The following is a 72,089-nucleotide window of genomic DNA, read 5'->3' as shown; positions in this document are numbered from 1 at the left end:
GCCTCTAACAAAAACGAATACTAGGAATCTTCTTGGGGGTAAAAGGCGGCCGGGGTGTAAGGCTGAAAACCTTACCGTCATCTATGAGCCGATTTTCTAGAAAATGTTGGAGCCTCAACCTCTCGAAACTCTATGGGAGTTCACGGCCTGCTACAGGGATAACCTCACCTTTATCTTCTACCCAGATGAAGGAAGGTTGTTACGCTTTCGACTCAGTGATATATATATATAAGAAAGGAAAGACTAATTTCTTTTTGTGAAAGCTGAAAACAGATCACTGATTAGACAAATAGGCCATTTCTTCCTATATCCGGTCAATGTCTTACCACTTTTCTGAAGAAATATTCGTGTTATTTGCCGACAGAAGTCGATAAACTCTGATAGTCGCATCCGATTCTGAGAGTGAGTTGCTAACTACCTAAATGCAGACGCAAAATTCAATTGTGTGCAGTTCTAAAGCAGACTTGCCCGCATCTCATTCTCACAACCTATTTAAATTCTCCGAGCACCGCCAGACTCCGCACATATTCATACTCCGTAGATATTGCCATAAGGCTCGAAACATAGACATCTTTTACGACAAAAGAAAACCAGATTACGCCCAAATCCCAACATGAGGAACCAAAGACTCAACATTCTGCGTGACGGTTAATTTAACGTACCTACTAGCGTAGTCGGTACAGCGACTGGCTACGGGATGGACTTTCGAGGGTTTCGAGTCGCAATAGGATCAAGAAATTTCTCTTCTCCACGTCGTCCAGACCGGCTCTGGGACACACCCATCCTCCTGTCCACTGAGTAAGGTGAGCTCTTTCCCCGGGGGTAAAGCTGCCGGGTCTTGAGGCTGGCCATTTAACTCCACTACTCCATACGCCTTTAAGGCATAGTGCTTAATTAGTTAAGCACAGGGACAACTTAATCTTTGCCTTGTCGCAGCTTTCCGCCTCTTCTGTGCGCCCTCCAAGGCCATGCCGTGTCGTTGCTACAAAGGATTTATCTAATAACATGCCACGTTTACTTTAATCTTCCTTTCCCTTGGAAGGATGAACCGACGATGTTCATGTATATGTAAATTTATGTATATNCGTTTTTCCTACCCTCCATAAACTTCTTAAACCACTCGAAAACTTGCGTGCGAGATAGACACTGATCACCATATACTTCTGTCAACAAATTGTAAGTTTCAGTGGCAGATTTTCCAAGTTTTGTGAGGAATTTGATGTTAGCACGTTGTTCTGCATTAGCACTCAGCATTATTCCGACGGAGCTCAGAAACACGATCCGCTTCTAACAATGGTCGCGGCCAGACTAACCGATGCACGTGAATGAAACTTTGTGTGACGGTAGAGGGAAGTCCAAGGGTCAATGCCCTACCCTCCTCTTCGTCAATGACGTGGCCGGAAATGAGTCATAAAAGTAATCCGGGTTCTTTATTGCCACACCTTGTAGTCACCGCCGTGAAAGCCTCAAATCTTACGTTTAAATATCATTCGTGCTACTTCAGTTTATTACGATGCGTATCCCCCAGCATGGACATTGATAAAGAAGCAGAGACAAAATAGGTAAAGAACATAGTTAAATCTCTTAAAATACTGCGAAATAAACATTAACTGAAAAAACGCAAGTGATTAGGAAGGAACTATTAAGTATGAATGACGGAATTCAGAACAGTACTCTTAACTGTATTCATTGTATAAGAATGGAACCTTAACACAATCCCAAGCAGTTAACGGGTTATACACTTAGGCAACGTCTACACGAGCGCACAAAATGCGTCCGTTGTAACGAACGTCGTGTCATCCGTTGTAGAAATAAACAAGAGAGGCGAATGTTACGCTTTCTTCTGGCTCCATTGTAGACAAAACTACGCACCGCATTCTGCAACCATGTGGTGTCCTCAACAAAGTACATTCTTCACAATGGACGCATTTTGTGCGCTCGTGTAGAAGCTGCCTAGAGGAAAAAGATACGCACGTCGGACGCCCCGAAGTTACGGCGGAAGAACCAGCCTCTCCTAGATGGAAGCGGTATGGATCGAAAGTCAGAGCCTTGATGTTTATCTGGTGTAACGTAATTAAGTGGCAGGACAAGTTGTCACAACTGTAACAGCCGGCGAGTGCAGGGCCACAGGCTGACCTGACTGCGGCTCTTGTGGTGATTGACAGTCCCTCCAGGCAAACAACGGGCTAATGCATTAAATTAGGCCACGGCCAGTTTCATCTACACCCTTTTTAATTTATTCTGCACTATACTATACAATATGAATTACTGAAACCGTTATTAGGTAAGGTTGTCACTCTGTCACTCTGCTTAAGTAAATTAAGCACTACACTGTGCTTAGTGACGTATGCGTGACCTCGGCACTAAGTGGAGGCGAGTGGTCAGGTGGTCTGGGTCCTCTGCCAGCAGAACGAAGGATTTTTTGAAATTAAACAGAGACCAATTAAGATGGATGGTAGGATTACTTACTGGACACTGCCACCTAAAGAAGAACTTTCCAAATTGGGATTGATAGATAACCCAACTTGTGAAAGGTGCCTACAAGAAGACGAATCAGCCACACACATCCTGTGTGATTGTGAGGCCACAGCTCATTTAAGATTTCGTCACCTGGGCCAGTTCTTTATGGAACCAAGTCACTACTATGACGCCCCCATAAACAAAGTCCTACATATCATTCGAAGTGTAGAATTATTAAAGGGTCAATCAAAAAGGATGCACAATAGATCATTGAAGGTCGCGGTGCAAGGGCCGGATTTCATGACCCACCCCTTATACATACGTACATTCATACATACATACCACCTGTACATTTGGGATATAATGCGAGTTGGGCCCCAGACCCTGTGTGGACGCTGTGGAGGCCTATATCAATTACAATAAAATATGAAATTAGAAATTATATATGTTATACGAGCTGTACTAAGCTTCTGACGTAGAATTAGGATCAGACCGATTTTCTTGCTCGAGGTTCCCTCCCGTTGCCACGTTTCAGAGAAGGTCAGACAGAATTAACACGTTAGAGCTCTAGGATACAGAGCTTCATTTCTCTCTGACTCAAAACTTCATTTACTGCACTTCCTTCTAGCTCAAAGACTGAAAAGGAGTGGCCTTTAAAATAAAAGACGAAATACTACAGCTTGTAAGCAGGTTAGAATCCCATCTAGCTGCCTCTTGGAGTTGCATTAGATTCAGAACCACTAAAAGAAAAGGCAGGAATAGGGTGGTTCTTCTTGAAGGCACAGAACGTTTTAAAGGTATATAATGTTTTGGGCCAGTGTATGTAATATCTCGTATCAAATCATTTTGGTGTCTACTGAAAAAGGTAGGAAATCCTTTCCGTAGATTATCAGGATATCTCGGCAGGTGGTTTTCTGCGTGGGCTTTCAGTCCACTTATTTTCTTCCACCGCTCTGCTTTTGCTTCGTAAAGAGAGAACAGCCTCAAGGTGCGGAGAAGCCATCCACTCAGTGTCCACTGATGGAAAACGGAAAGGCAACTCAGCGAAAAATGAAAGCAGAGACGGTGGGCTGGTCCACAAGAGACCCGGGAACAGTGAAGGAAACAAACGGACTAAGAGCCATGACTTCTTGGGTTCCATATTTGGGTGTTCTGTGTACGTATAGTATAAAGTTAAACATCATATAGAGATCATATGTCTGCTCAGCCATGTTTCCTTATCTCCGCAAATTTTTTTCCTTGGCACTACAGCCCCAGTGGGCCAAGGCCTACCTCCATGAAACTCTCCGTTTCACTTCGGTTTACTATATCTTAGACATTCGGTAGGACTCCTTGGGCGGGTGATCAGCTCGTCGCAAGGCCTTTAGCTGTACACGAACACAGAAAAATGCACACACACAAACTAAACATCCATGCCCTGAGTGGGATTCGAAACCATGATCCCGGTTTCCAAGCGAGCGAAGACAGTACATGCGATCTCAGCAGATACTTGGAAGAATTTCCATAAAATTTGGCGCTGAGAGTGTGCATTAAAAGAAGACAGGAAGATTTCATTAGAATTTGTCTGACCGAGAGCTGCATGGATGAGGTAACCCGTAATGCACTGGTAAAGAAAGGATAAAAAAACAGCGAGTCGATAAAGAACACTGCTGAATGGAATTCGGAATACATTAATGACCTAAAAAAGGTAAAGTTATGCCTATAACAGGCCATGGAGCCCCATAGGGTTGTGAGACGTCGAGGCTACCACATTTTCTAAATAATCGGCTAACAGACAACAGAGTTTGTCAGCCTCACGCACCGGCCACCCTTTACTACCAGGAAGATTCCTAGTCTCATTTCTGTTAGGGGCTGAGTCGACCCCATGGTCACGGTAAGTTTGGAAAGATTAGGTCAAGTGAAAACTCCAATGACACCATCGGTAATCGAACCCGCGACTTTCCGGCTTGTAACATAAGCATCTCAACGAACTACGCTACCGCGTGCCCTTACGTTAATGATCTCATTAAACAAATAGTCACAGACATAATGGTTCTACTATCCAGTATCTTAACAAACCTTACCTAATAGTACTACGTATAATGTTAAATTAGTCAGGAAACTAGGTGGTAGTTAATTTTAACAGTTTTCCAAAGACGACTTCAATATAATGCCATCTATGGAGATAATTTACAACTAAGTGTGGAACACATTTCTAGTTTCCAGAAATTATAGCGTCTGCTTGTGTGTATCCATGTGTTTAACAGCACCTCAGCGGTTATGGCTCTTTGCACCTTGATAAAAGTGAACTTGGAAAAGGGTTTTGGCTAAACCCTGCATTTAAAGGTCGGTGTATAATGGATTGAGTAAAGAATGCAATTGTCTTAAAAACTAATTCGGTTGAAACTCATTGTAAAATTCGCCTCATAACTCCTAGCAAGTTTTTTTTTCCTTGGCACTACAGCCCCAGTGGGCCTAGGCCTACCTCCATCAACTTCTCCGTTCATTTCGGTTTTTCTAGATCTTACACATTCGGTAGGACTCCTTGGGCGGGTGGTCAGCTCGTCACAAGGCCTCTACCTGTACACAAACACAGAAAAACGCACACACACAAACTAAACATCCATGCTCTGAGTGGGATTCGAACTCACGATCCCGGTTTCCAAGCGAGCGAAGACAGTACATGCCTTAGACCGCTCGGCTACCGGGACCTGCACTCTTATGAAGTACTTAAGTAAAAACTAAAAAAGTTTTAAAGGTATCCCTGTAACAGGCCGTTAAGGCCCATAGGGTTGTGAGATGTGGAGGCTCCCACATTATCTAGACAATCGGCTCACAGATGGCGGTAAGGTTTTCAGCCATATGCGCCGGCCGTCTTTTACTCCCAAGAATATTCCTGATACTCATTTCTGTTAGTGAATGAGTCGACCCCAGGGCCATATTGCCGGTGGGAGGATTAGGTAAATTGAAAAAGTCAACCTCATCGGGATTCGATCCCACGACCTTCCGGCTTGTAGCATAGTGCCTCAATCAACTATGTTACCGCGTGCCCCTTAGCGAGTATTTACATATAACAATGATTAAATGTATAATTAGATTTTTCACAACGGTGGTTATGAACAGTTCTATATACTATACGATGTAACGTCATGTAATTCGTTGCAAATTCACCGACGTTTCGGAGGAACATCTCGTTTCCATACTTGGGGTCGAAGAAGCCAGTGTACCAAGGTGGCCGGAAGTGCGGTTTGGAACTGCGGTATTCGATCATAACGAGAATATCGCTCAGGGGAGGAGCGGAAATTTATGAGGAACAAATGAACTATGTTCTCTGCGTAATGGTGAGAGAGAGTGCCTTAGGCAAGATTGGAAAAACCAAAGTGCACTTCCGATAACAGTATATAGTAAGAGAGAGGAGACATAATAGCATCTGACGCACTGTATCCTGCGGCGTGGATATACAATCCTCTGCAGAGAGACGGTTACAGCGTTTCCCACCATAAAACTCGAGTTCACACATAAATCTCACCAACGCTCTCTGCTGAAGTCCATTTTTTCGGGCATATTCTTGAAGACTCGGTTAAATCAAACTTGAGTACAGACTACGGATCAGTCAAAGAGATAAAAATTATACTCTTAAGAGATTTCCAATAAAGCACCTGTAAAAAGATTGAATGTAGTTAAGGATATGAATTCACGGTCTGGAACGGGGTCCACTCAGCCTTATGAGGATAACTGAGGAAATATTTCAAATAAATAGCGGCTCCGGTCTAGATAACCGAAATTAACGGCCATGGGGATCGGTTGCGCTGACCATGTGACATCCTCTATCGGCCAAAGTTAGCACTAACTTCGTCGACAAGCAGCGGTCGCTCGGTCGGTATAGCTCGCTTCCGGACTACAGGCCACGGAATTTGTTATTTTTGTTTGTCTCGAGGGTCCTAAGACTGGTTTTATGAGACTTCCGATTGACGCGCCACCTGCTCCACTGTAATTATAAGTAGCATGAAACAATATAAGAGAATACGATGATATTAAAACACCCAGAGGCAATCGCGAAGCGATCGTCTCAGATCTCTTACTGGTCACTCTCAGTTTTGTGCGTCCCAGAAATAAGAGCAAATTATCGAGCTTGCTGGTTCAGACATAGAGCAAGAAACTCATGTTCTGGAGGTACTCGGCTCGAATGTCAGCTGGACTGCCAGATATTCTAAAGTATTTGTGATTTTCCTGAGTCCCACATGGCAAATAACGGGATATTGCCTGGAGTAGGCCACTCACGCTTTCTTCCAAATCCTTGCAAATTAATTATTCATCTATCATTCCAACCGACGCTATTAGCGTGAATTTTGAAAGGCGTCCTTAAGTAACTCGCAGAAAAGAAAAGAGTAAATTAACATAAGTTTTTCTTATCACGGAAAGAGGCTCAAGGTGCTAGAGCCAGTCTGGTCATTGTGAAGATGACAAAAAATGCTGTTTCTGTCGGGAATTGAATGTTGCCGTCCATCCCATAACCCCCCCCCCATTTTACTGACTGATAATGCCGCAAAGTTTCATAATGTCTGAGTCCTTCAGGTTCTCTAAATACTCCGTAATGCGAAGCACACAGTACTTGGAGTCTATCTTCTCGGGCTAAGTCCCGGATCCAATTTGACACCATAGCAGGGAGCCTAGGGAACAAAGCAAACACAATTTGCAAGCCGGGGAAAGCGGCTTATCGACCCCAACCCCACCCTCCACAAAAACCAATCCAAAAGAAATATATGCGTGTATATATGTATAGGTTGGTAGACTGTTCCCAGCAGACTGCTTGTTACGTTGACTGTCAGCATCTGCCTTTGTCTGCAACATTCAAGTGGAGTGTGAGAACGCTGCCTGTAACAAGTTAAAGAATGACAGGAGAATAGTGGTCTATGTTGTTAAAATTGCTGTCTCGGAATATATATGTAGCGAGTGGAGTGCTTTCGGTGAATTTTCTATGAATTTGGGAAGAATTATTCTAATTTGAACTCAAATTTATGGGCTCCATTTCTTGTATCTTCTTCACTAGGAACACTAGTTAATCAATTCGACTCTATATTGCTTAAAATTATTTTCTGAATGAGCAGAAATTAAAGTGAAGGCAAAACTTGAAAAGGACAAGAAAGAAAATGATTTTTCTTATTTAACATAACAATGTATATGTGGCAATTACAGTAGCCGAGGCGTCTAAGGTAAGGAATGTCTTCACCTGCTCAAACACTAACACTCAAGGTTTATTCTGTGTTTGTGTTGATCTCTGTGGGTAGTCCTTTCCGGCGTCCTGACCNATTTCGAATATAAGCCGCACCCCAGTTTTCCTCTTGAATTTTTGGCAAAAAATGTGCGGCCTATACATGCGTAAATACGGTAATTCTGAATGGGAAAAGGCCAGAGAACTTGCTCCGTGAAGGAAGAAGAAATTAAAATAAAGTGTAATATTTTCTCTTTTTTTCTGTATATTGTAAATATAAATATTGTAGCATGTAGACCGCTGACAGACATGCATGCCTCAAATGAGATTGGAACCCACGATCCCAGTGCTCGAGCGGACAAAGTTAGTGCATGCCTCAGACCGTCCGGCCACTGTGATTGGCACTTTCGTTATAGAAGTAGGTAAATACTGTTAATATTTTTATTCTGTGCCTAAAAAATATCTGAGGGTGCTCCAACAATTGATAGTGGCGTACATTGTTATCGATTTTCGAAACAGATGGGAACCGAAATCGCCTTGGAGTAATTTAGACGCAGAATATATTCTTCATCTCGTCCTTTTGTTTTCGGGGGTCTCAGTAGCCCCAAACTGATTCAATTTTTTTTTTGTACAAATTTCTTGATAAGGAACCTCATTACGAGCAGCTCATGGAATAGAGTCTATCACAGCCTACTCTTAGCATGTTCCATACATCCGGCGTTATGTGGAATCACTAAGCCATAATCGTTTTGCAGAGCATCAGTTTGGCCATATGGCAGACTACCAGCTCCATCAATTGATTTTCCATTAAACTTTTTCAGCCTCTCTAGTAGTTTTTACATACTTCACAGCCACCCTCTCGTTCTCCCTCGCGCGCATTAGCTGGGTATTCTAATTGTGTCACGTTCGCGCTGTTCCCGTGCAGTTTCCAGTCTTCATTTTGCTTGAATCTCTGTTGCGCTCCTCATCATTGTACGTAATTCTGCATGAACTAGCATCTTGTGCTAAGCATTTAATGCTTCCTTCACTTCCATACCATTCATGCACCTTCCATACGTATTTATCAGAAAAAAATAATATTGTCACCTGTAGGGTGGTACGCGTGACGAAAATAACGGGTCCTAGTTCGGATGACTGTATTTATTAGCACCTTAGTTAGAAATCCTCTTAATCACACTTAAATACAGTGCTATCGCTGATTTATACAGTTTCCAGTTCACCGTTGCACACGTACTAGGAATTTCCATCTTCACTTTTCGTCTCCTGACAACGGATTTTAAAACATAAACTAGCGCCTCGGATCACTATGAGGTCTTCTTGCTATTTCGTCTTCAATCACCGTGGAACTTGGAAAATAAAAATTCTTCTAGACTCACTCCTCCAGCTTATGACTGACTCGTAACTGCCCTAAACTAATACTGTTACTGCATTCACTTCTCTTATAAGCATTCTGCACAACCCCACAGAAAACACCGTCTCTGTTGTTGATGACATCACCTCTTACGCGGAAGTGTGTTTACGAGTCGTTGCCTAGAAACAGGTAGCATAACCCCGTTGTGCCACCGTTGCTCGGCTCGGGAAACACAGCCTCATCTATTGTTGCGTGTTGGGCTGCCACTGCCACTGCCACTGCCCTGCCGCTGCCACTGCCCTGAGCGAACCTGCTCTATACATACATGAATCTCATATCCATTTTCTTTCGCCTAGGCCGTTTATCCATAGAATCCGTCCAGGTCCGAAGCTTCTTGAACATTTTCGTAGTAGCTTATATTTTACTCGTACTGTGAGGAGTTGTTAACCCCACATCCAACTACCAAGCTGGAGGACTACATTTTGTCGGCTGTCCGTGACTGCTTATTCAAGACTTGCAGCTACCTTCCATATCTCGAAGGCGTCTCCTACATCTGCAACCTGAGGACGCCCCATGCCCTGATGGAACCTAATAATTCACGTGTGGTTTAGAAGAACACTCGATTGGACGAGGACCGAGATCCAGTATAACATTTCCTAACACACTCCTTGCTTTATGGCAAGGAGCTGCTAAACACCGCCTGGCTTCCAAGTTGCAAAGAATTATGCTTTATAGAGCAGTAACACATTTGAGCTTACGGCAGTACAGTCGGGCTGCTGGTATCTGTTGATAGACAAAAGAAAAGCCAAATCTTGTCAGGTTGGCTTCTTCAATGCGAATGTTCTCGATTATAGTACCATAAAAATGTAAAGTAAAGTAAAATTGTCCTTGTGGTTAATTAATCAAGCACCACTTCATAAAGTTGTACTGGGAGTGAAGGAATAGTTCCACCACTTTTGCTCTCCGCACTAGATGGAGGTGAGTAGTCAGCTCTACATCTCGGCCGCTTTACCCCAAAAGAAACAGCCACCGGTACCCACTGGACACGACGGTCCCAGAGTAGGTCTGTACTCTGTGGAGTAGAGACAATTTTCCTCGGCCGAGAATCGAAAACCGGTAGTTCATCTATATGGAAATAGGCTAAAGTCGTATCAACTAAATAATTCATAATATCCCTGTACTGCAGCACGTCTCACTCTGCCAAATTTCACTGGTAGCTCTCTAAGCGGGGCGCCGTAGATGTAATATAAATGGCTTCTTTCACTACACGTCGCGTTTCTGTAACTCGGTGCGGAGAGTCTTGTCAATATTACTGTGTCTGACTTGCCTCGCGAGTCTCAAAGCGAACGCCAAATCACAATCATGATGTAATGAGGAAAATGTCACTTTGTGTCTGTTTGTAAATTGTACCCCTTAAAGACAGAGAATGGCGTTAAGGCGTTCTTGTTTATGCACATAGAATTAATATCCTCAGATGTGACATTTCGACAAAGTGTTGCCTAAATGCACACGGAGAGGATGTTTCCCTTACGTCGTCAAAGGCTTAAGGACTTTGATCTGTTCTGTGAGAAGTTTTATTAGGTTCCTCGATGTCTTTTGATCCAACTCAAATTTACTACTGCCAAGTTAAACGTAAATATTGCATTCAAAACGGTGTTAATAAGTAAGAAAGATTCCAACTGATGGTGAAGGGTCTTGCTTATAAAGTGTGGGTTTCGACATAACAGATCAACTACTGATTACATCTTTTGCATTCGTCAGATATTGGAGAGAAATGGGAGTACAATTAGACAGTACATCAGCTATATATAGACTTCAAGAAAGCCTATGATTCAGTTAGGAGGAAAGTATTGTACAACATTCTGATAGAGTTAGGGGTATCCATGAAACTAGTTATTCTGATTAAATTGTGTTTAAACGAAACGTATGGTAAAGTCCGTATAGGTAAATATTTGTGTGACAGTTTACTTCTTCAGAATGGTCTGAAACAAGGAGATGCTTCATCGCCACTGATTTTTAACTTTGCTTTATAGTATGCCATTAGGAAGGTCCAGGAAAACCAGGTGGGACTGAAATGAAGTGGGACACATTAGCTGTTGGTTTATGCTGATGATGTGAATCTACTGGGTGATAATATAGATATCATGAAGAAAAACTCACAAACTTTAACTGACGCAAGTAGGGAGGTTGGTCTAGAGGTAAACACAGAGAAAACTAAGTATCTGTTCCTGTCTCTTAGTGCGAATGCCAGATGAAAGAAACCACCGGGAAGACGAAGGCGTACGAGGGTGGATAATATTGAAATTGATCTTAGATAGGTAGGATGGGATGGTGTAGATTGGATTGACCTGGCTCAGGATAGGGACTAGTGGAGAGCTCTTGTGGACATGGTAATGAACTTTCGGATTCCATAAAATGCTGGGAAGTTGTTGAGTGGCTGCACAATTGGCGGCTCCCCAAGAAGGACTCAGCTCCATGAAGTTAGTTACGGAAACTTGACATTTATTGCCAACTTTTGGACCTGTAAGCTGAGTCAGTTCAATCAAGCACATATTTTCTAGACACGATGTTTCTAAGATCAGCTTCAATATGATCCCACAATGCAGCTTGGTCTCCGAAATCATGTTCCTCGGACGGAGTTCCTATATACACGTACTTCCTTGAAGTATGATATTGTGACCCCCATATTATCTCGGTTTTCTTAATTCGGCCAAAGAGTATTATGACAGTGGACAGAAATAAGAAGGGCTGTCATTATGTCTTACTGTTACTTGCTTTTCCTAAAGCCAAGTCGTCATCGTCATCGTCATCGTCGTCGTCGTCGTCGTCATCGTCGTCGTCATCGTCGTCGTCATCGTCGTCGTCGTCGTCGTCGTCGTCATCGTCATCGTCATCGTCGTCGTCGTCGTCGTCGTCGTCGTCACCGCCACCATCACCACCATTACGTGCATCAAGATAGGCTTTCAATAGCCTTTTCCATCTCGGCTCAAAACTATCCTCCCATCGGCTTCTCGACCCCAACATTTCTTGCTCCGTCCTGTTGGTATACCGCAAATGTTTTGGTCAGCACTGAATAATCCATTTTTAAGATGTGATAATGCCATTAGCCTTTAAAGTCTTGGATATTCTTCCGAAGAAAGTATTTGTAATGCATTCCCTATTGTCATAGTGTGTGCAACGTCTGTAAGTGTACAGAATGACCCAGCAGGGAAGATCAATATTCTGGGAGGTCATAGTATCGGTCACTCTGAGCAAACCTTTGTATATGTATATGTGTCCTATTCCGAGCGGTTCCCGATATAGAACTAGTTCACTCTAGAATTCCAAAATTGTTGACAATAAAGATATATTTTGTACCATTACTAATTACAGTTAACCTAGTATAATACATTTTCGAAAATTCCACCGTCAGCATCAGTGCACTTGGCAACTCGTGTGAGGACATGGCGTGTTGCTCGTCTGTACAGTGTACAGTGTATTGTACAGTGAAATAGCTGTATCTCGGTGCAACCCGTGGGAGGACATGGCTTGCTGCTCGTCTGTACACTGTACAGTGTACTGTACAGAGAAACAGCTGTATCTCGGAAACCGATCGGAATAGGACAAATGTACATACATACTTATCTTTGCTTAGAATGCCCGATAATTTGACCTATCCTCCTTGTTCACTCTATATACCCAGAGACAGCACTTAAGAGCGCATTTCTACATTTTAAATTTTCATCCTTTCAAATATAAAGTCAAGCATTTTTTAAAAATTGTCCTGAAACACCTTGATTACATGTTCATTTCTGGGGCAATAAAGTGAGCATTGAGTGATGAATAAAGAAAGAGGTAAATTAGAATTCCATAAATTGGTAACACTTGGAAGAGAAAATCAATGATCGGAAGTTAAATTTTTTATGCCAAGCGATGTTCTAGAGCAGACAAAATTAGCAGCGCAGAAGTACGAAACTAATGAAATATTTGTTTTCTTTAATGAATCAAAACGGACATACATATATACAAGTATACTGGGGGCAACTGTCAGCATATTGACACCGAAATATTTGCTGATTTTGATGGTTTCGGGATGACTACTAGGTATAGATCCTTACTGTATCCATTTTCAGGATAAACATCAGGAATTAATCGCCATTTCTCTTTCTCGCTCCAACTTTGGAGTATAGAGCTCATTTCTCAGGCACAATGATCATTTTTAGAGGTGGTAGGACTCCTTGGATGGGTGATCAGCTCGTCACAAGGCCTCTACTTAAACACAGTACAACACAAACAGAATAAACGCATACACACAATAAACATCCATGCCCTGTCCGAGCGAGCGAAGACAGTACATGCCTTAGACCGTTTGGCTATCGTGATCGGCAACAATTGTCATGGCAACCTGAAATCACGTAAACCATTTTTTTCTTTTACCTACTTTCATGTTCAAAAGCAATTCTTGTAAGAAGAAAGGAGGAAGAAATAGATGTATCCTAGCAGAGAGGTGAACCTGTTGTTCCTAAAAATGAAGCTTAAAGATACGGCCGTTTTGTGCACGTAACGTTTGCTATACAAGGTCTTTGCGTATAAGAATGCGAAATAAGTTGGTTTCTTAAAGAAATATACACATTAACTGCCGGCTGGTGCTTGTAACACTTTGCAGATTGTTAAGAGTGATTCGCGTTCTGCAGAAACCAGGCCTTGGAATGTATTTCGCCTGTAGATTTAAGGCGAAGAGATAATGTCCAGGAAGTGAAAAGAATGAACACACAGAGCAGAGGAAGAAGCAACGTCACGCTTTTCCTAGTACCGCACATTTCATGTCCTCGTGTTACTGCAGTGCGGAAGTGTTCACTGCAGAATCACGTCTCCTGAGGACCAGGCTCCATTAAAACCAGTTGTGCCCCTTTTCAGTAGCAGTTCACTCCATTAAGTTCTGAGCGAAATAATGCGGTCTCCATTTCATTTGGACAGTACAGCAGGCGTGCACATGAGTCACCTTGCATCAGATTCAATGCTAGATTCAACTTATTTCAAGACGGCATATCAGATGGAGATGTTAATAATAAATACAATAAGGAGATTAGATGGCACTTTATTGAAGAATGCTGTAAAATATAAAATTGCTTCAGCGTCGCATGGAAAATTTAAAGGTCAATACGAAATTTTAATTGGGAAAATTTAAAACGATTAGACAACGTACCTGATGTATGTGTTTTTCTGCCCAATGATAATTTCCTCCTTGGCTTATACTTCGACTCTGAACATAGAGGCAACACTTTCTATCGAAACGTCGATGACTGTTAACAGAGTACATGGTATTATACTCCATACGATATAACTTTTCATGCTGTGTATTTCATGTATTGTCACGTGTAGGGTGGTACGAGCCACGAAAATGACAGGTTCTAGTTCGGTTGATTGGATTTATTAGCACTTTGGTTATAATCTTTCTTAATCACATTTAAATACAGGCAATAGAGCGCTATCGCTGATTTACAGTTACACGCACTAGGATTCTCTGTCGTCCACTAGTCATCTCTTAGCAACGGATCTCAACACAGAAACTATCACTTCAACTCTCTATGAAGTCTTCTTCTATTCTACGAACTTCCTATGGCTATCTTCCACCTAGAACTCTGAACTACACTCAAAACTGTAAACTGTTGTATCTGTACAAACAAGCAAGCAAACAAACAAATGAACAAACGAACAAACTCCGTGGTTTTAGTCCGCAAGCGAACTATACCAGCCGAGAGATCGCCGTTTGCCGGCGAAGTTAGTACCAACTTCAACCAATAGAGGGTGTCACGTGGTCAGCGCATTGAATCCCCACGGCCATTAATTTCGGTTTTCTAGACTAGAGCAGCTATTTCCTTGAAATAGCTCCTCAATTATCCTCACGAGGCTGAGTGGACTCTTTTCCAGACAAACTACTTCTCAGAAAACCTGGTAGCGCCGGGAATCGAACCCGGACCTCTGGATCTGTAGCCAGGAACTCTGACCACTAGACCACAGAGGTGGTCTACTGTCGTTATATAGTCTCCGCACCGGCCAGGCACGGAAAACACAGTCCTATTGTTGCATAAGGAAGACGACAGAGGAAATGAGTCACGTGATAACTACCTCGCCAGTCCATTGACGCGCTGACCGTTGCCTAGCAGCGAGCTATAAAATTTTGTTGTATTTTATGGTGCCGTTGCCTAGCTATAGACGTTACAGTATATACAAAAGCATCATGCGGAACCATTACCTCCGTAAGACAGTAGCGCTAGGTTCAGTTTCCTTTAGGTCAATAATATGGAAGCTAACACAGGCGATATGCATATCTTTACACTCCGGCCCTACTGATGATAACTTTGAGAGCGGATTGACAGTCCATTCACTGGATTCACATGCAATTCTCTGCTCTTCACATTTTAACACTCACAAATCATAGAAGCTCATATTCGTCGAACAGACTGCAAATGAGGGACGATGTTTTACTGTCGATTTGCGGTCGACCGTTCGGTTTACCGTCCCTTTCAACAGCCAGTACCGCACACACAGCTTTGGAAGGGGTGAGAGGGACTAGACCTAATCCTACAAACCACTTCCACCACTCTCCCCCTTCCAGAGTCTCGTAGTTAAAGCCTGAAACTTAAAAGCACTGCAGCCCAATTGTTGAGAATCCCTAACTTAACGGTGCGAAGATGTTTAACATGAGGATGAAAACAGTGTCCTCAAGAGTTCATCGCAATTCCATTACACATGAAGTTAACAAGGCTTATGGAACATTCAAGGGAAACTACCAGAACACTGTCATTGTCTTTAGTGACTCTATCGTTATTACATCCTTGCAAAATGAAATGTCTGCCTGCCCTCGCTTGTAATTCGAGAAGGGCTAGCACATTCTCTTCCAAATGCATTAGAATTGTTGAATATTTCCAGTAATTCCAGTGCCATTCTTCAGTGTACTGATGGTTTCTGCACTGACGCTTCAAAAAATAAAGCTCGGTGCTTTCAAAACAAGATCAGAATTCACAGAATTACTGATTTCTTTTTAAATTTTTTCCATAGTCCGGAATTCTAGGTAATAGAAAACACGACGTAAGATTTGAGGCTTTCACGGCGGTGACTATGAAGAAAGCAGTCTTCTGGGATTTGGCACCGTGTATAAGTGGTGTTAACCGACGTTTCGGAGGAACGTATCGCCTCCATCTTCAGGGTAGAAGAAAATATAAGAATTCTGCAAGCGAAGAGACCGTGAGAACCAACAGTCTGCTTTTACCGGTTCTCAGGTCTCTTCGCTTGCAGAATTCTTATATTTTCTTCTACCCTGAAGATGGAGGCGATACGTTCCTCCGAAACGTCGGTTAACACCACTTATACACGGTGCCAAATCCCAGAAGACTGCTTTCCTCAGAAAACACGACGTTTCGGAAACTGGATCTGTTTACGAAACGTCGTGTTTTCTATTACCTAGAATTCCAGACGATGGAAAAAAGTCCCCCAGTAATTCTATGTGTCATCCACCATCGTCATAACTGTTTAGAATGTACAAGATCTGAACTGTTGAAACTACTTTAAGGATTCTATTATTTTTAACGTTCCGCTTCAGTGATGTAGTTTTCCTATTCCTAAAGACCCGCTCTGCAGGTGACTCCCAAGTCCGACGGTCTTCAGAGGGATGTGTGTTCTTCCGGGAAGGGACCTCAGAAACCATCGCTAGTGCAGTTCAAAGCAGTTCCAATCCGTTCTTAAGATTCCTGTCTTATGGATATGACAGAGCTATCAACGTTCATCAGCAATACTCCACGGGCAGGCTAATTTACGGAATATCTTTTTCTTTTTTCTTTTCCTTGGCACCAGAGCCCCCCTGGGTCTAGGCCTACCTCCATGAACGTCTTCGTTCACTTCGGTTTTTCTAGATCTTACACATACGGTAGGACTCCTTGGCGGGTGATCAGCTCGTCACAAGGCCTCTACCTGCAGACAAACACAAAAAAAACGCACACAAACATCCATGCCCTGAGTGGGATTCGAACCCACGATCCCGGCTTCCGAGCGAGCGAAGACAGTACATACCTTAGACCGCTCGGCTACCGTGACCGGCTTATGGAATATCAGCACCACAAATATGTAAGTAGCAGGTTCCTTCGAAACGTCAATGACTATCAACTAGACTACGGGACGCCATATCACAGGAAACAACAATCTCCAAGTGTTAATATGGTAACATGCCTGATAGTTTTCTGCGAGAACTGACGCAAAACGTGGCAATCTGATGCAAACTGCGTTTACTGGCTGCGGGGTCTACAGACACTGTGGGTTTCTGAGTTGTGACGATGTGCACTTCCGAAGGAGCCTGACGTTTCGCAAGACTATATTGCCTCCATCTGTAGAGACGAAGTGTAAACCCAGTAATAAACCAGCCTGCTGCCTTTCTCTTCTGGTTTCTTGTTTGGCTTTCTCTTCTACCTTGAAGATAGAGGCGATATGTTCCTCCGAAACGATGGGTTCTCTCTCCTAACTACACGGCGTTGCAACCAAGTAGACTGTATTCTCCCTGATATGAATAAATCTGAAAAAGTAGATTTCGCTCTCAATTCCGCACAATTTTCGCAGACGTCCCTTTGTAAATTATCGTAAAGGGAATAAATATACTGTGGCGTACAGACCCGTTGCAATGCAGTGACTCTGTAAATAGCGGTCTTTGCTAGGTAACGCCGGCAACATACACGTCCCCGCGTTAACGGACACGAACCCAACAATAGAAAAAAGATGTTTTCTATGTCGTTCGTGCCGAGATGTTATAACCAGGACAGTTGCAGCAATCAGTGCAGTTGACAGTTCAGTTTTGAGTAGTACTAGCCAGCGGGCAATGGCATAAGCACAGAAGCTGAAGAATCTCAACCGCCGAGAGCTGTTACCAAGCAACATCTAGAGAAGGCTATAAAAGACTGAGGCTTGGCTTGTGCTGTGGTGATTTCTTAACTGTGGAGATTAGCGATGGCGCTGTAATTACTTGTAGTTCCGAGTTGTGTGTAAAAAAGGTAAATAAACCAATTCGTCAATCCAAACTCCGTCTATAGTCACAAATAGTACGCGACAATATTTTTACAGTACCTTAATGTTTCTTCGGCATAGTGACAACGGCCAATTAGGCTAATCCCCATTCTTCGCTTACTAAAAGAGCGTTGATCATTTTTTTATTACCAATAATTTATAACCGAACTATTTGTTTAACTACGTGGTAGTGTTTCCATCCGTACTGACTGATCGATTTTGTATACCATAAATACTCCACGCTCGTTTTATGTCAAGCTGTACCTTCTCTTCTGAATAAGGGAAAAAGGCATATGTATTTTCATTACTGAAATAAGAATATAATTGTAAATGGGCTCCTATGCAGAACTGTCACCAAAACATTTCCAGTCAAGAATATCACATCTCTGTTTCCAATATCTGCCTACAGAATATCAAAAAATTGCACCTCGGTACAAAGTCTTTCTTAAACTCCTGATATTTATCTGCTTCCCGAAATTTCCTGTTGTTAATGAAATAATCATCATACAAACACAAAAAAATTTTCACATTCTCCTAGCTTCTCCCCATTATATCGACTTAAATATTGTGACGTAGAAATCCATTTCTAGGTAACGACTCGGTAAACACATTTCCGCGGAAGCGTACGCGCGCTACAATAGGGCTTCCAGTACTATGCAGCGGATCAGTAAACAAGCCTTCTCAACAATAAGAGGCTGTGTTTGACCGCCTCTGTGTTCTAGTGATCAGAGATCCAGAGGTACCGGATTCGACTTCCCGCGCTACCAAATTTTCTGAGAAGGAGTGGGTCTGGAACGGGGTCCACCCAGCCTCGTGAGGATAACTGAAGAGATATTTCAAGGAAGTAGCGGCTCCGACCTAGAAAACCGAAGGTTACGGCCGTGATTATCCGTTGAGCTGACCACGCGACACCCTCTATCCGCAAAAGTTGGCACTAACTTCGCCGACAAGCGGCGGTCGCTCGGTCGGTATCGTTCGCTAGCGGAGTTCTCTCTTTTTTTTTGGAATATGCGTAAGTTTACAGTGTTAGGAACGAAGAAAGTCTGTTTTGGTATTAGATTGTCACTCTTCGATTAAGAGAGTGTCGACGTTGATTTTAGGCGATTGGCTTGCTTCTGCAAAGAGTTGTTCCTCAGTAAGTGACGAGTGAAGTTCATGCTGCGAATAGCACGGCACGGGTTCCTACCTTTTTCCTGTCATGGACGTCAATGGCTGCAGCTGGTGGAAAAGAAGCACAAAGAATATCGAAGGTTCGTGCGACAGTGCTGCTGCCTGGGGAGAGAAGGAGGAAGGAATTGATGACCTGAGTTGCAGTTCGGGACGAAACATTGATAGACTGGATCCCAGCACGCAGCAGTGTTAAATCTACAGCACAGGCATGCAATGTGAAAGTGAGTGGGCACCCAGCTGTGTTCTCACACACATAAATTGAGTCCGATGGGAGCGAAAAGAATCTCTCTGGTTGTGAGTAAGATTGAAACTTTCATAAATATGTGAGTATAAATAATTACTTTATTATTTGTTGCATTTGAGTTTCTCACAACAATGAATATGACAAGCACTGCCCTCCGGTATGTAATGACGGAAATAAAAAAAAATCCCAAAGTTTCGGAGGAGTATTTTACCCCCATTTTCAGGGCTGAACAGTAAGCAAAGTAAGAAACCGGCAGAAGTAGGCGGCAAGTAATCTTCAGGGTCGAAGTGCAAGCCAAGTAAGAAACCAGAAGCAGACAGGGAACTAAAGATGAAGTTATGTTCCTCTGAAACCTCCGACCCCTTTCCAAAGTACAGTATATAGTATTACAGTGCAGAAGACAGTACTGTTCACCTTATCATCGTATTCATCAATCCTCAGATTTGTGATAGGATCAAGTCTTTCCATCCTTGGAATCCAAATATTCTCGGAATTGTGTGAAGAACCACTGCATTATCATGAAAATATTTTGCATACGTCCAACAAGGCAAAATTCTGATCTTTCGCAGTACTAGGCTGCAGTAGCATCAATGTAGCACATGAGTAAGCTCTGCAACTAGTGTAATGCATTCAATTACACTGTCAGGACAAAATATTATAAAACATACTCTGAGGATGGTAGCAGAAGAAAAGTATAGTCGAAGATGAAAATCATTTAAAATTCTTTCTCACTTTTTGCAACTTCCAGAAGGAAATAATCTTCTAAGTAGCCAATATAATTTACAGATCAAGCAAAATAAACTTTTGAAATTGTCGTTGCTGACTATGCACGTAATTTTGCCTAACAACAGTTCTGTTTCTCGTAGGGCACGATTTTAAACTTTAGTACCTTAAAGTTGTAAGTCTTGAGATTTTCACGGCAGTGACTATTTAGATTGTGGCCTTGTGGGTTGGGACTTCGCTTGGATTTGTAAGAGAATACAGATGTTGATAAAGAAAAGTCTGCCTCCATCTTCATGGTTGTAGTAAGTAGGTTGACAAATAGACTTTGCTACATGGGGAAGTTACATGCAGGGTCGTCTTGAGAGTAGGGAGAGGTGGGTAGAAAAAGCGAATGGTAAGACATGGACAAAAGTAGAAAATAAAAAACACCTGAAAAATATGGCATTCTCGAATCTTTAAGAATGTTTAGATAATTTATGTAGCCAGTTTGTAATCTGAATAACTGTAAATTAGTAGCTTGTAATGCCTCTTTAATATATCCACTCTTTTAATCTCGGTTCGTTGACTCTCCTGTTGCTGTCACATCAGTAACTTAAAATTTTCTACTATTTTCTGTTACAGTTCAAACTCTCAATGAATGGAATATGAATCACACGGTGGAGAGAAGCTAATTGTATGGAAAACGTTATATGACATGACGAAAGAATGACTGGACTTGTATGGATTGGAGAATAATATTAAAATTATCTGAAAACAATAGGATAAAACAATGTGAATTCGACTCATCTGGCTCAGGATAGGGACCAGTGGCCTGTCGTTGTGGACATGGCAATGAGCCGTTGGGTTGAATACACCGCTGGGAATTCCTTGACTAGCTTCTGTAGAAGTGCTCTGCTCCATTCAGTTAGTTCAAATTTTGAGACACGTACGGACACCTTAACGGTGAATATATGGAATGAAGTTGTTCTGGCGGTCAGCCGTTGCAAGATGGTTTTGGTATCAAAAGTTTTGGAGGCTCTCTCCGAAATCTACTGAATATTTCAAATAATAATTCTTAATTATTTTATACATAAAAATAATTATCAGCGCTGAAATTTTGCATTTTTTAATCTGAGAATTCGTACTTTTGTACTACATGAGCAGTAGAAATGGAAAGTTCTGTATTTCTAAATAGTTTTCATAGTCTTGAGAGCAGAAATTCACTTATTTTTCAAGTACTTCATTTCTGCAAGCAGATGTCCTTTAAGTAAGTTGCGAAAATTACAAATTGTGTCTTCATTGTACATTTAAATTACCGCCTCTGTAGTCTAGTGGTCAGAGTTTCTGGCTACAGAGGTTCCGGGTTCGATTCCCGGCGTTACCAGATTTTCTGAGAAGTAGCAGGTCTGGAACGGGGTCCACTCAGACTCGTGAGGATAATTGAGGAGCTATTTCTAAGAAATAGCGGCTCCGGTCTAGAAACACGAGATTAACGGCCGTGAGGAACCGTTGCGCTGGCCACGCAACACCCTCTATATGCTAAAGTTGGCACTAGTTATTTTAGTTATTTTAGAGAGGGTGGGTTTCCCCCTGCACCGCGACCAGTTTGATCTATTGTGCTTCCCTCTATGCTATTCTACCAGTCTCTTTACCCTACCGATAAATGGTGCGTACCATCAGTCCCGCCGAGCAAGCGAGTTCGGCCACTTGCTTAGCGGTGTCTATAATGCTTCTCCCATCTATCAGAGGCCTCAGAGACTATTGTTGGGCGGGAAACGTCCTGGAATTTGGCTTTGGAGATATGAGGTTCTTTTACGTGCCGTAAAGCTACGACACGGGACACACAGCTTAAAGTCCCTCCCGGAGGACTTGTTCCCTGAATTTTTCCGCTATTAGAAATTCGACGACCTCCGCCGGGTATTTGAACCCGCGTACCACGAGTCATGAGGTGGGAACGTTACCTCTAGACTACGGAGGCCGCTAAGTTGGCACTAACTTCGCCGACAAGCGGCGGTCGCTCCGTCGGTATAGTTCGCTTGCGGACTACAGGCCACGGCGTTTTTTAATCTCCTCATTAGCCTTCATTCTAAATACGCCATTCATACACGTATATGCTGTGTGGATCTAGGCTCGACACTGGGACTGTGACTAAATATTATACTGCCCTCAGACGAATGATAATGAATTGCTATTTTCATGAACCTCAATTATCCAGGCCAGTCACGAGTGCGCCCCCTGACAAACTGTGGGCTGTTAAACATACACAGTAATCTAGTTCACTCTTGCGCTTAACAGTTGGACTGCATGTGCAAATTGTTCCGGTTAGCGGATAATTGGCACAGTTGATGATATGGTGAGTACCGCTTTCTGGGACAATTTCCCGTTACACTTTGCTTCTGTAACGGCCTCTAAACCACAGGCCTTCTTTGTATCTACCACGTACATCAAGGACCGCTTGTATAGAGCTGCTTCCTTTCGGAGAAATTCTCACCATATACGGAATTGGACGCCATCCGCAGGAACAACCAAATGCATTTCATTTAATTTCAAGTTGCAGAAAATACTAATATTTGGTAAAGGCAAAGTTGTCCCTGTGCTTAATTAATTAAGCACTACGCCATGAAGACGTATGGGGAAGTGGATGTATAGATCGGACTTATCTTTGCCTCAGCACTGGTTGGAGTTGAGTGGTCAGCTTCACGCCCCGGCCGCTTTACCCCGGGGAAACAGTCCCACGTACCTATTGGATAGGAGTCTTGGCGGGCCATACAACAAGCCTAGACCAGATGAAGAAATAAAAATTCTTGACCCTACCTGTACTCGAACTCTGACCCCTCGGTCGTTGAGCCCGTAGTCAGTCGCTATACCGACTGCACTCTCTCTGCTCTGGACCTAATTATTTGTTCATTGCTTCGTAGAAAACCGAGATTAACGGCCTTGGGGATCCGTTGTGCTGACCACGTGACACCCTCTATCCGCTAAAGTTGGCACTAACTTCGCCAACAAACGGCGGTCGCTCGGTCGGTATAGTTCGCTTGCCCATATTAAGGCTGGAAGGAATAGGTAAATTGGAAAAATTCAGTTATCCCATTCTGACTGGAATCCGCTCCCCCACACGCCTTCATGGCTTAGTGCTTAATTATTCAGCACAGGGACAACTTTACCTTTTTTTTTTCCTTGACACTACAGCCCCAGTGGGCCTAGGTCTACCTCCATGAACTTTTCCGTTCACTTCGGTTTCACATTCAGTAGGACTCCTTGGGCGGGTGATCAGCTCGTCGCAAGGTCTCTACATATACACAAACACAGAAAAACGCACACATACAAACTAAACATCCATGCCCTGAGTGGGATTCGAACCCATGATCCCGGTTTCCATTACTTTACTTTACCTAACATTTTTCTATTACACGGTGACATGGTACGACATGCAACACGCAGTACATTTAACCGGAAAACGTGGAGACTGCGTGAGTGATCTAGCTGCAGACACGAGAACATCAGAAAAGATATTAAGGATTGACTTCACATGGATCAATAGTGGCTGCAATGAACGTCGAAGTTTCATAAAGGGCCGGAAATTCATTGAATAGATGAGCGACTATCAGATTCTCTTGAAGATATCTGATTTGTGAGTCAGTTCACTTCCATGTGGCAAATCTGGGGCTAATGTTTATAAGACACTCGCCCTACCGTTGAAGGGGAGCCCAGATAGCGTAGTCGGTACAGAGACTGGATACAGGCTGGGCGACCCAGGCGTCGGAGTTAAAAGAGTTCCGGTAGGATCAAGAATTTTCACTTCTTCACGTCGTCCAGACCGGCTCTGGGGTCCACCCAACCTTCTGAACAATGTGTAACAGCGGCTCTTTTTCCGGGGGTAAAGCGGCCGGGGCGTGAATTTTACCACTCACATCCAACTAGTGCTGAGGTCGAGAAAAATATGGATGTGTATATCCACTCCCTTCATGGCGTAGTGCTTAGTTAATTGAGCACCTTACCTATTACCTACCATTGAAGATATTTTTAAAAATGTCTCAAGTCAAGGGTGCCTGTGTAAATGGTTGGCTAATATAAACACTTAATGAATGAGAAGATGCAGAGACGGCTAAACGTGTAGGTAGCACAAGGACAAGAGAGCGGCAACAAGAGGGCTGTGTGACGTACTGAGGTGTTCACGCAGTGACCAGGCGCACTGCTCTCTCCGGGCACGTGTTTGCATTACATGTATCTCTTCATTCATTTGTGGGGTTTTAACGACGCGTTCATTTGCTACACTATATATCGTTAAATGGGAAAGGATATGGAAGGAAGTGGTCGTGACTTAATCAAAGTAATATCCAAGAATTTTCATGGAGGAACTGAAGAAAACCTTAGTAAGGATTATCGATAGCCCAGCCGAGAATCGAACCGAGTACCTCCCAAATATTAGTCAAGAGCATTACCACTACACCAATACGTTAGATGTTTACATATAATAATCCATCAGACTGCACAGTGGTGTCACGTGCTGGGAGAAGTGATAATCATGCAAGCTACACGTTGTATTTAGCGGAAGAGATGAGCACTGCAGTAGCGTCCCGAGTTACAGTGACAAGGTTGGTTTTACGTTATGAATAGCGGTTAATGTTCTCTCATTCAATAGAATTATATACGTCAGGAGGAAAGTTTAAGGTTATACTAATTTTCAAAGTTAATAAAATATTTCAGAAAGTCACGGATGAACCAGCAATTATTTCTGTCTATTTCATTAAGGGGAACACCAGCGTCAACTGAAAGCAGACTAGAACTTTCAGAATAGTCAAAAAAGTTTCAGAAATTTTGTTCTGCTTCGTTTCCATTCATGCTGTTATTGAATAAAGCAGTACATTAAAGTGAGCAGTGGTCACAGGAGTTTACTACTACGATTTGAAAAAAACCAACGTAGCAACATTGTAACCTGGAGCTGCTGTCGCAACCGCAACCTAACTTCAAGGCGGCGTTCTCATGGGATTTCCACTGTGTTTATTCCTAGATGGACACAGGACTAGTAAAATCTGTTTTATTCTGAACCTATGTTCAAGCGGTAAACCGCCCTGTATCAGCAGGAAGACATGTCATGTAGGAACATAACACAGTGGCCCATATCTCTGTACTGTCTGCACTACCTATCTTTTATAATCACTTTTTATGATTTCACACAAGCACGTAACTCCATGGAGCTGAGCCCTTTTTGAGAAGCCGCCAGTTGTTCAGCTACTCAAGAATTTCCGAGCATTTTATTGAAGCTGAAGGTTCATTACCGTGTTCATAACAGCCCTGCACTGGTCCTTATCCTGAGCCAGATCAATCCAGTCCATGCTGCCTCATTTTATCTCTCTAAGATTCATATTAATATTATCCTCCCCCTTATGTTTTGATCTTCATAGTGGCCTTTTTTCTTATGGCATTGCCACTAAAATAATATATGCATTCTTTTCTCTCCATGCGTTCTACATGCTCTTCCCATTTTAATTTTTTTTTGACTAAAGCATTCTATTCCTAGCAAAGAGTACAAGCACACAAAAGCGTATGCTGATTACACTACTAAAAGGCCATACCCTGATCAAGTGTTCGGAAATATATGACGCCGGGTGAGTCATGATGTTAAGTCAACTAGCCTGAAAATTTCCTGATGGATCTGGGAGGTCCCACAAACTACCACAATAAGTACAACTGGTTACTAAACTAAAAACACAGATTCGGATGTTTCCTAAATACGTCACAACAGTTGCCGTTGAAATTTCTGTTTAATATTTCAATCTCGAAATCTGTTAAATATATACTGTTTCCGCTTACTGAGTCTTCGAAGTGAATGTGTGTAATTTAATTCGGTATTCCTGTTTGTTCGGAGACGGGATTGCAACGGGCTACGGGCTGGACGGCCGAGTTTCCGTTCCTTGAAGATGACAGGTTTCTCTCTACTCAGCGCTGAGATAGTTTCGGCTCCTCACAAAACCGCCCATCCAATTGGTACCGCTTGCACTTTCTCCCAAGGTAAGCCGGCTGGGGCATGAAGCTGACCACTCATATTCATCTAATGCCTCAATTCATATTTATAACATAGTGCTTAATAGGTTAATTAATTAGGCACAGATAAAACTTTACTTTCTTATCTTAGTCTCGTTCTTCAGTGTAGGCAGTATAACATTTATAATTATCAACCTAACAGCCCTAATGATCCCATCATGGCTTGGTGACTGCCTGAAGCACTTCGAAATTATCTAATATTAATTTCTCAACTCTCAGCTAATCATATACAAGTTGCTGCATCAAAAAATGCCGAGCACAGTGGCCGAGCTTTTTTTAAGGCATGAAATGTCTTCGCCCGCTCGAAAACTGTGATCGTGGATTCGAATCCCACTCAAGGCATGGATGTTTGTCTACGTTTATTCTTTTTGTACTGTCCTGTGTAGGTAGCAGACTTTTGTTGGCCTGATCCCCCATCGAAGGAGTTCTACCAACTGTCTAAAACCAAGAAACTGAAGGAAAACCAAGCGTTTCACGGATTCCCTATGCTGCAAGTGGGGCAACAGGAGTACATGGACGGATAGAGAGGCAGATAGATACTATAAAAAATGTGATAAATCCACTGCACTTAAGTCTAGAGAACGGAAGTGAAAGTTTTGCACCCCCATCTCTCCAAATTTTCCACAGCAAAGATCTTTCTTGATGTAGCCCACAATGGATCCCAAGAGAGGCGTGACTAGAGACAATTGCTGAGGCTTGCTATCGCCAAAACGGCTTCATTCGAAGCTTCGGTCGTTTCGTTCCCCTCTTCTATGAAAATGAAAACGGACTTGAATGAGACCAGACTTATACTCGTACTTCAGGTCAAAACATGCCACCATTATCCATATGCAGCATATGCGAGGCAAAATGGTTTCGCTTCGCAATATTGAGTTTGAACAAATATCATATTACTATGCCAGGTAAAAACATGTCCTTTGTGATTTCCCTCGGTGCATTTAGGTTCATATCAGAGCAGTAACTGCTTTCCCAACACTTCCTAATTTGTCATTCGCCAATTCTAATAGTCCTCACATATTTTAATAATCTCTTTTAAGTCTCGTAAAATGTTAAAGTTAAATATATAATTGCGGCTCTGACAGAAGTGACTGGAGAATTCTATCTGCCGAAATATAACTGCCTGAAGTCTGGTGAAAGCCAACGATATTTTGCAGAAAATATTGCCACCGCCTTCAAGATCGAAGAGCAAAGCAAAGAAACCTACAAGAAGCAGGCAGCAAGCAGAGGGCTCAACAAAATTCTGATATGTTGCTGCTGTTCTGGTATGTTCCTTTTGTTTCTGAATAACTAACTTGATAGAAATAATCAACAAAACTATAGGTCTGTGGTAGTTGTGTTTAGAATAGGAAAATTGAGGAGGGCACCCGGTAGTGTAGATGGTTGAGGCACTATGCTATAAGCCGGAAGGACGCGGGTTCAATTCCTGATGAGGTCATTGGATTTTTTCAGTTGACCTAATCCTTCCGGCCGCCGGTCACGGTAGCCGAGCGGTCTAAGGCATGTATTGTTTTCGTTCGTTTGGAAACCGGAATCGTGGGTTCGAATCCCACTCAGGGCATGGATGTTTGGTTTGTGTGTGTGCATTTTTGTGTGTTTGTGTACAGGTACAGGCCTTGCGACGAGCTGATCACCCACCCAAGGAGTCCTACGAAATGTGTAAGATCTAGGAAAACCGAAGTGAACGGAGAAGTTCATGGAGGTAGGCCTAGGCCCACTGGGGCTATAGTGTCAAGGAAAAGAAAAATCCTTTCGGCCGCCCTATGGCACTGGGGTCGACTCAGCCTCTAACAGAAATGGGTACCAGGCATTAATTACATAATTTTCCTGGGGAGTAAAGCGCGGCCGACGCGTAAGCCTAACAGCCTTACGGCCATCTTTGAGCCGATTGTCTAGATAATGTGGAACCATCAACGTCTCACAACCCTATGGGCCTTCACGGCCTGTTACAGGGATAGCTTTACTTTCTTTTTACTTACAGGAATATTGCACGAAACGGAGCCATCTGCACTAAAGAAATTAGAGTTCTTACAATTTAAATTACGTGGATTGTTATATGTAATGAAAATGAAGAGAAATTTATATCTTAGGCTTAATTGGACAAATTGTTTTATGAATATTTAATATACTGTATTTACTAACAGTTAATACTTTCGTAAAATAAATTTACTTTGAAGTACACAAGGAAATAAGTTGAATAAATCAAATGGACGTAGATCAGAAAAAAACCCACAGAAAGTTAAGTGGGTAAACATAGAGCCAAAATTGGAGGGAGAAAAATGTACACATCACAATGCATCACATTATGAAATAAAAAGTTAACATAAGCAACTGAATGAACAGCGTGAAACAAAACTAGATTAGATTTTTTAGATTCGCTTAGTGGGAGGGGGTGGATTCCAACTGGGTCCACTGGGCACGGCGGCCAATGATTGGCCTATCGTACCTGCCCCGGGTGATTAGGATGATGGAGAATTTGGTGGAATGAAGATTGGCAGGGGAAGCCGAAGTACGCGGAGAAAACTCGCCCCATCGCCACTTTGTCCACCACAAATCCCACTTGACCAGACCCGGGCTGGAACCCGGGCCGCCGCGGTGGGAAGCCAGCGACTAACCGCTTGAGCTATGGCGCGGCCTGAAGTAAAACTAAGTAAAACATCAAAAGAACACCAACACATGTGCTTTGCTGTAAAGGAAGATCAACAAAAAACAAACTCCATGGCCTGTAGGCCGCAAGCGACATATACCGCCCGAGTGACCGCCGCTTGTCCGTGAAGTTAGTGCCAACTTTTCCGGATAAAATGTATCAGGTGGTCAGGGCAACGGTTCCCCACTGCCGTTAATCTCGGTTTTCTAGACCGAAGGCGCTATTTCCTCCTCAGTTATCCTCATGAGGCTGAGTGGACCCCGTTCCAGACGCGCTACTTCTCAGAAAATCTGGTAGCGCCGGGAATGGAACCCGGACTTCTGGATCTGTAGCCAGGAACTCTGACCACTAGACCACAGAGCTGTCATAAAGGAAGAAACATCATCAAATAATATTAAAATGAATGTCATGTTGCTACATAACAACGAGGTAGGAATGACAATAATCGAATATGTAAGTGAAAAAATGATATGAGAACAGAAAAATGAATACAGAGCACAGCACAAGCGCCACTACCAGATCTATAGAATTATGGTTTGATGTGTACGGTCTGATGTTTGAAAGTTCTCTGAGAACAGAATATTGGGGCTGCAATTTGGGTCGGGAGAGGTGCAGAACTCCGATGCCATAATGCAACTTCGTAATATGCCCACCATTAGCATTTGTTGTACAGCCGCTCTTCCTTTTGACGTGGTGTTAACCGGCAGTTGATGGTCACTCCCTGCGGCCTAACCTCAGTCTTCCATTGACTGAGTACGTCACTGGTTACTTGTTACGGGCAGCACTTCGGGGCAGAAATCGATACACTGTTTACCTTGTGACACTTTCAACTCTGTGTCACAGTGACTGTAATGATGTACATAAGGGAGAGAAATGTTGGGAGGTTGGACATCACTAAGAATAACAACTTAGAATTAGGTGGGACGAGCCATAGCTCAGACGGTTAGTCGCTGGTATCCCACCGATGCAGCTCGGGTTCGAGCCCAGGTCGTATTGTGGGATTTGTGGTGGAAAAAGTTGGGGCAGCTTATTTCCGAGTACTTCAGTTTCCTCGGCGGATATTCATTCCACCACTTGCTCCACAATCATCTATCATCTGAGGCTGGTACAGTACGCCAGTAGTGGCCGCAATACCAAGTGAACGCAGTCTCACCCCACTAATAATAATAATGATGATGATAATAATAATAATAATAATAATAATAATAAAAACAAAAGAATAGAATGATGTGTCCTACGAGTGAAAGTTGGAATTGGGTTGCAGACTACTCGGTTTGGTAAAGATGACTCAGTCACAGGATCTTCTCAGGCCTTGCTTAAACAGGAGAAGAGAATACATAGTTCCGCAGAAAAAGACAGCCTGTAGTTGAATTTACTATCACCAAACTTTGTTACACACTGAGATTCTTGTTAAAACCTTAAATATTAGTATAATAATTAAATCAAACGGAATTAAATTATTTATTATTTATGCGCTCAGTCAACAGCTACAATGATAGTTACAAAAATAGCACAGTGCAGATATGAATAGTTCCATTAGATAGACAAGGGAGAATAGAAATACAATAAATAAAAGGCCAGTTTCGGAAATACTCGTAGCACAGTGGAATATTTGCTATTTCTACCATACAAAAATAAAGCGATAAAAGTGGTATCAGTAATAGCAGTCAATTAAATATTCGTCTGTTTCTAGGTGCTAACTCAGTAAGATAAATACACATTGTCACATGTTACTTGTCAGACACTCTTTGGATTTGCTATTGAATTTCTCAAAGTATATTATTCGTAATTACAGAGAGTTGAGAGCTTAACTCTTCTGCACATTGGTGAATGTGTCAGCTATGACGTAAAGAAATTCACTGTCCTTCTGGCAACTGTACCTCAGATATCCAAATCGTGGGTAGTCACTTTACTGCGGTGTCCTGGCTCCTTAAAAAACCAGAGGTGTACAGAATTAAAAAACAGTTGGAAAACTTACACCATCTTTCCTGTATATCATAAAAGAGTCTAACTAAAAGAAACTCCGTAGCTTATAGTCCGTAAGCGAACTATACTAACTGAGCGACCGCCGCTTCTCGGCGAAGTTAGTTCCGAAATTTGCGGATAGAGGGTATCACATGGTCAGAGCAACGGATTCCAATTGCCGTTAATCTCGGTTTTCTGGACCGCTACTTTTCCATTCAAGTAAATTCTCAGTTATCCTCACGAGGCTGAGTGGCCCCCGTTCCAAACCCACTACTTCTAAAAAAATCTGGTAGCGCCGGGAATCAAACGAGGGACCTATGAATCTGTAAGCAGGAACTCTGACCACTAGATCACAGAGAGTCTTCGTCTGCTTATTCAGCGACACCTGCAGTAGCGTCTAATGATAGGGCGACGTGTGAATAATTAATTGGAAAGGCTGTGAAAGGAGGCGGTAATGACTTAATTCTGGCCTAACGCCTTGACGACGCGTGGGGGAGTGAAGGTGTAGCTCCACCATTTCTGACCTCGGTACTAGATGGAGGTGAGTGGTAAGATTGACGCCGCGGTCTCTTAACATCCGGGGAAGAGATCACATTACCCACTGCATAGGAGGCTGAGTGGGTCCCGGAGCCTGTATAGACCTTGTGGATAAGAGAAAAGTCTCTTGTCTCTGCGAGAAATCGAATGCTGATTCCTCTGCTGTCCAGCCCGTAGCCCGTCGGCGTACCGACTGAGCTATCCAGAAACCTTATACATAACAGCCAGTAGCAGGGTCGAGATTTGAAACCGGAGCCCTCTAAATGCGAGAAAGAGATGGTAGTCAGTGGGCAGTTCGGTTCAGTGTGGAAATACGAACATCTCAGGAAGCAAAAATCGGATGTAACATATCATAAGGAGAGGCTCACAGTGATTCCCTTCTGGTGCTTTCCTCTCGCTTACAGACTTAAATGCATGAGGCGTATGCGGTGATGTTGTTTATCCTGACCAAGCGGGGTATTACGGTTTATTCCCTCTTGTAACTAGCCAAACAAACGATAAAAGGGTGTAACCGACGGCGAATGGAATACAAGTGACTTTATATGTCCACATGTTGACAGTAAGAGGTTCACGATTTTCTGCTTGACTGGTCACCGCATGCCGATGTAAGGGGTACGCGAGTGCATGAGTCCTGGAAAGTCTCACACAACGAGCTACATAAACAATAACTTCCCCTTCAGTCGTTATATGAAAGCAGTTGTTACTCAGAAATAGACGACATTTCCGAAGATGTGGGTTTATAGTAGGAAATTCCGATCACAGTAGCCGCCAGGAGTAAGGCGTTAAATATTTTCGCCCGCTCAAAAGTGGGATCCTATTTTTAAGGATCGCATCCTATTGCATATATAGAACGAACATATATAATTTTACCGTCAACGCAATAATACTTTATTATTTATTTGTTTATAATAAATAAATTTATTTACAATATATAAATAATAAAGTATTGTTGGCGGTACAATTATATATGCTCACTGGGATCGCAGGTTCGAGTTCCACTTGAGGTATGGATGTCTCTGTTTCTTCTGTGCTTGTGTTGTCCCATGTAGTTAAAGACCTTGAGACAGGGCTGATCCCGCAGCCAGGGAGTCCTACCGACTTTCTGTAAGACAGACGGTCCCAGATTAATTCTGATGGGAAACAGACCAGCGGGTCCAATACGTAAGGTAGAAGAAGAAGAAGAAGAAGAAACAAAAAATAAATCGGTGGAGAAAATAAAGAATAACAGAATTACGGACTGTAGTCACACCGTCGTAAATTGCTTAAATTTTTTTCGTACCTCGTTTCGTAATTCATAATTTGATGTGTTTTACTGCAATCTGGCCGAAACTTTCCAAAAATGTTCTCTAGAAGTGACAGGAATTTTTATTCTCCTTAAAAGTTAGTCAATTATCAATATCAGTATCATGACATTGACTCAAGAGAGGAGAAACATCAAGCCAAATTCTTGAATTTCCGCCCACTTTTCTTATTTGGAAATAATAAAAATAGGCTTATGCGATCCCCACATTGTTCGTGTGTCTGTATGTCTCTTCTCAACTTCTGAATGTCTGAGCCAGTGTTTATGAAACTTGGGTCCGAGCCCATCTCAACGAAGCACTTCATAAATCTCTCCCATCAGTCTGTGAAGCTATATGTGTCATATATAAGTTGCTAGGCAACGTAAAAACATTACCGCTGCAACGAAAAAATACTCAACAATAGATGAATTTCGGACGCTTCATTTTCTATGGTGTCCGTGTCTTATCAAAGGAAAGTAGGCGATTAGTTCTTCCCAAAACTTCTTGTTAGTCTTCTTTCATTATTTTGAAAAAAAAAAATAAAAGCGCGCTAATGAGGTCACCATGTTTTATTAGTGTAATAGTCTATAACAAACTAACATATCCATAGGGTTCGATCCCGGGTCTGGTCAAGTGGGATTTGTGGTGGACAAAGTGGTGCTGGGGCAGGTTTTCTCCGAGCACTTCGGTTTCCCCTGCCAATCTTCATTCCACCAATTGCTCCACAGTCACCCTCACCTTTCATCTGGGGCTGGTACAATAGGCCAGAAGTGGCCGCAGTACAGGGACTTAGTCCCACCCCACTAGGAAAAGAAAAACATATCCATACCCCAAACAGAGGTCAAGTCAGTTGAGGCAGGAATCCCTGAATTGTATAAATCATAATAGTTTCATTATCATTATGTTTTAATCTACATCACTTTTATTGTAGCATTAAATGTTAATTCGTTTGTCATATTTCATGCAATACAATTTCACAGAAACTGACAGCAAAATGACAGCAACGAGGAGGAACATGACAACTAGCGCGGTCTGTTGGCTGACGCATAAAACTGTTAATGCGGTAGCCATGTCACCATTTGTAATGACAGGATTACCCCCATCGATATTAGTACGTTGTCTGCTGTGTTCTGCGTATCTAACATTCGTTACAAATTTTTCATCATCATCATCATCATCATCATCATCATCATCGTGATCCGTCGGTCAAGCAAGTCAGCCCTTTTGACCCGTGTCGCCCCTTGTCTGCCTCTTCAGCCGTTGTTACTCGTGCCCAATTTCACCATTATTTTGGGAGATTCCTCTGGATTCTGCCAGAGAGACAAATTCATTTATTTTGTAATTTATTTTATTTACTTAACTATTTATTCAGCAGCGCTCTCAGTATTTCAGGCTATGCAGACTACAGTGGGCTACTTTCAAATATGTTGAAAAAGAGGATTATAGAACTCTTTAAAGAAATACCAATACAATAGCACGCAGAATACGGAACACAATGTAAAACATAATGACACCACACTCAGGAAGAGATAAACTAGAAAAGTGCCATATACCAAATGAAATGCCTTGGGACTCGCGACCATATTTTACTGTCTCAGATTTGAGACTTCCCTTTTCGTCACCTCCTACGACTCGCAGGGTCACGGTGGAGGTATTCAACCCCATTCCGACTCAAAGTCAAAGTCAAAGTCAAAGTCACATTGTGACTGAGGGTCAGCCAGTCAGTCAGTCAGTCAATCTTGGTGTCGAGCCCAATCTGGGGCTCATGCCCAAATAATTATTACTGTTTGACAGTTATATAGCCTCCGCTCTGATCGCATAGAAAGCACTGCCTCTATTGTTCACGAAACTTCTTTAGCTCTCGTTGCCTAGCAATAGACGTCTGCTATTGTTGTAAAGCACCCAGGTGAAAATTGCTTACCGGTCCGTTGCCTGGCAATAGAAAGACCTTTACCTATCGTTGGCCGAATAATTTTCTTCACCGGAACGCGTTTAACTAGCTGTTCCCCCGCAACGGATACACAAGTTATAATATTTACGTTCAGTAAAACTAAACTAAGCCGGTCACGGTAGCCGAGCGGTCTAAAGCATGTACTGTTTTCGTTCGCTTGGAAACCGGAATCGTGTGTTCGAATCCCACTCAGGGCATGGATGTTTAGTTTGTGTGTGTGCGCTTTTCTGTGTTTGTATACAGGTAGAGGCCTTTCGACGGGCTGATCACCTGCCCAAGGAGTCCTACCGAATGTGTAAGATCTAGAAACACCGAAGTGAACGGAGAAGTTCATGGAGGTAGGCCTAGGCCCACTGGGGCTGTAGTGTCAGGAAAAAAAAACTAAAACTGAAGAATAGTAAACAGAAATAATATGATTTAAATTTCTCTCTCTCCCGTATGCACGATGTACACGTTTCTCTGCATGCAGATCCGTGCCTTGCGTATAACGGAAGGAGACCACGGCAAGTTTTCTTTTCTTTCGTGTTCGTGGTTTTGGACATGGCGAATCTTTTGTTAATAACAGCTGATCTATATTTATACGACTACAAATATTTAAATCACTCTGTTAAACATAACCAGTGTATTCACAGTAAAAATATTTCACATTTTCATCGGAAGTGCCATACATTTAATACACAGTACATACTTCTGTATGTACGTGGACATACCAAGCAAACAAAGCATGAAAAATATTTACCATAAATACTGTTGTATTCATGGTAAATATTTTTCATGCTTTGTTTGCTTGGTATGTCCACGTACATACAGAAGTATGTACTGTGTATTAAATGGACAGAAACAAGCTACAAATATACCGAAAGCGAACAACAGCTGAAATACAAAAAGCGATAAAATTAAAATTATATAAAATCAGTAAAAATATACGTGATGTTACAATTACTCATATAAAAATATTCTAAGCACTGTAATGCCCTCTAAAGCTAAAGCTACAATAAGTTGAGGTACGAATACTAGACCCCTGGCGAAAATGTAAAATGCCCATGTATGTAAAGAAATGCTTTCAAATTAGGATAAAAATTTGATTTGTTTCATTCTGGTCCGTCATACTAACAATATTACAAAAGTTTAATTAATTCCGTTCAGGGTGACTGATGAAATTTCTTTCCTTTTCAATCTTTTATCCTTTACATGTTTCGGTCCTATAGACCATCTTCAGAAGGATATCAATACAATTAGAAACCACTATTAAAATATGTTTTTTGAATATTAATGTGTACATACAATGTTATCATAATACAACGACTATAAATCTAAAGATTTTAGCAACCACAGCGGCTTGTACCAATTCGTTAAAATATTTATTACAGTTAGTATGATTAAACATTTTTTTTATTTTAAAATCATATTTGTTAGTGTCCTTTTTATTTCTTCTCTTTGAAGGAATTTAAGCGTCTACCGCCTTGTGGTTCTGTTTGTTGATTATATTTCTTTAGTGTCGTCCTGCTGATGTTCGAGGCGCGCTCTGTTGTTATACTTCATCAGTCACACAGAACGCAATTAATTAAACTTTTGTAGGACAAAAATATCTCTGTATCCTGTCCATTTGTGTTCACAAACGTATAACCAACATGCCTCTGTGAAAGGCGATGAACTAGACTTCCATTCCAATTCTATTCTCCCAGATTCAGCTCCGTGGATTCATTTCTCTGTGGCAAACGAACTAAGCTCTGTCGATCGTTTTCTCAGTTATCTTTTATTCTCCAGGACTTACCGCTATTGCTTCTTCAAAAGGACCAAAGGCAAAAGAAAGAGCCTCTTCATTTTCTGTCACAGAAACACTGAAGACACTCATGCAGAAACGAGCATAAAATATTCAAGATTTACTGTAATTACACGCGGATTTTCCAAATAACCGCAGACGGACGGCTAGTTAAAATAGGACTTTATTTGAATATTTATTATGTAGATGCCGAAGATGCCGGTCACGGTAGCCGAGCGGTCTAAGGCGTGCACTGTCTTCGCTCGCTCGTGGGTTCGAATCCCACTCAGGGCATGGATGTTTGTGTGCGTTTTTCTGTGTTTGTCTACAGGTAGAGGCCTTGCGACGAGCTGATCACTCGCCCAAGGAGTCCTACCGTATGTGTAAGATCTAGAAAAACCGAAGTGAACGGAGAAGTTCATGGAGGTAGGCCTAGACCCACTGGGGCTGTAGTGCCAAGGGGGGGGGGAAGATGCCGAAGATTATAAGAGAAAGATGGAAGGAAAATGAGAATTAACCAAGATAAAGATTAATGCCCACGGAAACGAAGTGACAATTTCTGTAGTGTGATACATACTCGTGCAGCTGATGTCAGTTAATATGAAAAATTTGCAAACTGCCGCTTGATTGGAAGGATTGTAGGATCAAGGAATGAATGTCACAAGTAAATGGAAATTCACCAATATACATCCAATATGTTAAATTTCTTTCAGTTCTGCAGAAACAATAAAAAGTTGAATGGACGTAAATGAAAATAAAATATATATTATATGTTACGTCTATGCAAGTCATGTATAAATTGAAATAATCTATATAATTTTCACTCTACAACATGTTTAGGCCATTCAGGTTATTATCAGGCAAGTTAAATTACATACACATTCTACCTTTCTAATATTATTCCCCTATATTGAACAATGTTTACAAATTCACTCCACGGCCTGTTAAAGGGATATCTTTACTCTCTTTCACAATTTTAGAGGGATGATTATGTGTGTCATTCATAATATTGTGACATACAGACCCGCTACTAGGTAACGACGGCGAAACAAAGAAGGCGGCAACGGCCGTTGCTAGGCAGCGGATCGCTCGCAACAGTGGAAGTAATGTTGCAAACTGTGTTTCCTATGAATCCACTCCGAGGATATATGACTCGACCGACCGAGTTCAGTTCAGTTCAGTTCAGTTAGTGCAGTGAAGTGGAGCCAGTTAATTGGTGTGTGAGTGAGTTAGAGATCTTTTTCAGTTTAGCCTTTTTGAGCTGTTGCTGTTAGAAGCTCGTAGCTACGCACGGGTGTAGTTCGTTAACGCAGAGTAAGAGGAAAGTATGCCTTCGAAAGCTGTTACCAGACAACGACTGGTGATGACACAGCAGACTGAAAAGTCTTAGTGTGTCCTCTAGTGAATTGTAAAGTGTGTGAATTAGCGATAGCTTTGAAGTTGATTGTAGATAAGACCTGTAAGTTGTCAATAAATATAGTTACGATTAAAGACCCTGTCAATAGTCACTAAACACGTGACCGTATTAACGCCTGATGTAATTCATATTAAAGCTCCATTAGCTTATAGAATGTATATTCTGATTGCTGATTAAACCAAAAAAAAAAATTCAACCTTAAATATTAGGTTCAAATTAAGTTAAAATTAATTTCAATTATATTAGAACAAAAAAAACTCCGTGGCCTGTAGTCCACAAGCGAACTATACCGACCGAGCGACCGCCACTTGTCGGCGAAGTTAGTGCCAACTTTAGAGGATAGAGGGTGTCGCGTGGTCAGCGCAATGGATCCCTACGGCCGTTAATTTCGGGTTTATAGACCGGGATTATATTAAAAAAAATAATAAAATGAACAGGTGACTATTATTGTTATCAACATAAATTTTAATTTTTTCCCTTGTTTATACTCATTAAATGTTATCGGCTTCCTGTCACTCACAAGCGGTCAGCATTGCATATCAGAGTATAACTTTGTATGCCAACCCGTTTTCCAGTTAGTTTTGGCAGTTTTTAATGCAGCTAGATCACCTTGTGCTTCTTTTGGATGCACGTGCGCTCTTTTGTATTTAATGAAACGGGGTTCTCATTTGTGCGATATTTCAGTAAAACTGAAGTATAAAACTTTGAAATACTATAAAATGAAAATATAAAGAATATAAAATACATAGCATTGAAACTCAAAACTGAAATTTAGGAATACAAAAGTTTTTGTAAAATTTGAGGCTTTCACGGCGGTGACTATGCAAGAAGCAGTCTTCTGGGATTTGGCACCGTGTATATGTGGTGTTAGCCGACGTTTCGGAGGAACGTATCGCCTCCATCTGCTTTTACCGGTTCTAGCGGTCTTTTCGCTTGCGGATTTCTTATATTTTTCCTTATACCCTGAAGATGGAGGCGATACGTTCCTCCGAAACGTCGGTTAACACCACATATACACGTTGCCAAATCCCAGAAGACTGATTCCTTCACAAAAGTTTTTGTTTATTAAGTGCGTTTCTTGATGGCAGTTTTCTTACTTCGTGCTGATGCTGGCGCGCCTTCAGTGAGTGATACTGAAGCTGTGAATGAACAGGTTCAAGCGTTTTTAATGTGGAGGTATGATGCTGCTCTCTTACGTATGTTTTACATGTTATTGGTTAGTGTAATGGTTGTATATTGCCATAAATATTGTAGACACAACACTGCCGATGATCGAAACGCGACTTTCCGGCTTGTAGCGCAGTGCCTCGACCAACTACGCTGAAGTTACTGGATTTTAAAATTGATATAATCCTTCCAGTTGCACTATGGCCCTGGGGCCGACTTAGCCTCTAGCAGAAATAATTGCAAATAATCTTCCTGGGGACGCAGGACGGCCGTCGAGTAAAACTGACAAATTCACTCTCATCTGTGTTCCGACTGTCTAGAAAATGTGGGAGCCATAATATCTCACAAGTCTATGGGTCACAACGGCCTCTTCCAGGGATAGCTACCTTTACCTTAAAATTTTTTTTTAATTCGCTTAGTGGGGGGTGGAGTCCAACTGGGCCCACTCGGCACGGCGGCCACTGATTGGCTTATTTTAGCCTGCCCCGGGTGATCATGATGATGGAGAATTTGGCGGAATGAAGATTGTCAGGGTAAACCGAAGTACTCGGAGAAAACCTGCCCAGCGCCACTTTGTCCACCACAAATCCCACTTGACCAGACCCTGGATCGAACCCGGGCCGCCGCAAGGGAAGCCAGCGACTAACCGCTTAAGCTATGGCGTGGCCTACATTAATACTTACTTAATTAAATTTTCTATTTATTTGTGTTCCAAGGTTTTAGGGCCTCATTTTGCTTAATTAATCCGGGTTATCGCTTAATCTGGACGATCTCTCCCTTCAATTAATCCGGATTAGCGAGGGTTTACCGTAATTTAATTCCTATTATTCTATTCTAAGTCACATGCCTTTCTGAAAACGAAAACAAATTCGGTTTTTAATACACATTACAAATTTTCCGACTCTGTGCATGAGTGCTAGCTTCTCAAGTAGTAAATTATAACAAACCTCAACCACTTTGTTGAGGCACTATGCTACAAGCCAGAAGGCCCAAGTTTCGTTTCCTAATAAGGTCACTGGATTTTTCAGGTGACCTAACCCTTCCAGCCGCACAACTGTCCCAGTGTTGACTGAGACTCTAACAGAAATGAGTATCAGGAATCATCCTGGCGGGTAAAGGTCGGCCGGCACGTGAAGTTTACAACCTCACAGTCATCTGTGAGCTGACTGTCTAGAAAATGTAGGAGCCTCGACGTCTCACAACCCTATGGGTCTTCACGGCCTGTTATAGAGACAGATTTTTAACTTTTTGTTATAATTATCCGTTTTAAACCCGAATTTCTTCTATATATTATTTAAAAATGTAGTCACTGCCTTCAAGAAGACACGGCTCATTTCTCTGACAAACCCTAACTTGTTAATGATGTTTAGAGAAATAATCGCTGTTTATTCTGAGAATCATAAAGTAGAGGTAAAGTTGTCCCTGAGCTTAATTAAGTACCACACTACGAAAACATGTGGGGGAATTAACGTATTACTCGATCATTTTTGACCTCGACGCTAGATGGAGGGGAATGGTCAGCTACACGCTCCTGCCGCTATATCCACGAGGAAAGTACGTCCGATACCAACTGTATAAGAGAATGAGTTGGCCATAGAGTCGGTCTGCATATTATGTAGAAGAGAAAATTAATTTATACATTAACTGTGTAGACGGAACTCATAATAAATGTTCACACACGACAGGACGCCAAGATACAATATAACTAAGTTAATGAGCAACGGGCACTTGTGCACGCACTATCACGCGCATACACATAAACACATTCTCTGCTTTATGAAACATTATATAATCACTAGAGCAGTAGAGCATATGGTGAAGATTAATATTAATGAGAAATATTTTGTGTATAACTAACTTTGTGTAGCACCCCCTTTCTTGTAAAGCTGCTATTTGCTTATCTGGTGAAGCTATTTCCCAATTTTTACATATTGCTAAGACTCAACAGAGTTCTCCCAAGAGAGCGCATTCTAAACCAGACGAACCAAGCCTGTATTTACAGAAAATAATTTAATATTATCCTATAATTTAAGCCTGTTGCAATTCGTGGTAATGAAGGGAGTTTTTAGTTCTGTGAGTATCTAATTCTTATAGCCCACTCTTGAGGAAAATCACACATTAAGGAAACAGCTTTCCTGGACCTTGCTGAATGTTTCACTGCAGCGGTTATAAGAGCGGACGAGGCTGGAAACGAACTGTGGAACTTTGGAGGACGCAGCGAGGAAATCTCCGAAGTTGTCAAGGAGCGTGGACAAGGAGTAAAAGATCAGACCATTACCGTGTGAACTGGATTGTACGGTTTAGAGCCGTGGCCTTGGAACGCGGTTTAGTGGAGAGGATGAACAAGGGAAGTTATGCCCAAGTGCAATGGCGAACAGGATAGAAGAAAATGGCGGTACCATTATGCGGTGCGAATATAAATGAGAGATGATAAGAAGAAAGTGAAGAAAAATCGCAGACATAAAAGAGGAACGGAGCAGTGACATAAAAAAGGGAGTGACAGGCGAGCAGCGGGGTACGTAGACGCCGAGTGCCTCTGACATCGAGAAGTGCACCCCCCCCCATCCACCGTAGTGCCTTCCATGACAGCCAACTCTTGGTGTCAAAACGAGTAAGAGCTCCTGCAGGCCGTGTAGCGGACTCACCACAGCTGAATCTGTGTGGCAAAATCAGATAGATTCATAGGTAAAGATAAATTAACCCAGTCTTGTAACTGAGATATTGTGACGTGAGTACTTAACATCTCCCATTGCATGGGAAGGGTTCGATAAAACAAGCGAGTCAACGCTAGACAACGACCCATGAAAAATAGGAAAACTGTTGAGAATGGTATTTTATATGCGGTCTATATAACTTGAGCAGTAAGGCAGTAATAAAAATCTGGTCTTAAGCCACAGATGGGTGTTTATTCCAAGATAGGCTGGCCGACTGACCGCCTGTCGGAACATAACTTTGACTTTGAGTTCTACTCCATAAACTTGGGTTCCCTGAGGCTCATCTTACATTGAATGGACGGAATGTCCCCTTTGTCAATCATGTAAAATATTTGGATGTTATCTTCGAAGAGGATTACATGGAGACTGCACATAGAAATGATTGAAGCCAAGGCCTCCAGAACATTGATTAGAATCTAGTCCTTATATAAAAATAAACGTTTAAGCGCCAGCATTATACTAACACTCAACAAGGCACGGATCAATTCAGTAATGACTTATGCTTGTCCCGCCTGAAAATCAGCGGCAGTCATCTACCTCTTGAAATTTCAGTGCCTACAAAACAAGGTCGTCCGCACTACTGGGCTTGCACACGGCTTTCAACGTTCTGTATGTATACGATTATATAACAAAATTACTCAGGCAACAAACAGAAGTCATACAAAATCATGAGAATGAACATGTTTCTTAGTAAAGGACAAGTCGAAGCCAGACACAAGAAATATAAGAGGCTTAAACTTGGAGGCGATCAAGCTTACGACTGTTCAAGTGACTAAGATGCCGTTGTATCATAAGATGCGTAAGATGGGCATCATCAGCTTTCCAAAGCCTGTTCTTGTACGTGTATGTTGTGCAAAAGGAAGAATTTTCAATACAAAATAATTAATAGAATTATAACTGTGCTTAACCAATTAAGCACTACGCCACGAAGGCATTTAGGGACTGGATGTACAGATCCACATTTCTCTTGACCTCGACAGTAGTTAGAGTTGTATATTCAGCTTCACGTCCCTGCTGCTTTAACCCCAGGGAAAGAGCCCCGGTACCTACTGGATAGGAGGCTGGCTGGACCCCACAGCCGGTCTGAACGCTGTAGAGAAGATAAAAATCCTTGACCCTACCGGGACTCGAACTCCAAACCCTCGGACCTGTAGCCCGTAGTTAGTCGCTATACCGACTACTTTTCTCCTACGTATATTTTAAGAAAACTACCAATTTTATTTCGTTCAAATTTAATTTTTACTTTTCATCCTTTCATTATTAAGTTATAATTTGAATTTTTTAAATATACCTAATCCTTCCAGCCGCACTATGGACCTAGGTTCGACTCAGTCTCTAACAGAAATGAGTACCAGGAATCTTTCTTGGGGGTAAAGAGCGTCCGGTGCGTAAGCGTGACGACTTTACCGCCATCTGTGAGCCGATTTTCTACAAAATGTGGGAGCCTCGTCGCTCACAAATTTATGGGCCTCCATGGCCTATTATAGGAATAACTCTACCGTTTAATTTCAGCTAATTTTGAAGGAGAGTTGTACTTGTATCTGTCTATGGCTCACAATCCTTTTGTTGGACCTTGGCCGATTTTTCAGCTTCTTAATCCTTGGACGATGGAAAGAGTCGGTAAGATCCTTTGGACGGAGGATCAGGCCATCGCAAGGCTTCTACCTACACACAGAACAACACAAACAGAATAAATGCACAGAGACATCAATGCTTTGATTGGGATTCCAAACCCACGGTCACAGCGTTCGAGCGGGCGAAGACCGTTAATACCTTACACTAAGCGGCCACTGTGATCGGTGCTCTACTCGCCGGTAATGAAAGCTGTGAAACTCTGATTAATTCTGCTGTGCGAAACAAATTGTAGCTTGACGTCTGAATCAAAGAATGGTTCATGCTTTGAATCTCGGGATAAAATACATTCAGGAACTCCTATACTGTCGGCACGTTGCCTACAAATGGACAGAATGAACAGTGATTACTAAAACAAACGAGAAGCAGGAATATTCAGAGCGAATACTTTTCACTCTTTTGTAGAATTCAGGTTATGTAACTTGTACAGTTGATACTGTAACTGTAACTAATAAACAAGAACAAAGCAGACGGAAAATTATTTGTGATACCCTCTCCTGACTTTCGTTACTACTTAATTAAATCTTTTTTTTTCAACTCTCTGTTAGAAAGAGAAAGGCTTTTACTAGTTACTTGGTAAATAATACGCCATCGAGATTCAAATAGGGACGTTGAAAAATTTGCATTGTAAAAGCTGCTACTTGTCATTAAAATGAGGGGGGAGAGGCGTGTAACTTTGAGAGCCACAGGAGACACGAAAGGAAGAATAAAAGTTGCAGTTTACGAATTTAAAGCCTCCTAATGTTCAGAACTGCAGAAGATGAGAGCGGCTCTGCTCTTAACAATTTCACACAAGCCAGCAACAAAGAGAAGCAGAGTTCTAGGATTTCTGGTGCTGATGGCGTCACGTTCCAGAAGATAAGCCCCATAAGAAGCTGATTTTCAGTCAAATGGAGATGTATCCTGATTCTTTCAGTGCTCCCAACAAGACAACGATTAGTCTAAATTATTCTATCTAGCGGTTTATTTGTTTGTAGTTTGTTTAACGACACTGTCAGGAAGTCAGACTACATGTATATAACGTCGAATGAGTGGATGAAAATGAATTGAAAACAGTGATGAAGACAATGTCCGTGGTCTAATTTAATTTAATATCCCGACATTTGGCCGGAGGGACTGAGGAAATCCACCAGAAACCTGAGTCAGGATAGTCGGTTTTCCGTCTGAGTTTCGAGAGAGACGCCTCCCGAACACGTCGCTAATTTCGTCAACTTGCTGTGTGACGTCAGTAGTGGGTCTGGAACGGGGCACATTCAGCCTCGTGAGGATAATTGAGGAATACAGCCCACGGAGTAAGACTGTGCAGAATAAAATGAATTAACTCTAAAAATAAATTCATTCGAGTCCTTGAAAACCTCATCAGTTTTTTCTTCAGATATTCACTTTCTTATTTCTGAAATGTCTGTTGGTTTCACGTCTTATATTGTTCAGATTATCCCTATTTAACTCGCTTGGATCCTGTAACCATTGCAATGTGGCTTGTTTCCTGTGTTATAATAATTCTCAGCATCCTTCATCGAATCATGGCTTATGCTTCTTTGGTTCATAATAACCTAGGCTCTCTTTGGCAGACATTTTTATATTCTCTCTAATGGTTTCCCAAGTTTTATTAACATCCACCTCAGTGTCCAAGTTTTCCAAAGCTGCAAACATATTTCAGATTTCAACACGATACTGCTCTTTACCCTCTACCTCATTTAATTTCTTGAGATTGAACCTCTCCATATGAACTCTGTGTGTTGTTTGCTTGATCACTGCCAGTCTTTCCCTAACCTTTGCCACCACCAGGTAGTAGTCAGTATCACAATCTGCTGCCCTGAATGATCGGACATCAAGTACACTTGAGTGCCGTCTCCTATCTATCAAAATATGGTCCATTTGATTGTGTATCTTCCTATCAGGAGATGTCCGAATAAATTTATGGATGTTACGACGTGGGAACATTGTACTTTTGACAGTAATATTATTTGATGTGACAAAGTTTACTACTCTAACTCCATTATCATTACAATTTCATGCAAACTCTCATTCCTAATTGTTGGTTTGAAAATGTCTTCTCTCCCTACTTTGGCATTGAAATCTCCTAACAAAATTTTCATAGGGCACTTCGGGAATTTATCAAATATATGTTCCAGTTCTTTGTAGAGCCTGTCCTTTATATCATCAGTTTTATCTTCTTTTGTGGGCATGAACATTCGGGACGATGATATCACACCAGCAACCTCTTAGTATTATATATGGCATCCTATCCCTAACAAATTATACTCTCTTAATTGCTGATATGATACTCTTATGTACAAAAAACCTATACCTAACTCATGATTTTCATTCCCTTTCTACAGAAAAGTGTATATTCGCCTGCTGATTCAGTGGCACCTCCGCCCCATTTGACTCCTGTACTCCCACTAAATCTAACTTATATTCTGAGATTTCCTCTGCCACTGCCGTGAGCGAACCTGTCCTTTACATACATTCCAAGTACCAAATTTCATGTCTATTTTCTTTCGCTTAGGTCGTTTATCCAAGGAATCCATCCAGGTACGAGGCTTCTTGAGAATTTTCGTAACAAGCTTATTTTTTACTGTGAGGAGTTGTTAACCCCGAGCCCAAACCCAAAGCTGGCGGACCACCCCTTGTCGACTGTCCGCCACTGCTTATTCAATATATTCTGTTACCCTCCATATCTCGAGGGCGTCTCCTCCATCCGCAACCTGAGGACGTGCCATGCTGTGGTGACAAGGGACGCACTCAATATGGTAGTAAATCCAATAAGAATTCTAAACCTCGTGTATAGTCTCTAACACATGACAATATGAATCTCTGACAGTTAATGCTCTGTAATGGACTTCAGAATCCGTTTTTCGATACAGAACTCCTTAGTTTATTTTGGACTCTATCCATCGTCTGGTATATAGGACAAAACATCACAACGTTTCGGAGACTGGATCTGTCTCCGTTCTCAGGTGGCTGGAGAGAATAAACCTACTCAGTTGGGCCCGTTAGAAAGAGCTAGTCTCACTCACTCAATCACAATCGGGTCCAGTAATACGAGGGACTTCCTTCGGCCCATTTTGGTGTAGGAAAACATTTGAACTAATCCTGCAGATCAAATTGTTTGTTACTTTAATTAATTAAGCACCACGCTATGAATACGTATGGGGGGCTGAGAGAAGTGAGTGGTCAGCTTCACGCCTCTGTCCACTGGATATGTGGCTGAGTTGGGACTAGAATAAGTCTGGGGGGTACAGAGTAGAGAGAAATATGCTTCATCTGTCTGGAGTCAAACATCGGCCGTCAGATATGTAACCCGTCGGAATACCGACTACGTCATCCCGTCTGCCCCATCGTTTCTTAAATTTTCATGCTCTGATTTACGCAAACTTGTAATTGAAGTAAACATTGTTAGAGATTAGGGACCCGACATGCCCTGGCGACAAATTTAGCTGTGGCCTAGAATTAAATGACAGCCTCTATGGTCTAGTCGTTCCTGGCTACAAATCCAGAGGTCCGGGTTCGATTCCCAGCGCTACCAGATTTTTTTCGGAGTAGTAGTGGGTCTGGAACGGGGTACACTCAGCCTCGTTATGATAATTGAAGAATTATTTCAAGGAAATAGCGGCTCCGGTCTAGAAAACCGAAATTAACGGCCGTGGGGATTAGTTGCGCTGACCACGCGACACCCTCTATCCGCAAATGTTGGCACTAAACTTCGCCAACAAGCGGCGGTCGCTCGGTCGGTATAGTTGGCTTGCGGACTGAAAACACGGAATTTGTTTTTTGTTTGTTTTTATAGAATTAAACGGTAGGAGGCAGGCTTACTGAATAATGATCTTCGATAGGTAAGTTGAGTGTAGCACATATACAAAGTACGCAACACTTCTTTAGTATCTTGTTACCTTCAGTTCTCACTCACACTGTACTCAATCTGCGCCCTAACTTGCAAGCCGGACACACGTTATCATAACGTCCTATGAACAAGTATATCCTTTCAAAAGTAGCTTTCGTAAAACAACTGTAATTGACGCTGTTTGCTGTTTGGGTAATAATTGCGTTGTCACCACTCCAAATCACAGTGATACACGTATAATCCAGCAGGATGAGCTAGACGGGAGCTACTGAAAGCGAAATCTGCCACTGGCAGCTACGGATCTCTACCGCTGACCCTCTCGTTAAAATAATGAATACAAGAACACATATGTTGGGTTCCCCATTTCAATGGCAGACTCGCATACAAAAGTGCCTGGATGCTGAAGGCATCAGGATCTACTGAAAGCGAAATCTGCCACTGGCAGCTACGGATCTCTACCGCTGACCCTCTCGTTAAAATAATGAATACAAGAACACATATGTTGGGTTCCCCATTTCAATGGCAGACTCGCATACAAAAGTGCCTCGATGCTGAAGGAGGCCATCTTCATCATATGCTCTAGGCCGACTTTGTTTTGCAACATATAAGGTAAGCACATGTCAGTTTTCATAGGGAAATATACAGAAATTAAAACGTTATGAAGGAATGTTTAATATTTGGTTTCCATGCGAGAGAATCACCCTATATAATAGAGGGCACTCTGTTGGAGTACAGGCACGCGATAATGTAGTGGATTGAGGCATTATGCTACAAGGCGGAAGTCCAAATTTTCGATTCCCGAGGAGGTCATTGGATTTTTCAATTCACCTAATCCTTACAGCCGCATTATAGTCCTGGGTTCGACGTAGGTTCTAAGAGAAATGAGCACAAAGAATCTTCCTGGGGGGTTAAGGGCGGCGGGTGCGTAAGGCTGACAACCTTAACGCCATCTGTTAACCGACTGTCTAGAAAATGTTGGAGCCTCGACGTCTCACAGCCCTGTGGGCCTCCAGGGCCTATTACAGGGATAACTTTACCTTCTTCTTTTATGTTGGAGTACACATTTTCACTTTTAAACAGCAAGACTGAAGAATCAGATTCGAGTCTGATAATAGCATTTTAGAAACATGTCAATTTACCCTAAATTTATCTCGCTTTATATGTGTATCCTGCCGTCATATACAAATGCTAGTAGATTATTAATAATAACGAATATTGCCTTCTCGGAGGTGACGCCGTGCAATCTGGTAGATGTTTACCAGGCTATTTTACTGTTCTTCGTATTCCTGCTTGTTCACTCAGGACCCCTGCCTCCCTTCCTTCTACACCATCATCCCTATCTACACTGGCGTCCTGTTTTTTCATTCTGTAGATGGAGGCAGCATGTCTTTCCGAAACATCTACAAAACTACACAGCGTCATATCCCAGATGACACAATTCTCCACAGTTGTCGACGTATCAAACATAATGCTACGAGTACTACTTCATGGCGACGCCGGTGACATGAACTTCATAGCCAGTTTCTTCACTTGTCAGATGCATGGACCTGTTCTCGTGCATTAATTGGTATTAACTTTTCCAATGTGTATCCTATTTCACAGGGGAGAACCGACATAGCCCAGGTGTATGGGGACCCATCTCCGCTGGAGACAACTTTTTATATCATCGTATGGTCCAAAGCAGTGAAGCAGTTCTTACATTATTGCTCGAATAAGAAGTGAAATGGTAGGCACATTACTATATTATTATACTGTGACATGGTATGTGTGACTGTAGTAGGAATTTGGATTAGCGAATGGATTTATTGAAAACTTATACACACGATTTGGAACTACAAGCAATTACAGCGCCATATCTAATCTCCACAAATCAACACAACACACGATAAACACTATCCAGCCTGACGTGTCTTCAGCAACTGTTCCTTGGCAACGGCTTCTAAGGGAGATTCTTCAGCTTCACCGCTTAGCAACAGGTTAGTACGCCACAATATTTATTGCTTACTTAATAATGCTGTCAGTAAGCAAAGTTTTGTGTCGTCGAATGATTACATTATAATGAACTGGGAAGGTATTCAAAGAAGCGATCGTGGCCTGGTTGAAGATACTAACACAAAAATTTTCGGGTATAACCCTCGGTAAAGATGATGGTTGGCCTGACTTCACTGGAGGATTTGAGAAAACCCTCGAAAACTCCCAGTCAGTACATACAGTGTTCCGGCCTTAATTCCAACATAGCAACTGCCGAATATAAGTCTATAGCTTTACAGTTAAAAAATCTGTTCTGTCCACAGGATGTTATAACATGTCGAAACATGTTGCGTTTGTAAAGAAAATAAAACCAAATGTGGATACAGTAGTTTCTTCTTCGTGTTTTAATTACAGAATATTGCTGTGTAGACTGAATACCTTATGTACTTTTATCATCATCATCATCAGTAATCTGTCAAGACGACAGGTCCACAGTCTCTTCCAAACAATTCCTCCACTTAATGTGATCTAGAGCTTTCTCCTTCAAATGACAGTATTCTCTTCTGTCCCCGAGGTCATCCAGCATCTTCTTACGTCTTCTTCCTCGTCTTCTTTTCACCTCTATCCACCCCTCTATCTTTCCTTCAGTAACTTCTTTTAGAAGGCAGTTTCTGCGTAAAACATGACCAATCCAATTACCCTTCCGTTTTCTTATTTCGTGTAGGAAATTCCTCTGCTCACTGACTATGATTAACACTTCTTCATTTCTCACATAATCGGTCCAACTGATCTTCTCCATCCTTCTCCAACACCACATTTCGAAACTTTCCAGATGTTTCTGATCTACTGCCCTAAGTGTCCATGTTTCAGCCCCATACAGAGCTATGCTCCAAATGTAGCATTTCACTAGTTTCTTCCTCAAATTTAAGTCCAATTTGCTGGTAAAAAGATTCTTCTTCTTGCTAAATGCAGCTTTTGCCATGGCAATCCTGGATTTAATTTCACTAGTACACCTTCCATCATCTGTTAACAAGCTACCCAAATATTTAAAACATTTCACATTCTCCAGTTGTACTTTTATATAATATATTTATAACTAAGAAGACAGCAATTTAGATTTTTCTGTAGTGAAAAACTCAATTATCAAATGTAGCATGTAGTTTCCAGTAATTTATAGCAAGAAAATAAGATTAAATTGAGGAGGAAATTTAGAATTATCTGATAGAAAACAGCATCCATTCCCACACTGCGATCGCAGAATAACGGAGAGCTCAGAATCTCGTGCAGAGTGTCAGGCCTCAGGTGGAGTTAAATTGAAACTAAAATGAGAAACAGGATAGGCCTCTGCCGCACACTGAGCCGCCACATTTGGAAACCTCTTAATGGCCAGAGTATGGACAGCAAGAGCACAGAGCAGCCATTAGCTAGCTGAAGGGGCGTGCACATGGTACTCACGGAATATTTCCATGTAAGGCGACCAGATTTTAGAGAGCTCTGTTGGTTATTTCCCACTGTGAGAGTTTTGTGGAGATCTTCTCAGCTTTATCTTTTGTTCCACTAACTTCTAAACGGCGCCTCTCTCGTTGTAATAAAATTCCTCCTCGTCTTTCTTCTATGGAACATGTAATAACCATCACAGAAATCTTGAAACGTGCAGAGGCCTCTGTTTAATTTTGCATTCTCTTTCGTGCTTGAATTTAAATACATTTACATATAATCTCCTATTATCTATTCTATATACTTAAGGAAATTTACAAAAGAATTATTGTATTCTACATTTTAAATCTACATTTCAACAAAGCCTATCTTGTGCAATCTTTTTTTATTCTTAAATTCTATTTTGTGTAAGGAAAATAAGATATACTCCCACAATTTCTAGCAAATTTGCTGACATTACCGCTTAGTAACATTGTTTTTATATTGCGTTCTTCACAAAAAATGCACAAACGCGCGCATAACAGCGAGGTCATCATATTGTGGCTCGCCGCCAGAGAGCTGGAATGATTGAGGAGATCAGGGTTGATTTCCTAGGCAACGACCAACGTTCCCGCTATAACGGCTAGGAATCAGAACGCATCCATTGCTATACAACAGCTAGCAATATCCAAGTAACGAACCGTTTGAAGCAGCGTTTGAATAGCACCGGGCGAAATTAACCCTTCGAAAAGGTGTTCCCTATTCACTCCAAGTGCAAGATATAACAGTTCATATTCGACAAGGTACCAAGGGCAGTTGAGCTCTGAGCAGAGCAGAAGACACTTCACCAAGATCAGAGGTAAAAGTATTGTAATAGTGAAGAGGAAACGTCTTACGACTTATAAATTGAGAATAATTGTATTTTCGAGTGTAAATACGATAGTCCAATAAACTTGTTCGCCAAATCCGAAACCCGAGTAAATTTCGCGTTACCTAGCAAACACGCGACAGTATCTTTTAATCCGCTTGAAGAGGAGAACGTGTGGGACATGATTTCTCTCAGGCGCTGCTTTCTGTACTGCGAAGATAACCGGTTGGTATAGCGGTAACGCTCTAACTTGCATTTTGGGTGTGCTCGGTTCGAATGTCAGCTGGGACACCAACTGGTCTGAGTGAAGTTTTGTTTATGGTGATTATGAAGACTAATATCTTCTGGGAAGAGAGCCTTCGTAGTCCGACGTTTCGGAGGGACTTCAAAATGAAGACCAGGTCAAGGAAGAAAGAATGAAGAGTAGGAGGAAAGCGCCGAAAATAATAATTTTCAGGGTAATTAAACAAGTTACCAATCTACTTGTATATATCTGTGCACAATTTCCAGTAAAACAGATTCATAAAAGACATGTTATTTAAGTTAATCATTTAATAATTCATGTAGTCGCAATATTTGCCAGTCCTTTACGACCGCCTCTGTGGGCTAATGGTCAGAGTTCTTGACTACAAATCCAGAGGTCCGGGTTCGATTCCCGGCGCTACCTAAATATTTTCTGAGAAATAGTGGGTCTAGGACGGGGTTCACTCAGCCTCGACAGGATAATTGAGGAGCTCTTTCAAGGAAATAGCGGCTCCGGTCTAGAAACCCGAAATTAATTACCGTGGGGACCCTTTGCACTGACAACGCGACACTCTGTCTGCTAAAGTTGACAGTAACTTCGCCGATAAGTGGCGGCAGCTCGGTCGGTATAGTTCGCTTGTGGACTACAGGCCAAGGAGTTTGTTTTTACGAATTACATAATTCGACTCATAATTACGATGCTTACATACCAAATGCCACACCCCTGATTCGAAAGGACGTAAACCTAAATGTTAATTTTACAGTTCCGTAATGCTGCTTTATTTTTAACAATAATAATAATCTGTGGGCGCTACAGTTCATGATGAACCTTGGCCTCTCTTTTACAGTTTCTTAATCATATAGACAGGCAGCAGGACTCCTTGGGCGGGGATTAGCCCTCCGAAAAGCTGCTACCTACGCAGGAAAACACACGTAGAATAAATACAATCAACCATGCCTCGAGATGGATTCAAGCCCACGACCCCAATGTTTGAGCGAGCGAAGGCAGTTCATGCCTTAGACCGAGCAGCCACTCTGATTGGCTTGAACAAAATTAACTACATATTTTCCGAAGACACATTAACACAAAACATGCTGAAGATATTTAAGCGTCCTATTCACCTCACAATTTCACATAGCCTAAATGCAGGTTTATCTGACGGTAGGAAGTTTCAAATACTCAAGTGGAGAGATATCTCGTGGCAGCACCGTCGTACCAGTGTCCATGCTTGTAAGTCGCTTAGTTGAGAAACTACTGTAAGGAAGATTCACATGGACAAACTGGAGAGATGGTATCATAGCCTTCAGGAAAAATTGAGTAATAGCAATTCTTGTTTTAGTGCAAAACTGCATTTATAGATTCTTCGGCTGCAAAAATTTTAAACGTTCCATGTAGGGAAGAATTGTACATGCAAATCCTTGCAGTCTCCACTGAGCGCCCATCTCTATCGGCAACTTCTCTGACACTAAGTGAGGCGGAGCAGTCATATCTTCAGGCGTTTCAACCGACAATTATTTCAGTCTCATGTAAATCTGAAACGTTCCCTACAAATTCTGGTAGCAATATTGTCACATGTATGACTGACTATAGACGGAGTTTGGATTGGAGATTCGATTTATTGACCACTTATGGATTTATGGATCGTAACATAAAGAAACTCTAACAACCTCACGGAATTACACACGTTCTAAATATTACTGTAACTACAGCACATATATGGTCTTCCCTTCACAGCCTGACATTCATCGGAGCATTGAACTCGTTGTTCTAAACCGTCCCGGTTATAACATATCGGCACGGGCCGTAAAGAAAACACCGTTCCTCTGTTGCTGTTCAGTTGTAACTTACTAAGAATTTACTGCCTAGGAACGGACGTTGTTCCGTTGTTTGTTTCGCGGCCTTTGCCTAGAAACGAATGTTGTTTCAGAGATGTTCGCTAGCAACGGCTGTTTTCTTGGCTCCTGAGTTTTTGCTTTGAGCAAATATGTCACAATATGAATAAGAACTAGACGGTGATTATAGCTTCCCTGAAAACTGCAAATGAATATGTAGCAATTAAATAGGAACGGAATCAGTAAAAACTAGTTAATTAATCAGCTACCAAACGATGGATCTTCAGATTTGAGATTGTAATGAGTGTCTACGAATATTTTTGAACTGGGACGCCGTGTAGTCTGCTGGAAATTTACCTACGTTTCTGCGGACATTGTCGAAGTGTAAGCCATGAAAGCAGTAGCTGCGCTTACTAGAATTCGAAATGCTGAAGAAAATATGTTCTTCAGAAACGTCAGTGATTTCGACGAGACTACATGTCGTCATATCTGAAAATAAGAAAGCCACACTGAGCACGCTGATTTTCATGTAAATTAACCAAATAATTCAACATTTATAATGAGGAATACTCACATAGAGATACGTACTATAGAAATCAGTCCAAGACTGACAACAGTAAAGTCAGAATAGAACATAATTTAATGATTCATTCTTAATACCTCCTTCACAGATTTTCGAAGCAATCTGATATTCTAGGAATAGAGAACTAAGACAAATATTGGTAAGAACTTTAATAAAATTACAAATATATAAAGACATTCTAGTCTTAGTTGAAACATTAAGGCTTGCCTCTTGGTTTGCGAAAGGTTGTTCGACAAATCCCAGAAAACTACTTTGGTTTAACACAGGCACGTACAGTTGGAATATGATCTTATATGGTGGCTAGAGATATGCTCATATTGCAAGGATGCGGTGACCATAGGGACGAAGAGAGGAAGAGATCTGGACTCTAGCAGTTGGATCATCTTCCCTCCCAGGGTCGTCTAAAATCAATTGAGTACGTGCCTCTCCCAGTTCTGCAGTAACCTAACCACGGTGTGAAATGGGAGTTAACCAAAAGAATATATATCGACATGAAGTTCAAACGGCTTCTAGTCGTTACTGCTTCTCTGTTATCAGTGCATAAAAACAGGATTTCTCCCCTGTGTAAATATTGCAGTGCTGTGCAATGTCTCATAATCCAGCCGTGTGCATCTCTTATAGAGGTCCAAATTGAATCCTGATTTCTACCCATTGTTTGCAGAACAAAATGTAAGTAAATGACTACATATATAAGTTATTAAATAAATAATTAATAAACATTACAGTTTACTTACTACATGAAAAACAAACTTTCTGTATTAGAATATTAATGCCTAAAACTGCCCCAAGTACTGAACTCTGGTGTCACAAAAATGTCAGAAATAGATCAGAGACTGTCTCGGTTCAGGAACAAATCAGCTACGAATTATCAAGTCAGAAACTGAATTAAATATTAAAACACATAAGATTATTATGCATAAGTGTTACTGGGATTGTTACGACCAGCATTGTATTCCGTAACTCTGATAATTCGAGGTAGATAACAAGGTGAAATCTTGCGTTATGTTAGTAGTTATGAAATAACTCAAATTCTCGATTTCTCTGGCTGACAAAAATATTCAATATGACAACAACATATATGCGAGTACTCAATGGAGAAAGGTAATAATGAGGAAAACTTTCCCTCTATCAAATTTAATTAACTGTAGAAATGTGAAATGGACGGACATGTAGCGCTCATGAGAAGACGCGAAACATACATACAATTTTGGTCGAGAAAACATGAATACAAAAACAAGATGGAAAACAAATAGAGAGAGAAGGATAATATTAAAGTTTATTTAAATATATATGAAGTGAGAAGGTAGATTGGTTTCAACTGATTCAGAAAGGGTGTAGTGACGTGTTATTTGAAACACGGCAGCACAACTTCAGGTTTCATAAGAAGACAGAAATTTCTTGACCAGATGAGCGATCATCGGTTCGTAAATACGTGTTATACAGAGTCGAGCTATCTTGTACTTGTACACTTTTACGTACATGTGTTTCGGAAGGTTATGGCTCTGAAGAATTGGCAGTTGCCTCAAACAAATCTTATATTCTACTTTGTGGCACTGATCTCTTTTTTGTTTTTATCTCACTGAACTAATGTCACCTCAAATTGATAAGGCTTTGGTTACTCCATGGAAATAGCTGGCTCAGAGTCAATCGAGCATTTGAAAGAACAGTAAGCATACGTATTTCTAAATAACAGCTTCTCCTACACGAAGGCTCATGTCAAATTAACGAATGACACATTCAAGCCAACATAATTAAAAAGTTAATACTGCTCACATACCAATTACGTCTGAATTAACTAATTCCATAGAGCCAAGTCCATCTTCAGAAGTGTAGAGTTGCTAAGTTACTCAAGACTTTACAAAAGTTTTATGGGACCCGAAGGTTCAACTTCTGTATTCACAAGAGCCCTCCAACGATCCCTATCCTGAGCCAGACGAATTCAGTCCACACCAACCCATCCTATTTTTCTAATATACATTTTACTATTATCCTGCATGTACGTACACGAGTTATATTTCTCTTATTCCAGATTTCCCGCTAAAAACCTGTAGGCATTCATTCTATCTCCTATGAGTGCTAGATGGCCTGCCCATCTTCCATCTTCACTTGATCTTTCGAGTTACGTTTTGTGAAGAGTACAGTTTACGAATTTCCTCATTATGCAATTTTTTTTCTAGTGCCTATTACTCCATCCCTCTCGCGTCCAAATATTCGCCTGAGCACCGCATTCTCAAACACCTTCAGTCTATTCTAAAGGGTTCTGACGATGGTGTATAACACTCAGATTTATTGGATTTTTGGACTTCGTCTATTGTCAAATATTCTAGAAACTAGAAAACAAAATATTTCTGAAACTGGATCTGTTTCCGTCATCAGGTGAGCCGGGGAAGACACCTACACAGTTGGGTCCAGTGATTAGGGTTAAGGACCCAACTGAGTAGGTGTCTTCCCCCACTCACCTGATGACGGAAACAGATCCAGTTTCCGAAACCGTGTATTTTCCATTTTATAGAATACCGGACGACAGACAAAGTCAAGAACCCCAGTAATTCTGATCCTTAGTCTATGTTCTTCCCTTAATGGCAGAGACCAAATTTCAACCCAGTACAAAATTACGTATAACCAACAGACATACAAACGTTAGTGCTGCTCTCATGTCTGTTAATCCCACAGAAAGTGGTCCCTTACACTAAGATGACGCTAAAGCGAGGCTGAGATCATCTCATGTGATTGTCAGTTCAATTTTATAGCATGATTTCACAGTCTTCGTAAGTCTGATAGCAAAACATTTATTTCCCCCGACACTGGGGCGAAAATAGCTTTCATGCAGCCGCTCAAGTACTTCCGTCCACTCACAATTTCAGTTGACTTTATCCTCCTGTAGCTACCACTGCCGCCTCGCTGTCAATCATGTAACTACTACTGCAGATTTCTGAAAGAATAGGTGGAGCATGCAGAAGCAAGAAAGTTTCATGTCTGTTTTGAAATTTTCTGATCCACCTACGGAATTACCGTATTTACGCATGTATAGGCCGCACATTTTTTGCCAAAAATTCAAGAGGAAAACTGGGGTGCGGCTTATATTCGAAATCACACTTCATTTAAAAAAATTTATATTTGCCAAATTTCGGAATAATTTCTGCTCCTGAAATAATATTCCAAGAAAATTATTTTTTCTATAATTTCTGTCTGAAAATTGTGCTGCGGCCTATACATGCGTAAATACGGTATATACTCGTATATGAACTCTCAGGTTACAAATACAAAATAAATATTTTCAAAAAATACAGTCTTAAAATATGAAACCACAAAATAAGCACACAATTCGTTTTTGATTAAGTAATTAGACACTAAATTATTTAAAAACTGACAAAGAAATTTACAATACAAGCAATAAATCTCCACCACAAATTCTGAGAAGCTTGAGAGACGTAAGGAGGTTTATGAAAGAGGTTGTCGGAGTTGTGGCAGGGGGGTCGGGGAAAGGGTGCAGAAGCGCGCGACAAATCCAACCAAGCGAAAGGATCGGACACTGGAATAACCAGGAGACGAGACGTTTGTTCAGATTCTCTGCACTGGTCAAGCACGATCAGGAGCTGTAAAATTCATCGTGTTGACGGGGGAGCAGTGGAGCTGAAAGGAGGACCTCACACCACGTTACATTCCTGCCCGCCTGACTCCACTCCCCCAAAAAACAACCACCAATATCGATTTCACGGCCACCACTGCTTGTGCCAGAGGTGACCCGCATGGGAAATGCTTCTTTGCACTCGACAATACTTAACGCATAATACACTGATTGTTTGAACAAAAATATAAACTCTACGAAACTGAATCATTCGTCATATGCTGATAGTCGCTTAGCACTAGTTAAGGAACTTCCCAAATTTCACGAAATTTCAAGATTCAGTACAACTTTACAAGACGTCACCAACGTACCAATTCTGAGCCAAAACTTTGCAGTACATAACTTCTTATCCTACTTTCGTAAAATTCGTCCCAATACTGTCTTCGTATTGTCACGATTTAGAGGTGACTATAGACGGGGTATGGATTTGTGAATGGATTTATTGACCACTTACACACACAAGCAAATACAGAGCTATCCCTGATTTCCACACTTTACAAATTACTACACGTTAAGTCTTCTCCAGCCTGTAGTGCCTTCACCAGCCGTTCCATAACAACAGCTTCTAACGGTGGAGATAAGATAAGCTCAAGTGGTTAGTTGCTGGCTTCCCATCGCGGCGGCCCTGGTTCGATCCCGGGTCTGGTCTAGTGGGATTTGTGGTGGACAAAGTGGCGCTGGGGCAGGTTTTCTTCGAATACTTCGGTTTCCCCTGCCAATCTTCATTCCACCAATTGATCCACAATCACCCTCGCCTTTCATCTGGTGCTGGTACAATAGGTCAGAAGTGGCCGCAGTACAAGGGACTTAGTCCCACCCCACTAGCAATAAAAAACTGGATATTCTTCAGATTCCCGCTCTCACGTCGTTAACACCCGGCGAATATCCCTCAAGTAAATTCTTGTCAACCGCCAACTGAACTATAGCGCCATCTCCTCTCAGCCTCCCTTGCAGAAATGAATTCTCAACTGACTGGGTCACCCCAGTTGTCTTTCTTATAACTTTGCACGGACAGAGTAGAAAACACCGTTACCAACAGTAACTCTATTGTTGCGTGCGTATTCGTTGCGGCGGGAACGTGTTTACAAATCCTTTGCCTAGAAACGGCCGTTGTTTATTCTTCTCCCTAGCAGTCATTGGATACCAACGGCTGTACACGCTACAGTATCTACAGCTACGTCCCCAACGTGATCTGTGACTATTCTTTATGTACCTGACTCTAGCTATACAGATGCCTGCCCACATCATTTGTTTCGTACACCACAATAACATTGTGACATGGAAATCCATTGCTAGGTAACGCGCACAATACACACACTCTTCGACACGCAACAGAACAACGGGTTTATGCAACCCGCCTTTAGGCAACTGCTCGTTACACACATTTCGCGTAGGTGCAATGACATCGTCACAAGCGTTGGTAGCTGTCACGTGAGGCGTGTCCGTGCTGCGTCTACATAAGTGAGCATAATTTTGAAGCTGAAGCAGTAAGCTGGAGTAGTGAGTAGTAGCGGCAGAAGCACGCGAACAAGCAAACAGTAAGCTCGAGGAGTACAGAAGAGTACAAGAAGTCAGCCTGTGAAAGTTTAACGTGTGATTTGAAGACTTTATATGTGCTATAGTGCAGTGGTATTGGAAGTGTGAGATTTAGTGAGACTTTTATAGTTTCTGTGTTATAAATCCATGAAGACTAGTGCAGATAGACTGAAGAAATTAGCTTGGAGTGCTCTGTAGTGTGAGCATCAGGAACAGTGTTATAATCAGGGCTCGGATTTTGATGACCTGAAAATATTTAAAAAGTTACATATAAAATGTCCGAAAAAATCCAGAAAAATGACCTAAAATATGACCCAAAAGTGTAATATGCAGGGCCAAGCTTTTTATGACCTGAAAATAATTAAAAAATGACCTATAAAATTACCGAAAAATCCAGAAAAATGACCTAAAGGAGAAAGAGAAGGAACACTTCGCTTCCATATTATTCACATTTCAGGAAACATACAAAGAAAAATTCCCTAAAATGGCCAAACATGACAAGAAATACTCTTAAAAGCCCAAAAAATTATCAAAAAATTACCCCCAAAATGAAAAGATGACCTTAAACCTAAAAATGTAAAAAATGACAAAAAATTACCTATAAAATTTACATTTCTGTAACCAGCAGCTCTTAAATATAAGAGCATCGCATAGGATACAAGGAAAAAGATGACATGTCATCAAAACCCGGCCCCTGGTTATAATTAATTGTAGTTACTACCTGCACGTGGTCAATAAATCCAATTACCAATCCGAACTCCATCTTTAGTCGCTAATACACGTGACAATATTATATGGATATAAATTACGAACTACTTCAATATAGAGTTTTCAGTGTTTTCCTGTTATTTCTCCTCTATCTTGAATCAGATAATCTTTTCTGCACTCTGTTCCCAAACGTCCTAAATATGTGCTCCTTCTTCAGGAAGGGAGACCTACTTTCATGTTAACGTCAGACAAGAGCAAAATTATGATTCCATGCCTTTCAATTTTTGCGCTTTTAAAGGGGGGGAGGAAAAACCAAATTCCTGAGTTAAAGAGTAAGAAGCAGGGCCGAAATTGGTTCCTTCAAATGCAATTTGGATTTTATACTGACCTTCACACTTACTGCAGTTACACTAATCTTTGTACAAAAATGCAGGAAGAAAACTTTTAAACATTTAAAATAAAATAAAAATTAATAAATGCTGTAGTTTTACTACTACCCACAACTGGAGGGGAGGAGATTCATGTTATCATTCAGTTCACCGTTTCTCCTTCTTTCCCTTCCTTTTCAAAAGCCTAAATTAAATGAAATGTTAATATTAACCACGGCTGTTTGAGGGCAAGAAAGAGTGTGTAGGATTACAACGAAATGAGAGCCTGAAGTTTTTGAAAATAGAAATGGATATCCAGAACAGATAGATTTAAAAACGCGAGATTTTGAACGACTTTGCTTGTTTCTCTGATTTTTTTTTCCTTCACATTTTGAATTTCAGAAGCGAGAACAACTTCCTCACTGCTTGTCCACCCCTGACATTTATTCGGAATGCCCTATCTTCCACCTGTCCGTCACTCGAACGGTTTAAATTCCACAGCACATTAAGCATATCAGCCAATAAATTGGATTTCACTGCAGAAATTAATCGAAATTCTGCGAAATTTTTCACGGTAACATTGGCATCCACCAACCTTCTAAACTGTAGTTGACCTGTCACAAGTAATCGATTATTAATTCGATCAGCACATTAATACTTAATTGCCAATTAATCTCCTCACTGGGTAGTTAGTCACTTGGAGTGAATCAATACAGAATTTACCACAAGAAGCAGACCATGATAGTTCTTCTCGCATTAATGTCATACATTTCCATGTTATGAACAGCAAACGATTTTCTCTCGTGCATGCCAATGTAATGAGAAGTCACAGAGGGGAAATGTGCATATCTCTATCATTATGGGTCGTCAAATTAAGCACGAGTGCTACATGTGAAGATGAGAGTAAATGGAATGGATGCCTTGGCGATGTGGCCTCAAATTGGTACATAATACCAGCCAATGCTGCTGAAACCGATGGCAGGTGTGTGAGGAGTTGGTGGAATGGGGATTGGCGGACGAAAACTATGAATAATTTAATTTACTTGCCATAATGTTATTAATCTGACATGGGCTGTCATGGGTTTAAAAACAACCCTCCGCAATAAGATGTTAACAAAATATTCGAGAGGTTGCACATTTTTTTGTACGTTCACGTCCTCCTTGCTTTGCTATAAGACAGTCATAAAAGAAGGGAATTTGATTAGCCGTTTTTTTCTTTTTTGCTAGTGGGGTGGGACTAAGTCCCTTGTACTGCGGAAACTTGTAGCCTATTGTACCAGCCCCAGATGATAGGTGAGGGTGATGGTGGAGCAACTGGCGGAATGAAGATTGGCAGGGGAAACCGAAGTACTCGGAGAAAATCTGCCCCAGCGCCCCTTTGTCCACCACAAATCCCACTTGACCAGACCCCGGATCGAATCCGGGCCGCTGCAATGGGAAGCCGGGGACTAACCGCTTGAGCTATGGCACTGCCTGATTAACGGCTTAGTGAAACAGTTTATTCTTTGTTGCAGGGAATCCATTGCATTATGCTTGGCCAGGAGTTAACAGGAAATTTCTATAGGCTGTCCCAGGAGGAAAGGTCAATATTCTGGAAGGTCATACTATCTGTCATTCTAAGCAAAATGTTTATACCTACATTTGTCCTATTCTGAACTGTTTCCGAGATACAGCTATTTCATTGTACAGTACACTGTACACTGGTCAGACGAGCAACACGCCATATCCTCACACGAGTTGCACCGAGATAGAGCTATTTCACTGTACAGCACACTGGACACTGTAGAGACGAGCAACACGCCATGTCCTCACACGAGCTGCAAGATGCACTAATGTTGACGGTGGAATTTTCGTAAATATATCATACAAAGTAAACTGCTCCAATTTTGTCACTTGAACAATAAATACCGGTATGGGAAACGGTATGTAATATCTCTTTCTTATCAATAATAATTTACAGTACAGTGAAATAACTGTATCTCAGAAACCTTTCGAATTAGGACACATGCACGTATACCTACATTTTCTTGCTTAGAATGATCGATGCTATGACTCCCAGGATATTGACCTTTCCTCCTGGGACATCCTTAAGACTTTCCCTTCATCCTGCTTCTGTGAATAATTTGAAAACAAGCTAAAATTATATCAGTTGATTGAATTTGTTTAGGCTAGGATGCAACGGAGGTTTTTTTGACAGCGGTGGTAATTTTTTATCTGTGCGAATACCTAAATAGCTAATAACGATGCAAGGAACATCATATACCATGGGCATCAGTAATCCTTTCTTGTTGCTGCATTATATTTCTGGTGCTTTGCTTTTACAAGTTCCGCCGCTTAATGTCAGTTGAGCACCATATACTTACATATATTTACGCAATAAATGTCAATAAATTTGGGAAACCTAGCGTACACAATAACAACGTTAATCTAGTTCATCTCTTCTAGGGTAACATACTGCAGCTCTAAATATCTCTAAGGAACAGAGTCCTCGGTAAAGAAACTCGCTGACTTTTATGGAATATGGAACATTTGCATTTTAACTTTCCATCACCCACTCACTCATGGAGTTGAGCCTTTCTTGAGAAGCCGCCAATTGTGCAGCTACTCAAGAAATTCCCAGCATTTTATGGAACCCGAAGGTTCATTACCATGTTCACAAGAGCCCTACGCCGGTCCCTATCCCGAGCCAGATCAATCCAATCCATATAATTCCATCCTATCTCCCTAAAATCCATTTTAATATTGTCAACCCGCGTAAGTCATGGTCTTCCAAGTGGTCTCTTTCCTTCTGGTTTTCCCACAAATATACTATTTATATTCCTCTTCTTCCTCATTCGTGCTACATGTCCTGTTCATTTCATCCTCCTTGACTTAATCACTCTAATTATACTTGGAGAAGGATACAAGTTAACTTCCCATGCATTTTCTTATATAGACGGTTCAGTTTACTTGTCGAGTTCTCTCTTTACACCGGAGCCCGCTTTGCAATTACCAACATAGCCCAGAGGGGACTGAGATTATATTTCACAGCTCATAACTACAGAAGAGTCCGGAGCCAACATCAATCTAAATGAACAGTAATCATATCGTGGGTCCAGTCCATATATCAGGGTTTGTTGTGCTTGCGCGTGGTTACTAGTTCCCTGGATGGGACGAAGTCCACAGTATAACAGCGCGATGAACAGGAAGTAATGTCTTTCATAAAGAGATATAGAACAACAGGCGCCTTTTTGAAGATACCGGGTCAGAATACGCATCATAAGGAAAAATCTCTTACGTTCCTACTCCTCGAGAATTATTTTAGGAATGGGTAAATTTTGCTAGTTATGGGGTGCGAAATTTATATTCGAGATTGAATGAAAAGAAACAGGGAACATTTTACTGATTCACATATGGAAAAGAAAGGCCCTATATATTAAACATAAGGTGAATACACTTTTTAGGCGGAAATAAGAACGATTATCTTTGTGTTACGAGAAGTTTTTAAATTTGCTTACAGTAGAAAAGACCTAGCCAGGAAGAGTTAGCACAACGAAAATCATCTGGTTTCAGAAGTTTGTTCTGTCGTATTTGGAGCATTGTCTAGCGACATGAGAAGTGCAATGCAGGATGAACATTAAATGTATGGATGTTTCTATTATTTTATTAAAATTCTTAAACAGAATTTTAAGATAAAATGAAGACATTCCCTTCTTGAATATAATTTCGGGAAATTTTTAGCGACGCAATAGGGGAAGGTTCGATAGCCAGAGACCCCTGATAGCATTCTTTCTTGACAAGCTGATAGTATACCAGATGGTCAAATATTTCCACACTCCATAGAACTAGAATCTTTACTATGTTCAAATGATCATGTCACTAATTTAGTGAACACCAGAACATCCTATTTCTCTAAGAACCATTTAAATCTTATTCTCCCACCCAAGCCTAGTTCTCCAAAATGACCTCTCCTATCCATCGTCCTGGTTTCTAAGATAACTAAGAAAAAACACGACGTTTCGGAAACTGGATCTGTTTCCGTCCACAGGTGAGGGAAAATACCTATTCTGTTGGGTCCCTTAGAAAGAGCTAGCCTCAATCACTGGACCCAGCAGAATAGGTATTTTCCCTCACCTGAGGACGGAAACAGATCCAGTTTCCGAAACGTCGTGTTTTTCTTAGTTATCTTAAAAAACTGGACGATGGATAAAGTCCGAAAACCCAATATCTCTGTGTGTTATACCCCATCGTCAGAATCCTATAGTAACGACCTCTCCTATATTCAGATATTTAACTAAAATTATTTAAGTCTTTAGTCTCCTTCCTTTTATTTTTTATATGTTTAGACTCATGTCATTCGGCGGAGTGCAAGTTAAGAATCTCTCACCACTGCGCATTTTTCTACAGCTTCTCGACAATTTCTCTCTCTTAGGTCCAGAAATTCTCCTCGGGGTTCTCTTCTGAAACGATCACGGTCTATTCGTTCTGTAGGGTTCTGACGGCGGTATATTACGCTTGCATATTACTAAGTTTCTGGACGTTATCCATCGAAGAGTACCCCGAAATAACACAAAGGTTCGGAAATTCGATCTCTTCCCCTACACAGGCGATAAAGTAAAGTAAAAAAAGTAAAGCTATCCCTGTAACAGGCCGTGAAGTTCCATAGGGTTGTGAGACGTTGAGGGTCCCACATTATCTACATAATCGGCTCAAAGATGGCTGTTAGGTTGCCAGCCTTACGCGCCGGCCGCGCTTTACTCCACAGGAAAATTATTTAATTAATTCCTGATACTCATTTCTGTTAGAGGCTGATTCAACTCCAGGGCCATAGTGCGGCTGGAAGGATTAGATCAATTGAAAAAAATTCAATGACTTCATCGGGATTTAAACCCGCGACCTTCCGGCTTATAGCATAGTGCCTCAACCAACTACGCTACCGCGTGGGAAACACCTATTTCGTTAATCTAAAAAATTACATCAGTGAGGTTAGAAGAATCAGGCGGGAAATTAAACGGGAGTTTTATTAATATATTTACATTTATTAGTTAGAACGAAATTTGAACAAATGGAAGTATGTGCAACTGTGTCGTTAAGCAACCTTCTTTCACAAAATTCTTCTGAGTATCAGATTACGATGTACAGCCCTGGGTAATTAAGGACTAAAATACTGCAAACATTTGTGGTGTACTTAGCGGTAACAGTCTCTGTAACGAGATTAAATACGTAACAGGGATCTATGTACCACGCCTTCTGCTGCCATCTCATATGCTTCAAAGTTCCAAGCCACAGTCACAGTGGCACTGTTTCTGTGCCTGAGTGTACTTCAATGCAAATATATCGCTTTAAGCCAGGATAAATGGCGAATATAGGTAAATATAGAGAAATAAATATGGGAAATTTAGCCAAAATAGGAGTGTTGAATAATATCTTCTGAGAAATAAGGTTATGTTGACTGTTAGAAGTTTTCCGTTGTCCCGGAGAAATCAACTTCCTATGTTCTCATGTAAAACAAGCAAGCAACCGACAGGAAGCTGCTGACCCCGTCTACATTGTATTCAACAAGGCTCTGTCGAAGATCCTACTGCCTGCATATTCAGTGTCTTCAGCAGAGCTGACACCAAGGAAAACCTTGAGAAAGATGGAAGGGGATATCTGACATCGGAACAGGCTCTATTTTCTGTATCATGGATTGAAGAAACCAGAGGAGAAGAAGGAGAAGAAGAAGGAGGAGGAGGAGGAGGAGGAGGACGTCTATCAGTACATATCTCGGTTACGATAATTTCATTAGAATATTTGTCACGTGTAGGTTGGTACGCGTGCCGAAAATAACGGGTTCTCGTTTCGATGATTGGATTCATTAGCACCTTAATTACAAGTCCTCTTAATCACACTTAAATACAGCGCTATTGCTGTTTTACACACTTTCAAGTTCACCTATGTACAAACACTAGGATTACCAGTCTGCACTAGTCTCCTGACAATGGATTTCAACAAGAAATTATGTCGGTCTCCCTAAATCACACTCTCCCAATACCACTGCACTATACCATACATTAAGGCTTCAGATCAGATGTTAAATCCTCACAGGCCTACCTCCTGCACTCTTCTGAACTCCTGGTTCCAATTCGCTCTGTTCGCATGCTTGCATCATACTACTTATCTTCTACGACGAACTCAGAACTCAGAACTGCCTTAGTTAAAAGTAATGGCACAGCTGAACATTGATCGCTCAGAGATAGGCAGATCTGCCTTGGTTATTCTTGGGAATCTCGTTATATGGTCGCCCCACGGAGTACACAGAAAACAGCCTCTCTATTGTTGAGGTTTGTTTACCGAGCTGTTGCATAGAATGGTGGCGGCGCGAATCCCATAAGAAATCAGTCACGTGACAGCTACCTTGCTAGTCCATTGGCGCGCTGACTGTTGCATAACAACAAGCTATATACATTCGTCCTATTGTTAAAACGTATCACGAGGTGTCTATTGAACCTTTGCCTAGCAGTGTGTTGACATGTTACATTGTTTTAAACGTTATATCAGTGTTTATTTACTACTACTAAATATTGTCACGTGTATTAGTAACTTTTAGACGGGTTTTGGAATGATGAGTCGATTTATAGGATATTCAGTAGTCAGAACTACAATTAATTTTAACACACTCAAGATTACTGTAATTATAACATATGTAGAGTCACACACTAAGTCTTCTTAGTCTGACTTTCAATTCTTCAATTATGAAATTCCCGTGGCTATGTCCTACCGACAACTGACTCTCAACTGCCAAGGCTATTTTGGGAATCTCGTTATATAGCCGCGGCACAGACCACACAGAAAATACAGTTCTATATTTGCGCGGTGCAGAACACACAGAAAACATAAGTCGCGTGATCACTACCCAGCCAGCTCATTGGCTAGCTGACTTCTGCCTAGTACGAGCTATAATGCAGTTACCATTGTTTCGCATTCGAACCTGCTTACCGAGCCGTTGCCTAGAAACGAGTTGCATATCCCCGTTATTCTATTGTTGCGTGCTCTTACTCAGAAACGGCCGTTTCTATGGCTCAGCAGTTCTTGCACGGAAGAAATACGTCACAATATGTATCTATTGGCATTCGTTTCTGAAGAAGTTACAAAGCTCCTATTTCTATATCCTACAACATATTTGCATGTATTCAGTTTCAGAGTTTAGTTACAATATATCGGAATCTTTACTATTGTGTCAATGGCGAGTAAAATGTGAAATTAAGAATCTTTAATAAGATATTAAATAAATCTAACCCGTTTTTAAGCCATGAATTTGACTCTAGTCCTTAAGGCTTGAGACCAAAGTTATATTGAAGCCGTGAGACGAACTTCCTCTCTGAAAGCTTTCAGTAACGTCCAAATTATTGCAATTTCCATTAAGCCTCTAAGTTGGTAAATTCTGTTGCTTTGAGTCACGGTTGGATGGATTTATTCATCGCTAGAGTTTCGAGTTGTTAGGCAAAACAGTGAAAACAGATCTTACATGCGAGATAGGCCGATCCATTAACAGCGTGCAGTCGTATGGGGTTAGGCGAAGAAGGTTTTGCAGAAGAGGGTCTAAGGGAAGAGTCCAGGTTATAAACATCAAGGGTCGCTCAAATGCGGGTACTTAATTTAATACTATCCTAAAACTCTTTTGAAAAATAGAACAGTGTGGCTTTAGAGATACAGCCTAGTTGATCACAGAAAGTGATCTTATAACAGTTTTCAAACAGAAGGTAATTTTCAAGGGAATAGTTACTGTTCAGGTGTATAGGAAGATTACTGATGAAGATTTTTGTTGTTTAGTTTCATGTCTTTCTCTCTCTCTCTTTGCTTTTCGAAATATTTGCATGTTATTCTCCTTGTTAACTGTATTTTTCTGTATTCAGTGAAAATGGCTAATAAGTTATTATATGTTGATAAAAGCCACTGACTTTGAATATAATTTTCTAAACTCTGGATTCTAGAGCAACGATCACACGTACTTGGACACTCTCGGAAGAGAATTTGCGTGGACACGACAATTTTAAATTGTTCATAACGATTTCGTAAGTATGCAGGATTTCAAGTTCTCACAGAAATAGTTATATAGGGATTTATCTTCTGGGGCATGACGCTGTGTAGGCCGTTGAAAGTCTACCGACGTCTCGGAGAAAAATTTGGCCTCCTTTTTCAGGTCTGAAATATAAAATCCAGAGAAACCAGCATGATGCAGATAGCAAACAGAGTTAAATCCGAGCTCATCACTGCTTATAAGCTACAGAAGAATTGGATACTCTGAGGACCATGGATTAACACATATGGTATACAGCTTCTGTCGTGTTCCTTCTGCGACAGTAGGATTTCGAGTCACAATAGAAATGGAGGTTTTCTCTTCGTCACCAAGGGCAGACCGACTCTGAGATTCTCACACCTTCTTACAATGGGCTTCTGGGGCCTTATTTCCGACAGCAATTCTCTGGAAACTGTAAGTCAACCATTAAACTTCTTGTAACACCAAATATCAGTCTGTTGCAACCCACAAATTTCGTGCTTTCTCCACCACTACTTCTAATATTTTACTATTTTCTCTTGTGCCTCTCAGTTTGTCTCCTTCCTTCAAATTTACCGATCGAGCTATTATGGACACATCACTTCTCCCATTTGTGCTCCGAATTGGTTTCTTTTTAGTTTAAAGAAACTGACACAAGGAATAAAAGTATGACAGCTACTGTTTCCTTTAGCTGAATAGCTGAAACTTAGAAGAGTAGGTTAGGAAGTAATCTTTATATTATAAATTTTAGTATTTTCGCGGACCAAAATCCACAGCTGAAGCGCAAATCTACTTCACAGATACTCACACAAATGTATAGTATACTCGCATGTGAGGAACTGAAGTTCTCACATCGGTGGTTATGAAGAGTTTCATCTTATGGGATATAATGCCATGCAGTTCGTTGAAAATCAGCAATGCCCGTAACCTTACCAGGGTGCCGCCCGGGACGAGCGCACTTAAGGAGGGAGTGGTGGAAGAATGAACGTCACAAGAAATGAAGAAGAAAATACAGACAGCCATGAGAAGGAAGGTGAGAGAGACTACAGACGTTGAAAACACAGCCATTGGAAAAGAAGGAACGGCGGTACACCGTTAGTTTACTCGAGACGAACAGCCTTAAGGAAGGTGAAATGAGATGGGTTGCTCAGACATTAAGATATGGAAAAAGAAAACGCGGCCAACGACAGAACTTAGGTTACTTGGTAGCGAAGGTCTTAATAATAACAACAGAGGGACTACTGAAGACGTCTGCTAGGCAACGGATAGAGAAACGGGCAGTTACATCGGATATGCAAAAAAAAATCCTTCAATGAAGTGATTTCTATACCGACGGCCAAGAGAAGGTAAAATATCGGGCAACTGTGAATCAGGATGGAAGTGGAGATTAGAGTGCAGGAGACTACCGACCAAGACGGCTAGAGACCAGTGCTAGAGTGAAAGATTAGGTACCAAGAAGTTAAATGTTTGAACTGTTGTAATCAAGTGCAATCGTAATACAGGCGTTCAATAAATCCAATCATCAAATTTAAAACCCGTTACGTTTTTCACGCGTACCTCCTCTTCACGTGACATGTTCCTCATTTGATAGACAAGCGAACCTGATGTCAAATTAGGTTCAAAACCCCATTGTTGGAAAATGCAAAGATGTTCATGGCAGACGAGGAACAACTTTACTCAAAACATTTTATTTCACCCTTAAATATATAGTTTTTTGTTTCTTCTTCTCCTTTTCTTTCTTCTCGTTCTTAAAAAAATTGGCTATCGATCTCAGGTGATGCAGTTCAATGTCTTTCCGAAACCTAGCAAGAGCGGGAGGTGGAATTAAAGGAGGTGTATCTGATGTTTTGTGAATTATTGGCGCGATATAACAGCCAGGGAAAGAGGGCGGTTGGGGAGGGGGTGAAGGAAGAATGAAAGTAAAACGCTGACTTTTTTTAGACTCTAGTCCCGTGTCCCGCTTAGGAAAAGAAACAGAAGTAGATGGGATTAAAAGCTTCTTAAAAACTTGATATTTTATAGAACAAGACAGCGTCATCATTCTTATTTCACAATGGAGGTACATTTTGATTCATTTTGCTTTCCCGCTCCTAGCTTACTTTGTGCAACTCATCCCTTTGATCGAAAAGTGACTCCTCCTTTTACCACCGCGGATTAAAGATAAAACTGGAATATTTAACTTCGCAAAACTTGTTAGTGTAACTTTGATTCCTTCTATATACTCTTAGAGAGCCTACCATATCTTCTGCTAGATATTTCTAGAGATACTACTCAACTTTTCTGCTAAGTGAATCTAGAGGGACTTCTCAACTTTTCTGCTAAATGATTCTCGAGGAACTTCTCAACTATTCTGCTGGAGATTTCTAGAGAACCCACTCAACCATCCTCCTGGAGATTTCTAGAGAACCCACTCAACCCTCCTGCTGGAGATTTCTAGAGAACACATTCAAATCTCCTGTTGGATATATCTAGAGAAACCACTCAGATATTCTCCTAAAGACACCTACAGAATCTGCACAGTACTCCTGCTACAGGTACTTAGAAAATCTGCTTAACTTTCTCTGTAAAATGCCCTGAGATCTATGAAATTCTCCTGGAAGATGTTCCTAAAGAGAAGGAAATTTTCATCAAAGTCATTGAGTAAATTAGTCGTATTAAGAAGTGTTCAACCATCTGGGATATAACGCCGTCTATACCATCGAAAGTCAACATACGTTTCGGGGGAATATGCCTTCATATTTAGGGTCGAAGACTAAGCCAAGATAGAAACCAACGTGAAAGCGGGTGACAAAGATAGCCGACCATCGCCGTGAGAACCTCAAATCCCAATTATATTAGAATATATGTATATAATCGCTTTTTATTATATTTTACTAATATTCTCGTGACGCAAACAATCTGAAGTTTTGGTTGGCTGCAGACATGCAGAGAATATATTAATTCCTTTTGTGTCTGCTCCGTTTTTCGGGTAAACCTAAACCATTTACCTTAGATATTTGATCCTCGAATTCTATACATAAAATTTACGGACCAGGCTCTCCTCCTCCTCCTCCTCCTCCTCCTCCTCTGATACCTAACTTGTTTGCATTACAAATATGTTATCAAAGCGGACACAGGCCTGCATGATTCTACTCAGGGCGCGGAGAACAAAAGTTGTGATTCCTGAGTCATGACTGAATCTTTGCCATGTAACCAACTCAATAATACCTTTCTGAGAAACTAATAGTCGCACAGCTAGTCAAGATATATCCTGGTTTTTATAGAATATGTATATTGTCACCTTATTCTCACGATATGACAACTAGACCGTATTCCGAGCCAGCTGAATCCAGTCCATATCCTGAAAATACATTCATTTAGGATATAATTTAATATTTTCTCCCATCTCATCCTAGGTCTCCTAAGTGGTGTTTTATCACCAGACTTTCCGACTACAATTTTTATGTAATATGCCGTAACATTTTTTTTCTTACAATCAGGAGTTGTTAAGCTTATTCCTAGCCGCAATATGGAGGACCATCCCTTGTTGGTTGTCAGCGACTGATCTTTCAATAGGTATCCGGCTAACCTCCATATCTGGAGGCCGTCTCCTTCATCCGCAACTCACTGACTCCCAATGCCAATGTGACAAAAGACCACTTATCATGATTGACCTGAGCACCTAAACTTACCAATATAAATTCTGTTAAATTACGTTACGGAGTGCGTTTAGGCTTCTCGGCCATGTTAATACCTCACAGCCGCTTATGTGATTTGTAGTATCCTGCACTTCCCTGCCCCCAATTGGGCCTTCTCACACCGTGAAAACT

This window comes from Cryptotermes secundus, unplaced genomic scaffold, assembly GCF_002891405.2.
Source record: "Cryptotermes secundus unplaced genomic scaffold, Csec_1.0 scaffold937, whole genome shotgun sequence".
NCBI lineage: Eukaryota > Metazoa > Arthropoda > Insecta > Blattodea > Kalotermitidae > Cryptotermes > Cryptotermes secundus.
The sequence above is the reverse complement of the archived record's forward strand: the minus strand, read 5'-3'. Positions refer to the sequence as shown.